The 72089-nt window shown below is 39.6% G+C and overlaps 3 protein-coding genes and 2 non-coding genes across 5 annotated transcripts; 4 read left to right on the top strand and 1 right to left on the bottom strand.

Moving 5' to 3' along the window:
* Nucleotides 1–12406: 12406 nt before the first annotated feature.
* LOC140998560 (transcription factor 15-like) lies at nucleotides 12407–14774 on the top strand. Its single transcript, XM_073468875.1, has 2 exons — nucleotides 12407–12936; nucleotides 14142–14774. The coding sequence occupies exons 1-2, from the start codon at nucleotides 12457–12459 to the stop codon at nucleotides 14205–14207; spliced, it is 546 nt and encodes a 181-aa protein (XP_073324976.1). The 5' UTR covers nucleotides 12407–12456; the 3' UTR covers nucleotides 14208–14774.
* A 13966-nt stretch (nucleotides 14775–28740) lies between these two features.
* csnk2a4 (casein kinase 2, alpha 4 polypeptide) lies at nucleotides 28741–45651 on the top strand. Its single transcript, XM_073468334.1, has 13 exons — nucleotides 28741–28868; nucleotides 33010–33334; nucleotides 33443–33554; nucleotides 33672–33773; nucleotides 36492–36542; nucleotides 36825–36884; nucleotides 37177–37260; nucleotides 39350–39460; nucleotides 40458–40559; nucleotides 40929–41029; nucleotides 41598–41746; nucleotides 41839–41928; nucleotides 44119–45651. The coding sequence occupies exons 2-13, from the start codon at nucleotides 33234–33236 to the stop codon at nucleotides 44235–44237; spliced, it is 1182 nt and encodes a 393-aa protein (XP_073324435.1). The 5' UTR covers nucleotides 28741–28868; nucleotides 33010–33233; the 3' UTR covers nucleotides 44238–45651.
* LOC140998918 (small nucleolar RNA SNORA57) lies at nucleotides 36581–36717 on the top strand. Its single transcript, XR_012179471.1, has one exon. It is a non-coding gene; the product is annotated as a small nucleolar RNA SNORA57 (small nucleolar RNA).
* Nucleotides 39660–39796, top strand: LOC140998917 (small nucleolar RNA SNORA57). Its single transcript, XR_012179470.1, has one exon. It is a non-coding gene; the product is annotated as a small nucleolar RNA SNORA57 (small nucleolar RNA).
* Nucleotides 45652–45988: 337 nt separating the features above from the next.
* Nucleotides 45989–49988, bottom strand: slc2a10 (solute carrier family 2 member 10). The gene is made up of 4 exons (XM_073468071.1): nucleotides 48707–49988; nucleotides 47498–47620; nucleotides 46304–46439; nucleotides 45989–46212 (listed from the first exon to the last, which is right to left on the bottom strand). Exons 1-4 carry the CDS (start codon nucleotides 49986–49988, stop codon nucleotides 46116–46118), a joined length of 1638 nt encoding a protein of 545 aa, XP_073324172.1. The 3' UTR covers nucleotides 45989–46115.
* Between the last annotated feature and the right edge of the window lie 22101 nt (nucleotides 49989–72089).

Genomic DNA, 72089 nt, shown 5'->3' with positions numbered 1-72089 from the left:
GAATGTGGTCACAATGGAAGTGTGAACAAAGATCATCTCTATTTTTCCATTAGTGCAGTGCTTCTCCTGACCAGCAGAGGGGGCAATCATTTAAACACTTTAGCCAATACCTGACCTCCCCAGCATCAGTTCTACACACAACAGGAGGATTAATGTGTTAATGAAAACAGCATCATTCAAAAGATGAAAATCCTCAGCAAGGTGTGTTAGCAACACCAGTCTAAAGTGTGTCCTCCTCCCACCCTGACAAGTTTATTTAGTTTATTTATCCCACATAAATAGATCCTGGCCCTTCACAGCACAACGCTGTGGCCTGACCACAGGATGTGCTCTGGGTCAGGTGTCATGAGAACTGGGCTGCTGGTCCAGACCAGACAGGGCTGAGCCCTTGGTGGCCCCCAACCACCAACCCCTCTGGGGAAATGCAAGTATGTGTCTCAACAGACTGGATATGGCTATTTCCAGACACAATGGCCAGCATTCAAAACACATAGTCATGTCTGTACATATGTACACACACACACACACACACACACACACACACACACACACACACACACACACACACACTATAGGGGAAAACAGGGTCAATTGAGTCTGATGGGAAGATGAAAACCAGTAACCAGTAACTTCAGATCAACATTCTTCCACATGATGTACGTCAAACTGTAGCACTGCTACGGGAAGTGTTTCATCAACAGATATCAAACACCTTCAAAGCAGCAGTAATTATTATTTAGTGTGAATGCTGAAGGCATCATGCTGCTTCTAATCCCTGTGTCTACTATATATTAAACTTTTGAAATATTCAATTTCTGCAAAATTGAGGAATTTTTCTAATTTCGGTCTGCTACTACTTCAGCATACATTCAGCCAGAGAAACTGTTAGGCTATCAAAATGTTCAGCTTTTTAAGCCCATTCAGTTTATTACTTTTCAGCCTTTCTGCCTTTTCAGCTTTTGAAATATTCAGCTTTTTCAGCAAAATTTTTCTCATTCATTTCTATTGGGAAATTTTCAACTTTCGTTCTGCTACTGCCTCAGCAAACATTCAGCTACTAGTTCTCCTACTACTACTTCAACTACTACTACTACTACTACTACTACTGCTACTTGTACTACTACCACTACTTGCACTACTACTACTACTAGTACTTCTACTAATACTACTACTTCTTGTACTACTACGTGTAATAGTACTACTACTTCAACTACTACTACTACTGCTACTTGTACTACTACTACTACTTCTTGTACTACTACGTGTAATAGTACTACTACTTCAACTACTTGTACTACTACTACTACTTGTAGTACTTCTGCTACTACTTCTACTACTACATCTGCTACTATTTCAACTACTCCTTCTTTTAATACTTCTACTACTTCTACTGCTACTTGTACTACTACTTCTACTACTACTACTTCTTTTACTGCTTCTACTACTACATCTGCTACTATTTCAACTACTACTTCTTTTACTACTTCTACTACTATGTCTACTATTACTACTACTTCTACTGCTACTTCAACTACTGCTTCTTCTACAACTTCTACTACTTTGTCTATTACTACTTTTACTAATACTATTACTTGTACTACTACTTGCACTACTACTAGTTCTCTTACAACTACTTCTTTTACTACCACTACTACTACTACTACTACTACTACTACTACTACGACTACATGTACTACTACTTCTACTACTACTACATGAGGGTTTTTCAGCAGTGTAGTGCAATGTATTATAATTTTATGCATTTCAGGCAATCATTTTTCAGTATATTCAGCAGTTTTTTCAAAATCACTTCAGCTGTCAGCATTCACACTCTATTTTCGCAGGAAAAACAAATATTCTAGTTCTATATTAACAATCAATTAAATGACGGTGTGTGATGTGACAGGAAATCGCTCATAATGACACACCCACAGAGAGTTGTCATCCGACTCTGCAAATACACATTATTATTGGTTGTGAATGCTGGAGGCATTCATAATATATGTTCCTCTACTTTCTTCCAAGTCTGATTTTTAGTCTGCTAACTCCTTCCATCTTATTTCAACATATTCCATTCAGAGATATTCAGCGTTTTTTGGCCATTTTTTCCCATTCAAGCAGATGACAGAACGTTCACAAAAAAACAAGCATTTTCAAAGCTTATGTACTCATTTACACTTCCAGATAGAAACTCGATTCAACTTTTTCATGGTATTCATCGTTTTTTGCACAGTCATGTTTCAAATATTAATAACTTTTCAGCCACTTAGGGTGGAATATTCACAGCCAGAGTGGAGGAGTCAACTGAAAGAATGGGGAGGACCTAAAAAATTCCTCATCTTCAACTCGCTCTCATTTCCACAATCTTCACTTCACCTACGTAATTTTAACATCAGTTGAAGGAAAATACGTGCTTGCAAGAATGGGCTTATGGAGGTAATTGGACAAAAACTTTTGTCTCGGTGGGCTTTTAAACAACAGGAGCACTGACCAACTGCTGCATTAAGTCCCATTCAACTGAGAGGTAAAATATCGGGAGGCAGACATTTTTGACTATACACACAGAAATTTCACAAATTGCTTACCAGATTCTCGCTGTTTTAACCATGTCATTATTCAAGTCATAGCAGTTACTGTTTTTGAGGGAGAAGCATGATAATGTGAGGTGAGCCTCAGCTAAAATCACTATTAAATCAACTCTCTCTGTCCATTACTACGACCAACTTAGTTACCATTACCATAGCAACAGATAACAATTGGGCCAACACAGAGAGAGACAGATTTATCAACGAGTTTATAACACACAGTGGCACACACACAGTGGCACACACACACACACACACACACACACACCAAAATGAAGTCAAATATGTAAGCGTAAGAGTGCACACATGACCGCACGCACGCATGCACACACACACACACTCACACACACACACACACACACACACACACACACACACACACACACACACACACACACACACACACACACAGTACATTTTCCAACATTTGAACTATATTCAATTATCTTTTCATTCATTCAAGCCAAAAAACTCTATTTAAATATGTAAATGTTCCCAATCTTTCACACATTGAGATTTACTTGACTTGTCAGTCCCATTCAGAGTATTTGATTCACTCTCACTGTAACATCTCTTCATACTCCATCAGCAGCTTCTCCACACAAATTCAAGCCAGCATTGTAGTTTGGCTCACAGCTCATAGTATATTTTGAATCCTTCATTCTCACCCAACTATTAGGACGCTGACTAGTCTTCAGATGCGACTTCAAATAAATTAAAGCCACCAATTCAGTTTGGCCTTCACTTTTCAACAAACCCTAAAATATTTCATATTATTAAAAATATTCTGGGCATTCAAAAATTTCAAAGCCAGCAATGTGCATATAGCTTCAGCTCTTCAAAAACCTTTAAAATATTATAAATTTTTCATATATTCTTGTCATTATTAAAAAAATGTAAAACCAGCAATGCGCATTTGGCATTAGCTTTTCAACAGCGAGCATTCACAACCGCAAGTTGTTCAGAACTTGCCCTCTGTAGTTACTCTTACTATACTTAGTAAAAATTAGACAGTGTGGTAAAACAGCCAGCCAACATTTGAGAGGCTTGTTTTGAAAGTCAACGAGGATGAGCCCCTCAGTCTCAATGAAGACACAGGCTTCTCCAACTCTTAATACCCCCTTAAAAATAGGAGTTACTGGAAGTTGTAATCTTCCTCTTTTTGCAGAGGCTAGCTGTCTCCCCTCATCTCCAGTCCTTGTACTAGTTTAGACATCCTGAATGGGCTTGTCCGTTAATTACAAAATTAATATTAACTGCCTCATCCAACTGATGGTAACACAAGAAACAGGACCATGGGCCATTACTGACATTAGTAGCTGTAATATTATTACTACATGTAATTTCAGAGTATCTTACACTGATTGTTACTGACAAAAGTCAGTAACAATCAGTGAAAAACCTGATGAACCCACTTTACACCACCTGCTCAGCACCAAAAAACAGAGACAGACTGGCTGGTGAACATAGTGAAGCATTCAGCAGCTAGAGAAGATCATTTTCTTAGAAGTAGATGGAGATCAAAAACAGAAGAGGGTGAATACTGGACTTACATTCATCATGTGCACAAAAACACGACAAGAGATGTCTGTATGTGGTTCCATGTCTGTCAGGATGCGTAAATAGCTGCCTAGCTAGCTATTAGCTATTAAAGTTGTTGAAAAGTGATAATTATGTCAGTATTGTGTTTGCAGCTTGTCCTGCTGCCCACAAGAGCTCTAAAAGGCATTACTGTTTGATATAATTTATCTGAAGCAATAGTTAATTAATGGATTAGTCTATTGCCAGAAATTTAATCTAGATCATCATCAATTAATCATTGAAGTCATTTGCAAAGCACACATGCCGAGCGTTCACTATCTTCAGCTTCTTGACTGTCAAGATGCTCTGCTTGTGTCTGTTTTGTGTTGCTGTAAATTTAGCATATAGGTTTTTTAACTTGGCATGTTACAGACTAAGCAATATATTAGGCTATAGTTGTACAGATACAGTAGGACAAAATGATAAAATGAATAATATGGCTCACTTGACCTCTGTATGTCCTCTACCCACACTCTGGAAAGGATATAGCCATAAAAACAAGCAATCATGCTCTACTGTACATGTCTGCAAACATAAAAGTTCCACCACAGACAAAGAAGCAGAGGACTACTGCAAGTCAACACTGCTTGCCAATCAACATGGAGGATATGAGCATCGTGTCCAGAGCAGGCACAATGACCTCAAGGCCAAAACGGATGAGTCTTTTTATAGCCTTCTTTATCAGACCTCAAGTCATGTCTGTTACATCATGTCAGACAAGGTTTTATGGCCAACTTTAGATTTCTCTGTTGCGATAAACTCTGCTGACCCGCGGAGTCCTTTGCTCAGAGGTCCCAGGTGACCCTGGAGGAAGCCGACAAACGTCGGCTGGAGGACTGTCAAGTCCAGCCCGGTGGACATTAAAGGCAGGGGTGAGCTTCTCCAAAAGAATCATTGCGTGTGAGTCAACTTCCTGTATCGCAAGGAGTTGAACTGATGTTCTGCCTGTTTGGGGGCCTTAGCAGATCCCTTAGGAGATGATGACACACTAGTTCATCAACCCCAGGATCAAGGAACACCTGCTTCTTTTAGATATTAGCTACATAAAAAAGCCTTGGGTGTTTATTTTAGCTCTGGTGTTACCTTTAGCGACTCCAAGTGTAACACAAATCAAAAAAGTCACCTACAGTATATAACTGCGATTTTCACATTTGGAACTCGGGACCAATCTCTAACAGTGATGTCATCTCATAATATAAGACAACTTGGCATCTTCAAATGAGGAATTTGTCAAGTTGAGGCTTCAAAACGAGTGTTGGATGTGGCTGAGGCCATTTGGTGAACTTTTACTGACACACCGCCCCACCTGCCTGAGCTGCTCAGACTGACAGCAGCTGTGAAAGACTATCAGAGTCTTTTGGAGGGAGAAGATGGAAGAGGAGTGGCAGATGAGGGTTGAGTCTTATCTTGAGGTCATATTGAGGGTCAAATGAAAGATAATACTGTTGCCACCATTCTTGGGGTTACAGTAGCTTTGCTCTACATGAGGAGCACTGACTAACTGAGCAGAAGAGACGTCTGTAAGAATGAATGTGTCATTTAGTCATCTTCTGGATTAACTGAGGGTCTACATGGCTACAACATATGGCACTGTAGCTCCTTTGTTCTCCTTTAAAGTATAGTTCAACATTTTTGGAAATCCGGTTTTTTGCTTTCTGTCTGAGATTCAGGTGAGAGCACCGGTAGGGAGGGCTCATTAAACTCAGCTTAGCATAAGATTGGAAGCAAGAGGAAACCATTGGCCTTGCTGTCCAAAGTTTAAAATGATTGTGTAGGAGCACCTCACAATTTTATGAAAATGTTAAATCTTGTTTATTTAAAGCAATATTTTGTTGGAATTTGTATTTTGTGTGAACCCATTAACACTAGAGTGAGAGAATGAGTGCTTGATGGAGAGGAAATGGTGATTAAAAAAAGGACAGGTCAGTATGGCAGTATTTTTAATTTGTGTGATTTTATTTGTGTGTTTTTCATTGTTGTGTTAAATAATTATAACCTTTGTGCCTTGATAAAGCAGTTAAATTCAAAATAAAGAGGTTGAATTCAACATTTTTTTGCTTGGTCTTTAACAAAGGATAAAAATTGGATAGGTCAATAAAAATGATCAATAATGAATAATAATCGACTGATATTAAACTTTCACCCGGGCCTAATCAGTACACAAACAGAAATGTAAAAATGACAATTTGGGGTTTTAGGGGAAGTTATGCTCTGGAACTGCTTCTTGACCACACTAAGGTTGCCAGGTTTGGTACCATTGTTTTACCATCTTTGACCTTTGCTTGCTGACTTTATCCTGTATGGATGGACAAATGGTTGTTCATAAAGAAATAGTAGAACATGTAACTACCATCAGATAGCTTTGTTTACAACCTGTTGGTTGTGTTTCTTGTCCCATCTGACATCTTATTTACTATTATGTTTGAAATAAAAAAGGGACTAAATTGAATGAGTGGCAGGTGATTTTAGGCAAAATACAGGCAAGTTCATTGCAACATTATGGCAACGAAGGCTTAGCCCAAGGACAAAAACAAAAACGTATTGTGTTGGAGTTATTCCAGATGTACAGTAGCTAAGAGAGATACTGATAGATGCTGTTTCATGTACACGGAAGTTTAATCTAAACTATTCAAACTATGCTTCTACTCTCTCTCCTGTAGGTCTCTGCTATGTTTTATCTAATGAAGCACTTTCACACACTTTCTCTCTCTCTCTCTCTCTCTCTCTCTCTCTCACACACACACACACACACACACACACACACACACACACACACACACACACACTCACAAAGATAAATCATTATGAAGGCCTTTTGCAGCAGGCTGCAGCTGGCTGTTTGGAGGAGGCTCTTTTCTCTCCAGTGCAGCTGTTTCCGATGAGTCAAGTTATCTGACCACAGTCTTTCCCAGCAGACAGCTCACACTGACAGGCCATACGCTCATCGTCTCGTCACTACATACTGTGTATGAGAGCGGGGGTATACTGCCTGATGTTGGAAAACCTCCCTATTTTGTCTGGCATCTGCATCTTTGTAGGGATCTGTTATTTATTTTGTACATTTTTATATTAACATATAGTTATAGTTAAATACCACATTGCCTGTACTAGTCTTAACCTAAAAATAAGATATCAACCAATCTGTGAACTGATGGGTGACAAGCTCCTGTCCCTTTCAGGGAGAATAAAATCAATTTTGTGCCCAGGACAATTCAGTCAGCATTTCAACTTTAGCCAGAAAATAAGTCTTGATGAAATGCAAAATCTACTGCATTAAAAGATCTTTTGCAAGGCAGACATTATCAGTTGTCACAGCAGGAAAAGCATAGGTTTGGCCATGTAGTTGTCCAATTAGCCACGCACAGTACCACAGCTCTGTAACTGGCACACCTGAATAGAGTGCAGCTATTGTTCATGTTATAAGATCCACCTGTGCTTCTCCTGCTGGGCAATATCTGCAGTGAGAAAGCTCTATTAGTCACAGAAATCAATTAATTAACAGACTTTTTAGTCTCTTGGGGGTACAAGCTGTCAAACCCTCAGCCCTGAAATATAATGTTAATATGTTGACATATTATCAAACAAACCTTCACATACACAGAGCAACATTAGCATTTATTTGTCTTTTTACTTGTTTAAGTTGTGTATCTACCCACAGAATCTAAGTCTAATGTTCATTCTCCACTTAGGTCTGTTTTGGATTCCATCAGTGCCTGAGAATAGTAATATTTCTGCTCTTTAGCCACTAGATGTTGACTGTATTCAGCGGCTAGTTGCTAACTTTGTCTATCTGATGTGTGGTGCTGAGCCAGGGGCATGCAGCGGGTGTTTGTGTTCATGTGGTTAGAAGCAGCTGCGTTCTTCAACTGGACACAGTTGAAGATAAACATGCGTGTGTTAAACATGCACTAAGCTAAGACTCTGTGCACTTCCTTGTACATTGTTTCATTTCACTTGCCAAATTCTTTGAAACTGAGACCACAATGCAGTGATGAATACGTAATTCCTGCTTTTAGTCTTTTTTTGAGTATTTTTACACAGATAGATACTGTGATGTATCGTAGATTATTGTCTTGCATTGTATCATAGAATTACTGTATCATGATAATATTATTACCATGGGTAACGTATCGTGATACAGTAGTATCATATCGTGGGTTACTCTGTGACTCCCAGTCCTGGTATTCAACAGTTGGAATATATCATTTTGGTTTAGCAACACAAAACAAAACACTGAGAAAGCGCATCCTTTCAAAGATTACCTACTGGCTAAAAAGCTAGAGCTGGACTGGGTGATAATTATAGGTGTGTAAGTCACTATAAGAGTCACCTTTCACATTACACATAATAATGTAATTCAGTGTTCATATTAAAATAGTGATTACTGCAGATTTAAACCTTATAGTCATCTAACACTATCTGAACAATTCAGTGACATGAGAATAACACTCACTCACCTAAAGTAATGCCACTACTATGGCTTCAGACACCTATTGAAAGCTTGTGTTGTGCATGTTTGGCATTCCACTATGATTTAATTGCTATTTCAAGTCTTTTCTACCCTGGAATGAACAATATGCCTTACCTGGAAACAGTGGACTATACTACATTAATTGGAGCTTCATCCCATGATATTGGTATCAGCTTCAAAACCCATTGAGTCAAACCAAATACAATAGTCAGAAGTTGTCAGTGAGTACCACTCTCACATCTTTCCTGATACACATCCCACCCAAAACACACACTTCATTAGTACTTTAACCACTTCAACAGCCATTTAATGGCATTCCTTTAAGTTGATGCAGGGGGTGAGGGCTTGGGGGTTAAAGTATTTACGGTTCCAAACTGTGAAGCAGTGATGGTGTTGGGGGAGAGAAAGTGCGGCAGGGTCGTGTTGCTGGCTGGCCACGCGTGGTAAAACACCATGGTGCCCTGCTTTATGAGTGGAACCAGGTTTTGTACAGGTCACTGTTGTTGGTGCAGCTGAGCTGGGGGCCAGGGGCCGCTGGTGCCCCGGTTTGATGTGTTGCGGGGTTGTGTTTGTAGAAACAGGCCCTTGGATGACACTCTCTCCCTTTTCCAGCGACCCCCCCACCCCCCCCCCCCAAGAGCACCAGTCAATCTGGAAGCCATTTGCTCGCTCTCCACAGAGAACGTTCAGGCTTGATCACCTCCAGCATCTGCTGAGTGTTTATTTACCCACAGCACTTAACCCATTAGACACACCGAAACAGGGCAACTGTAGAGCCACCGATCAGACTGGCCCTCTGAGGACAGCAGCCAGCGCTATGTCTCCAGAATCTCCACAAATACATAGTTGATGTGCAAGCCACCTATACTGCTTTGAAAATATGCTTAGTAGTTTTTACTTGTGCTTTTAAAGATAGAACTATGCTTGTGCTTTTAAAGAAATTTCTTAATCTGATCAATTGATACATGATATATCTTTAATAAAAAAAATACATGAAAAGGTTTTGAAGCATGTACTCAGTCTTGATAATGGCTGCACAGAGTAGGCAACATTCAAATTTACATTAACAACAACTGTTGTTGGGTTCATGAGAATTTTGGTACCTGAAAATGAATCACAAAGGTAAAGAATCTCTGGCTAAACTGGAGCAGATTTTGAAGGAAGTTCTGAATTCGAGAGGAAAGTCCAAAGCGCTGACATGCAGGAGATGTCTGCAAGGCCACAAGTCACTAAAGCCTTGTTACTTCTAATGCCATATGTCCCAGAAAAGTTCCTGTATGTTCGAGCCCATTTCAGGAACCTTAGAACCTTCTGGGAATACAGTGGAACGATGAATAACATTCTTCCAAAAACTGTTCTCTCATTGGTGTTCACCCTCATGATGGTGGTGCAGTGGCTGTTCATCACGTCACGAAAAAATCTCCAACAGGAGAGAGTACAGACAATGGCATGTGATTCACAAGTAGTGGTGGATGATGTATTCAGATCCTATTCAGAACAGCTATTAACTGGCTATGAAACAGTCTCAATTCAATACTGATGGCTCTATATGAACTACATAAGCAAATGAGACCATCAGTGAGAAGACTGGTTATTTCAGTATATTTTTTATGGTTATTCTTAGTGTCTGTTACCAGGTTGGATTCAACTTATTTGAGTCAGATAAGCCATAAAATTAAAACTAGTTTTATAGTGGAGTTCTGAGGATGAATTGAGAAGCAAAGAAACTGCTCTGTAGTCTGGTGGTATGGCACTAAAACAATTTCACAATTTCACCATTGTCATCTTTTGTCCACAGAGGCTGCCACAATCAGCAAAAATTGAAGTTCTTTGAAGCAGCTTGAAGTAAAAGTATAGTCCTGCATTCAAAAATTTTACTGAGTAGTATGAAGTATTGTCAGCTAAATGTACTTAAATGTATCAAAAAACACTCACTCATGTTGTTATACTGTGGGGTTATTTTCACTCATTCATTAACGATACATGTTAAATGTAATGCAAACTACTATACTAATATTATTATATCAGTTGTTGGGCAGTTTGATCTAGAAAATTAAATTTTTATACTCTGATCATTCACCCAATTTCAAGTTTAATAGGTGCATCACTTAATCTAACAGCCTAAAAAAATTTACAAAAATTATTATGGGAGAAGGATAACGCTTTATATTAAACATAATTAATAAATAATAGTTAATTAAACTTCAGCTAATATTTATTTCACTGTTAACAAACAATAAAATGCTTTATAAACCATTTATTAAGACATTGTAAAGGTTTATAAACATCAGTCGCAGCTTTATAAAGGCCATCCAGATGTTTATAGATGAACTACAAAACCTGTTTGTTAACAGTCTAATAACTGTTAACTCAAGTTTAATTAGCTATAAATTAACCATTTATTAATGATGGTCATTATAAAGTGTTATCGGGAGAAGGACTGCATCACAAAAGGAAGAATGTTACGTATTTTTTTATTTACTGAGTCACGAGACAGAAAGAAGCATTTTTCCAACTGCAGGGAAACACAATCCTGTTTTCAGGGATGAACCAGGGCTTTATATTTCTCAACATTATCCAGTAGCAGTAACTACTAGTAGTAAGTAGCTACTATGGTCACTTTTTAGAAATTGAGTAAAAGTGTTAAACGAGTGTAAATGTGTCCACATTAATCTCAACACACACTTCTCTCTCACACTTTTCTTCAATCAGTTGAACTGCTCAAGATATTCAGAACTTGCATACAGAACCAGAGCCTACTGGTATGAGCACACGTTGAAGCTGCACACAGGACCCACCCTGTAATGTAAATTAATTTGGGATATAGGGGAGAAGGGTGTCCAAATAAAATATTAATAATGCTCTGAGTGCCTTACCTTTTAATAAAGCCAAGGAAGGTTCAGCATCCACTCCACTGTGTGAATTTTTATACAGACCTTAATACAACAGCCCAGCAATGGATCCTAGCTTCATAAAGGTTACAATGTTAGGGTTTCTTACTGTACAGAGAGATGTTAGGAGGCTGAAGTTTGTGCTGCTGCTGCACGCCGTTATACTGAGATATATCTAATATTTAGTTACCCTACACTATTGTATTAGACACACTGAGATCTGAACAGGAAGTCCTTAAATGACTTGAACCTGAGTGTATTTTTCTGCAATAACTAGCTGCCAAATATGGGCCTAAATTATAGGCCTATGAAGTAAGAATAATGTATAATAATTAGAAATAATAACAAGTACTTGAGGACAAGAATAAAGTGGCATCATATGGAAATACTGAGTACCTCAAAGTTAGGCTAATGTGTATACTTGAGTGAATGTTCTTAGTTATGTTGCACCACTTTTCACAGCATGAGCTTTTGTGTCTAAATGGTCACCAAACTATCATCCCAGTCGGTGTGTGTCATCATACCCCTGAAGAGATGCATAGGCCTGAATGTCTGCCACTGTTCGCTCTTTGCTCTCCACTCATAAAATCTAATGGCTCATTTTGGTGAACCCTAACCCATGTTAGTGTCCACACCTCTCCATACTCAACTGCGACTTTTAGGACCAAAACATTTGTGAGATGGGAGCTCCTGCATGTGATCCACCCCTCCTTTACAGCAGAGGGACTACTGTAGCTGCTATAAGAGCCCTCCCTGTCATGAAGACCATCACACTGGACCATCCTATGGGGAAGCGCCTCAACAAACGGGGGACTTCTGCTGGCTAAAGCTTGGAGTTACAGCGACTTTTACGCACGGCTTGTCTGCATGCAGCTGTTTTGTACTACTCTGGGATTGGTTTTCCCCTGTGAAACACTTCCAACTTGTGATGGCTTTCACTATGCTGAGGCCGGTGTCGACGCATCCCTTCTCTTACCCCGCTGACCTGACCTTGATGTCGGACGACGAGGAGGGAAACCGCAGCGAGAGCGACGGCAGCACTGACCAGGGCTACGGTTGCTGTGGGACACCGGAAGGGAGTTACCGGCGGGAGTCCGGCGGTGTAGTGCGGCAGCGGAACGCCGCTAACGCCCGGGAGAGATACCGGACCCAGAACGTCAACACGGCCTTCACGGCGCTGCGGACACTCATCCCCACAGAACCGGTGGACAGAAAACTCTCCAAAATCGAGACGCTGCGCCTGGCGTCCAGCTATATCTCACACTTGGCCAACGTGCTGGTGGTCGGTGACGGGAGAGAGGACGGTCAGCCCTGCCTCAGTGCTGTCTACAAGGAGGTGAAGGGGAGAGCAGAGGGCAGACAGCCCCGGACTATCTGCACATTCTGCCTCAGCAACCAACGGAAAGGGGTAAGAAAAAATCATATGCCCTGAAACATTTACAGAAGAAACAGTGGCAGGTAGCCTGTATTACAAAACACCACCGCTTTTTTTCGTCGCCAAGTATAACACATGTGACATATGTAATTTTAGATCTTCTAGTGTTAAATCCTGCGTACATTTAGTGTACCATGCAAAGCTATTCACAATATAATTTCAATTTTTAGAATTCGTCTGCCTGTCATTCCTGCACCATCGTTTGAGCAAAACACACAACGAGGGACTTCAGTGCTTCTTGGCGATGGAAACATGTAGGGTGGGGATATTTAAATAAAACATGGCCTGCATTGACTATAAATGGATAGTTTGTTTGCCGAATCTTTAATGAAACCCCAATATTCCTGGAAAGTTATCTACTGATGCATTACAATGTTCTTGGATAGATGAACGAACATAAAAGTTGCGAATTTATAAATGTGGTCAGCATGAAGGAAGAAGGGCAGGTCAGTGCATTCAGATGCCAGTTTAATCATTTTGCCTGATGATAATTTTTGAATATGGGTTGTCAAGCAGTGTGTTCGTCCTGAACAGTATGGCAGTAACCAGTTAGTGCTGTCATATATGCACCCTCAAGGATAAGTGACATGGATTTTATTGCAAAAATACTTTTTTACTGCCTTTTTATTCTATTCTATATATATATATATATATATATATATATATATATATATATATATATATATATATATATGTATGTATATATATATATATATATATATATATATATATATATATATATATATATATATACATATTATGATTGAGTACATTTACATCTCTGCTTGTCTGAACCTTTTCCACAGTTCATCAGAGTGTCTGACTGGACTGAGTGTGTTCCTCTGCAGAGGGAGGTTTATGACACTGTGGGGTTAGAATGAGCTCAATGCACCCCAGTAAAAATGGATATGGTCCATGTTGGAGTTCAAAACTCTGTGTTGGGATTTAGCTTATTAATAGATGCTGTATATCATTCAGTGCATGGAGATGTCCTTTAAAGGAAACTGTGTTTTTATCCGCTCTAGACAGTAATTACACTGAACCTTTTTATATGCTCTCAGGAAAGTACATCAAAACATCTGAGCTTAGAAAATGTGTTTTGGTGAAAAATGTTTCCATAGGCACATAGTGATGATGTCTGAGCTGTCACTGACAGTGATTTCCCTCTTTGTTCACAGGTGAAAGATAGACGAGACTGTGTGAAAATGCACGGGAGCAGTGCGAGACAAATAAGTCGACGATGAAAATGTCCGACTTGGTACAGGATTGGATCTGTTCAGAGCAGACCTGCACCGACCATTCGAATCTAGAAAGATCTCAGCACCGCTACAGTCTTGTAGGACCACTCTGACTGTTTGGGGAGTTTGGCTCATTGGTCACTTTACCCAGTGTGTCTCCAGCAAGATACAGTAACTCTCTCCAGTGTACTACCCAGGGCCAGCAAGGAATGTTGTAAAAGTGAGGAAAGGTGCTACATGACAAACTTGCCAAGCATGTTAGGAGGAGTGGTAAAACAGACAGGTGGTCAAATTCTACACAATGAATGATCTTTCAGGAGCAGAATATGTCTTGGCCTGAGTCTCTGGGAATGATGAGACAAACTCCCACATTTGCATCGTTCTTTAAAATGATTTCTGGAAGCTTGGCTCTCAAACAGACTTGCAGCCTACAGGAAAACAGCTTCAGGAATGATTAGTGAGAGAGGACAGAGCAGCTTGTGTGTAAAAGGACATATCCGTGGGACACTTTTTTGTTTGCTTTTTCATTACATGTTGTAATCTACTTTGAAATAAAATTTATTTTTACATAGACATGGCTCTACTGTATTTTGCCTTAAATGTAATGTCAGATGTGTTTTGAAGTCGTAAAGGTTGCAGTGCTGTTGCGCAGCCTTTAATGGTTTTATGATTTTTTTTTATTAATGCGCTGGAAATATTTTTGTGCTTTTATAGTCATATTTAAAAAAATATTTTTTGCAAATTGGACGAACCAACTCTTTACTGTGTGTGAAAAAATGTATATTCTGAACAACTGAAGTAGCTGGGGACTTTTAAAACATTAAGAAGTAACAAACAACAGATGTGGATTACACTGGATGAGCTGTATGGAGGATGCTCTAACACTGTTTTGCTGTGAAGCTCCAGAAATGTTTTGTGGACTACGAAACTTCACCTGACTTTCCATCAGCATGGGGGGAGGAGATAATGACTGAATATACTTTTTTGGGTGAACTTATCCTTTAAAATACTGTATGAACTATGTCTAGGACACTTTTTTTCCACTGTCACAGTGAAGTTAAGCGCTGGGTCAACCAATTTGTAAACAAACAAAAAAACAACAAATACAAAACAAAAAGCACAAACAAAATGACACAGATTACTAGTGTTGTCTTGTCATGCAGGTAGTTTAGTTTTGATTTATCCAGTTTTGGAGATGTCAGTTTTTGTACATTTTTGCATCCATCCCAATGCAGTGGGTGTCCCTGTTACTCTCCAATGAAGTAACAGTCCCTATGAAGAATGTTGACAGCGTGTTCTGTGGACTATCCTGAGCTTCTGTATTTGGATAGAAGCAGAAATCTCAGAGTCAGCTATCTCAAATCGTGAACTGGCCCTTTAACATTGCATACTTAGCTTGTAGATCAGTGAAGTTGCAAAAATGTAGGCTATGCAACTGTTCCTATTCAAATGAATATTTTCCTGATTATTTTAAAGGATATAAACCACATGTTCCACACCCAAAGAATAAACCACTTAACATTATTGGCAACTTCAGCCTGTAACTACTCAGAGAAGGAAACCTATACGGGGATTTCCACTGAAGTTTTACCTTCTCCATCTGAATAATAACAAGGAATCTCAACAGAGGAAGTAATCAATCTCTCCTCTCTCTGAAGTCGTTGTATCCCAGCAGTATCTGACCACAGAGAGCCCCTGTCAGGGTGGTAGGTGCAGAGTTGCCAGTTAGGAAGGCATGAATCAGACTCAACTCTGGGAAAAGGTAAAGGCAAAACAGGAAAGACACAAATTAGTGTTGTTGGATCCATTGTGGTGACTGATGATTACTCATGGGGACCATCAGGGAGTGTAGCACATTACTGGAGCCATGCCAACAAGATCAACCGCAGAGAGGAAGAAGCAGAGTTTAAAGTTTGGTGTAGGAGCTGAAAAACATCTCCTCAAAAATACAGTTTTAAGTTCACAAATGTGTTTGTTCTCATGTTTAACAAATCAAACCCATCACCTTATTTTCCCGAATGCAACTGAAACTAGACTAGCTAATTTTCTGTTTTCATGAATAACACTTAAAGTTTGAGACATTTGGAAGCAGTATCCAGGAAAATACAGAAATTTGAGGGCTGATCTTTGGCATGACTCTTCTCTGGTAGTAAATCTCCCAGGTTGGGATCCACATGTGGTGTTGATCAGTCACAGCTAATATCACCTAGCACCCTGTGACCGGACAAACACAGCTGCTGATGAATTGATGTTATAGATCACAGCAAGAGAGCAGCCTTGGCTATGTGTGAGAATCAGTGTACACACAGAGACAGAGGGACATCCAAGTTTTTATTTGGATGTACAAAAGCTACAAAAAGTGTTCAGAGGAAAGGCTTAAAGGATGAATGCCAGCAGATTGACCTGAACAATCTGCACTGTGTTAGCTTGCAACAATCACATAATGCGGCAAAAAAAGGTAGACAAGATGTCCACTATGATGGATCACCCCCATTCTAACAAGTTTGAAGACTCTGCAAGCTGATATATGCAGTGAAATGAACTGAAAAATGTAAAACACTGCAATATCTTTAAAAAAAAAAAAAAAAGTAAAGTTAAAGCAGTGGTTTGACATTTTGGGAAATTCACTCATTTGGTTTTTAGCAGAGAGTTAGAATAGAAGGTTGATACCAGTCTCACATCTGTACGTTACATTTGAAGTTACAGCCATGAGGTGATTAGCTTAGCGTGGCACAAAGACTGGAAGCGGGTAAACAGTGAGCCCAGTTCCATCCAAAGCTAACAAAATCCACCTGCCAACACCTATAAAGCTCACCAATTAATATTTGTTTAATTAATACAAAAACCAGAGTGTAAAACAGCTCATTTTTAACTTATGTGGAGGGCTATTTAGAGGCTCGCTATTTTGTCCTGTTTCCAGTCTTTTTGCTAAACTAACTGTTGCTGGTTCTGGCATTATCCACGAGTTTTCTACTAGTTACCGGCGGCTAGTTACTGGGGAAATGATTATGGGTCAATAGTGATTCCTCAAGGGGACACTAAAGGTGCCACCAAAAGTACTGTTATTCTAAATGTATATAAAGGAAACGCTGATTACTAGGCCTACTATTAAACTATACTGGACAATGAAAGGTAAATAACTTCAGTGTTGTACCTGCATGTTAAAAGATGTGGCTGCTTCGTACCAGTATTTTAGTCACGTTGACACGCGATTCAACTGTGAGGTAACAGGCAGAATTAAATGCAGTCATAACTGCAAATGTGTTTTGTTCTATTAAGGTAGTATATAAAAAAGTCAGACATGTCTTTCAGCCCAGCTGCCAAAATAAAATTTGAACACTATTAACATCATAGGTTACGTATTGTTTACATTTCCACAAACATGTCATACTGTATCACGGTCACAGTACATGTTAATTAACTGACTTGCATGTTGAGAGGTGGAGGGGATGGTAGACCTTTCTGTCAAGGGACCACATTCAGCATTTGTACACGTGACACCACTGGATATTCTAAGGGGACCTTGGGACATTTTCCCACCATGTTTTGTAAGACAGAAGTCGGGTCATCTGCAGTTGTGTTTATGGCTACAAGACTAGTTGTTTTTAACAAGAGCTTGGAACATCTACAGCGGATTGTGGTGACCAAAACAGGTAGCTCTTTTAAGTCAAAACATTATGTTTTCCTTACATAAAGCGTTTTTTTTTTTTTTTTTTTTTGCTTAAACCTAACCAGAGTAAAAGCACATCTTTGTGAAAAGAGAAAAAATAGCATCTTTTATTTTAAGTTAATTTTTGCAAAGAAGCTACTTACAAACACATTCCCACAGACCACTCCACAGACGCGCTAAATGAGTGTGGAGCTGCAGGTTCATTGGCAGTAGACCCAGCCACTGTGCAGCATATGGCGGGGGAAACCAATCTTTAAAAACTTAAAATCACATTGTTTCACATCTTTATTTAGCAGCAAGTGTTTTCAATCCATGAAGTTGCTTTTCTTGATCTTCATAAATGAATGATATAGTGGAGAATGGCTTTTTTGCATGTGACACGTCCCAGTTTGTGTTTATCTTGAGAATACTGTCTGTGTACACAACAAAACTTTATCTAGGACCTCTGTATTTCTGTCATACATATTCCCTCATCATTAAAGCATTTAAAAGTTACTTATAATCACATTGTGAGGTGCAGTCACAGCCAACCATGAGATTTATTGCAGATTTTAAACATTTGACAACACAGTTATGACTCAACTGAATCCTTTAAATCACAGCTGAAGTGATGTCTGGAGGTACAACCCTCTGGAAGAAAGTTATTGAACTCGCACTCCTCTGGGGTGGCACAAATAACTACACACTTGCATAAAGCATCCCAATCCTCCAGTTTCTCTCCACCTGTCAGTACTAAAGCCTAATTAGAAGCTGCTGTGTGAGCTTATCCTGCAGCTCCAAGGGCCTGGCGGAACCCTGCTTAATGGCTCCCAGAGGCCTCCCCTCAGGCAGGAAGATGTCATAGAGGAACAGGAAGGAAAAGGCCTGAGTGCTCGACCCTGCCGAGGCCCTCCCTGTGGGGCCCGGGGCCCTGGGTCAGTGCCAGCTTTGACATCAATTGGGGCCCAGATGGCCCACTTTACTCAGCTGATGCTTATTTTATTTCCTGGGTGGGAAAACATGGCTGAATAAAACTCTGAGTTAGAGTCAGTTTGAGTTATTGTGACTAAGATTTTACAGTAAATTCGCTGGATGGGCAGGTCATGTACAGTATGTCAAATTAAACACAAGATAAAACAATTAAAAACATTTTTATATAACATGTAGGTAAAGTACAAGTAAATGCACATAGCATAGTAAGAAAATATGAGATATTACATCTAAATATGTTGAGAATTTGTAGTTTAGAACATTTTGACAAACATACATGCAGATTGTATTGCACTGGCTTGTAATGTAAGGAAAACCATAGAGAAGGAAGAAACATGTTTGCATAAACTCAAGTGCCTACACAAATAACTATAGAGTAAGAGGTGCAAAGTGTCTATAACCAAAAATATAAAAGAAAGTAGTGTTGTTGTTGTTTTTATACACGAGAGGTATAAAGGAAACTATGAAGGTATGCAACCACCTCTAACTGGTGTGGTTTCTTGTAAAAGTGAGTGATATCCCTGTACAGGACAGTATAAAGTTCCATCTGAACATAAATTAATCTGTCAAAGTCCTCAGCGGCGCTTTCCCAATCTTCAACCCCATCTGGTAAGCATTAGTGGAGGATACATGGGGCAAATAGGAAGGGCTAAGATTGCGATACAGTTCCCCTCCACCACACTTTAGCCCTAAACAGACCCTTATGGTGCTGTAGCTCAATTGTGTGACAGGGCAGACACCTTCCACCCTCCCCAACTGCCTCTTGTTCAACCCTGACAGAGGAGGTAATCGCCATCGGACACGCACTGAGAGCCCTTTCATGGGACAGCGGCCTTGGATAGACCCCTTCCGATTTTTATGATTGTTTTCCATTGATGGGTGGAGTGGGAGAGCAGGGAGCAACCCAATCCTCTGCAGCAGCAACCAGGCACAAAGTAGGCCAGACACAGTAGTGTGTGTGTGTGTGTGTGTTTGTATCAGTGTTTGTGTGCACTTGTACAAAGACTTCGACTGATAAGTCTATTTGAAGGCTGACACTAATACATATTTTTTTCAGTTGTGGTCAGTGTTGGGGGTAACACATTACAAAAGTAATGGGTTACAGTAATATTAACGTAACGTATTAACGAGTAATTTAACGCGTTACTAATAATATTTCAGTAATATATTACTACAGTTATGTCATGTAACACGTTACAATCTACGTTACCAACCAAAGTGAAGAGTTTATTGTTGTTTTTGTAAGCATCCATCCACACCAACATGACCATACTAATGAAGGCTATGCATGTGTTTAATACAGCCGAGCCTGTAAGTTCTGTGTTCAGTCTCTGTGTGACTGAAATGAGCCGTATTTCATAGCCTAATGATGAAGCCTGATCCTCTGAGCGTACTTTACATTCTTTAATCACATACTGTATGCCCATGCATTCTGTAGTGTAATATAACCATATAGCCATAAGTAAGTAGTTAGTGGTCAATGACAACTGGTAATAAGTACTGAGATGTTAAAGAATCTGATCAAAATGTGAATGAATCATAAATGAATGGTTAAAACATATACTACTCTGCACTAGTTGATTAAACATGCACCTATTGATCGCATTGATGATTAAACTACTGTATTGTGTTAACTTGGAATAAAATGTAACCACAAATGTAAGAGTGAAATCATGTAACCAAATATACCACACTTTTTATTATGTTTAAAAATGCAGTAAAAAGAGTGATCAAAGCTAATAGGATATATTCAGAGGGAAACTTGTATAAAAAGCTAAGGCCAGAGTGACTAAGAGCTAATGGTGTATTCTGAGGAAAGTGCCTGTTTTTTTTAATAACCAAACTCAGAGAGCAAAAGCTATTGATGTCAGGAACGGCAGGTCATGGCCAGGTGCATAGGAAAGTTCGGGACCTTCCGAGGAAAAATACCTGTGTCAGCAGAAATGAGGAAGAGTAAGGATTGGTTGAGACCAAGAGGCCATGCCCAGTTTTTAGGCTTAAAAGAAGACAACAAATGTATTAGATCAGATCAGTTGTTCATGGACATTGTCTGTGTATGATCTCAGCTCTTACTGCCGGCAATAAAAGCTCAACTGCACTCAGCTTTTGAGGACTCCTGGAGATTATTTTGTTTTTTATTGGTGTCTTTTTGAAACTCTGAAAAACCTTTTCGAACAAACAAAGAAGAACAAGTCGAGACATGACAATTCCTTGTTCTGTAGACTAAAATCAAAAAGCATGGATTTTTGTCATGTCATGTCAATATAGGCTACATTATAGAAGGTATAGGTCTATAGTGTTTTATATGACTCATCCCTGTGTCCAAGGCCATTCCTTTATTTAAAAAGACCTAGGCTATTTAATTGTTCTATACAGGTTATTTGGGCATTTTGTTGAATGAAACTAAAAAGTAGTGTAATAAGTAATATATTATTCATTAATAAGGTTACTAATTATATGAAATATATTACATTTTGAAAGTAACTTGCCAAACACTGGTTGTGGTGTACCTGCTAAGGAAATTAATTTCAACAGGTTTGTCTGTTACAAAACAGCACCCTGCGACAGGATATCTGAAAACTTTAGCCCAAGAGATTGTGCACTGTGAGCGAAACAAAGTCATTTTCAAGTGCTATTGGGGTGGCTGTGGCTCAGGGGTAAAGCCAGCATCTTGTTATTGGAAGGTTGCTGGTTCGTACCCCTGGTCTGCATGTCGAAGTGTCCTTGGGCAAGATACTAAACCCCAAACTGTTCCTGATGTGCTGGTCTGCACCTTGCATGCCATCAGTGCCACCGCGATCAGTGTATGAATGTATGTATGAATGTATGTAAGTTACTTTGGACAAAAATAAATGTCCTAAATGTAAATGTAAATTTGAGAGTGTGGTACCTTAAATTGTGTAGGAAAAACAAGAGTGAGCTGTAGTTTCAAGCCTCAAAGCAGGGGGCGCTGTAGCTGTCAAACTTAAGCTGGTTAGACAGACACTGGGGCGGCAATAGCTCAGTCCATAGGGACTTGGCTTGGGGACTCAAAGGTGGCCGGTTCAAGTCCCACTTGGACCAGAAAAAGTGTGATGTGCACTAGTAATGGAGAATGCTAGTTCACATCCTGGGCATTGCCGAGGTGCCCTTGAGCAAGGCACCGACCCCTAACACTGCTCGTTGTGCGCATGTGGCAGCCCCTTCACTCATCTCCTCTATACACTGTGTATGTGAGTGAAAAAGAGAATTTCCCCATTGTGGGATTAGAAGGGATTTTAAAATAAAAAATAAATAAATTAATTAAAAAAAAACTGTACAGAATCAGTCATTTCGAAGTTTGACAGGGTTTATTGTTATCAGTTACTTTGGCAACAGATGTCTCTCAGAAAACTTCATAAATCACAGAGATTTAACACAGAGCCTAGAGACACTAGAGGACATCAGAGGGAAACCTAGAAAACCAGTCTCCTTAGTACAACTTAGTGTACCATCAAGTGATTTTGAACATGTTAATTTAAGGTAAACAGTGTTGGGGAAGTTACTTTTAAAAAGTAGTGTTTGCTCGTTACTTCTTAAAAAAGTAATCCCTTACTTTACTTAGTTACCCTCTATGGAAAGTAACTTTTTACGTTACTTGTTACTTTTACGTTACTTTTATGGTGCTCGACTTTGGGCAGAACCCCATCTCATTTCCTAAATGTGTATAGGCCTACATAAAGTTCTACTATGGAGGACATAACAGGTATTTCTTTTGTTCTCTTTATTATGAAAAATGCCACAGAGCACTTGACAAGAAAAACAAGAATACAAACAATAATACCAGCCTCGATGCATCTTATGGGCATGTAAGTGAACACAAAACACATAAATACATAACTCTTACATTAAACAGGCTACACAGAAATTGGTGCAAAGCTATAGTGCAAATTGTATCAATAGGCTAGGACAACATGATGAAAACCTCAAAATGGCTCATATGTCTCAAAACAAAACATGCCTCATTTAAATCTAACAGAAAAAGAATAACTTCACGACGATGAAAGAAGCGACAAGTTTGTCCAACTCTTGTTTAGATACCTGTTGAAAATGAAGTTTTAGCTGCTTATGTGGCCTTGGACTCGACACATCATCATTTCCCCAGGGATCTTGAGCTACAAGCTTCATGTTAGCATGTTTTGCTTTCAAATGCTTGGTGAGGTTGGCTGTTGGGTTTACGGCAGTGGACAAAAGTTTCTGGCCAGGGCACAGTGTACACCTCACACTCAAATTCTTCCCCTTATTTTCAATCAGTTCGAAATAATGGGAATTTCTCCATCCCTCAAAAGTCACCGTTGGTTGTTGTGGTTGCTCCGCCGCGCTTGCCATGATGACTGACTGCTCTCTGCATGCTATTGCTAGTACCAGCCTCAGTGTGGAATGAGAGCCCACGACTATGGCGCAAGCGCGCAGCTGAGGCAGTGTCGCTGTCAAATCTCTCCCTGGGAAAAGTAACGTTGTGCCCAACTGAAAAAGGAACTACGTTTCGTTACCATATTTTTAGTAGTAACGCGTTACACTACTTTTTACCCGAAAAAGTAGTTACGTCAACGCGTTACTTTGTAACGTTACAATTACTTTTACTTTGTAACGCGTTACAACGTGTTACAACGTGTTACAACACGTTACAACACGTTACTTAAAGTTAACTTAAAGTTAAAGTTACTTTGTTACGCGTTACAAAGCGTTGCAAAGCGTTACAAGCGTTGCAAAGCATTACAAAGTAACGCGTTACTTTGTAGCGTTACTTTGTAGCGTTACTTTGTAGCGTTACTTTGTAACGCGTTACACCCAACACTGAAGGTAAAATAGTGACATAATGTTGCATTAAGTCCAACACTGCAGTGACTGAGGTGCAAGACATTGCTTCTTTCAAATTGTAAGCCTGTTTAGCCTGTGCAGACATGCAAAAAATAAATTTGTTTGATGAAGACCATCAGCTTGTTGGGCTGATCTATCCCATAATGTCTGTGTCTCTCATGACAGAAGTTGTTTTATGGATAATATCAACATGAACCTTTCTTACATGTGACTGAACGAATACACCACTTGCTGCTCTGTCCCTTGCTGCTGGATATCAGTGGTGACCAAAGGTGAATATTTTTGTTACCAGCTGTGACAGCATCGGCTGGTAGTGTTTTCATCTTGTGAGTCTGTACGTGTATGTCATTATGGCAAAATGTGGTCTTGGAGACACCTCTTTGAGACAGATCTTGGCAACATGACAGCATCACAACCATGCAAGATGGTTAGGGCCAATTAAGGCCAAGTTCGTAGCTGGGTGTGGTCTCGTGTAATAATGTAGTAATCAGTAATGACTAGTCATGGGACACAACAAGAACATGGTGCAAGGCGACGCTGCTGGTGTGATCCCATCACAAGACGGTCTGCATATATATAAAATTTGACAGTGAATGAATTAATCTCTAAATGTTTAAATACTGGACTAGCATGTGTGACACTCTTGATACTTTCATCTCACGGTGAAAACACAAGTGAGATGTAGTCTTATAATGTGAGGCTATAGTATGACTTTCAAAAAAACATTAAAAACCAGAAACATTGACTAATAAAACTTGTATTAATCTTGAACATGAAAGTTCTTTCTTGATCTTGAGAAGAGAATCAGTGACAAAAAAAAACAAAAAATTGCAATTCAAAGGTCAGTTTACTAGGTGATGTGGGACGTTACATTAACGTCCCACATCACGTCCACCAAGGACATTACATTAAATCTGGACACAGCATTGGAGGTGGAGCTCTGTGGCATTTTGAATCCAAAAAAAAAAAAAACTTGACCTCTGCAGCGTGCGGCCCATAGAGTGTGTGCACTAGAGCAGGGTATATGCAAGAATCCTGAAGTTAAATTTAATACCTTTAAAGACCTTTTTAAGACCTCAGCGCTACTTTGAGTTCTAACCGGTTACATCAGTGACACCCTCCTTAACAATACAACATAATTCAAATAGGCGGGTTAGGGAGCAAAGTGCAGGAGAATGAACTGAGTGACTAACCCAATGCAAGGTTTATTAGAAAAAAAACATTCGAAACCAGTATTTGACCAGTAAACAAAACATTGACAAAACTAAAAATGAAATATATCAAACTTTGGTGAGCTTCAGGAGGGTCATGCCATGTAGGAACTCCCTCACAATTACCCAGTGGTGGAAGAAGTATTAAAATATTTTACTCAATTCAAAGTAGCAATACAACAATGTAAAAATACTCCACAACAAGCAAAAGTTCTGCATTCAAATTCCTACTTAAGTAAAAGTACAGTATTATCAGCTGAAAATATCAAAACTAAAACTCGTTCTGTAGAAAACTGGCCCTGTGCTTGATATATTATTTGATAATTTATCATTAGATTATTAATATTGCATCAATTCTGTTGTAGCTGTAATTACTTCATATACTATTAGGTACTTTCATCCAGTGGTTCCCAGGAAACCTGAGAGAAAGACGTTTTTAAAAGTCAGTGTGTTCAGCTCTCAGTACTTTTGTAGCTTCTAACTGAGCCTCTGCTTCTAAGCTTCTGCTGTGTTTTACTGTTTCGTCGTGTTCACTTTCAGCTGTTTCAGGAGCCATGTTTAGTTACTGCTGGTGAAAACACAACGTTTCCTGTGATGCTGCTTCATAATAAAAGCTTTAAAATGACTAAATAAAGGGGGTCTTTTATTGTGAAGAAGTTTAGGAAAAGGAAATTCAACGTGTTTGTAACTGAATTAGCGGAGCCACTTTGTTAGCAGTGATTCTTTGATAGTACTGCAGGGATCGAGACATCATTAGTTGAAGACACACTTTCAACCAGATAGCTCAGTTGTGGTGGAATAACAAGTCCTTGCCACAGAGAGTCAACTCGAGTATAAGTTGTGGTAAGAAAGGGAAGTCAGTGAATATGTACCAGAGGTGGACGACCCTGTCTGCTGATGTCCACAAGGCCAATATCACACTGACATATCGGTCTAACAGAGCAGATGTGTGTGTGTGTGTGTGTGTGTGTGTGTGTGTGTGTGTTCCGTATGGGCGATGGTGTTGACGGACACTCTCGGGACTATTGTTTCCCTCCCAACATGCAGTGGGAGGAAGTGGTGGAATGACCTGAGACATTAGTACAGACAATATCAGTCCATCAGGGCTGGGCTCTGACTGCTCTATGCTTGGCTCCTGCTCCTGTGCTTTGCCTCGGTTTTAGGGCGGCGGTCCTTAATGCAGAGGTTAAAGGTGACTAATCTGAGGCATGATTTCTCTCCCTGTCAAAATAATACTACAATATGTCTGCAGTGACTCCTCTGAAGGAGGAAAGAGGCAGACTTCCGCAGCAGCCTGACGTCCATCATGACCCCATGAGACTTTGTGTTTTCTTCATTTTATCTTTGCCCAGTAAAATACTTTACTTATAAAAGAGACCTCTTAACTTTTTTTTTTACTTACTAATTTCATTCAGCATGTGCTGCTAGGAAATGTATGAACATGAACCCCTTTTTTAAACAATGAAGCTGATTCTTCAGAAGGGCAAACATATTCCCATTTCATTTTTTCCAACAAATAATTAAACTGCTCTGTGAACTTCCCTTCAACCCCAGAGTTTTCTACAGAGCAATCACAGGTCATCTGTTTTTGGCAGAGATGTTTAGGAGATAACTGTCCACTAAAGCCAGAAAAACACACAAACAAAGCCACATATATCAAATTGTGACATTGCATGGGAAAAACTCTCCCAGGTATAAGGAAGCCTGTGGATCTGCATTTTAACAAGACATGAAAGATGATCTTGCAGCTAATAAATGCAATTGTTCACTGCTTAAAGGCTCCTGTAACTGGGTGATGGATGGGAGGCATCGTCTGATATATGTCTGAAAACTTTGAACCAGTTTCAACACCCAGAGCAATTGTTTAGAGGATATCCTCAATCAAGGCCCCAAAGAGCACAATGAATAGTCTCGCTGACAGAAACCTGCTGCCCCCAACAACCTCCTCGACCCGCCTGCTGTGTGGTGGAGAAGAATGACTGCGCCGGCTCCTGCTCCAAGCACACCATGTTTGTTTCTCATTGGACAATGCCGAAAGGAGACTCATGCAATTTTAAACATGTTACTCCTCTGTTAATGGCTCAATGGTTGCTGCCATTAAAGTATATAAAACTTGCTGTGTTACTGTTTTCCTACACATTGTCAGATTAACCTGTTATTTGGCCAGATTAGCCTGCTAACCTATAGGTGGCTCTATAGGCCCTTATTTACAACGCCAGTGCTATCACCTTTCCACTGTGTTTTTTGTGTGTTCCTTGTCCCTTTCTGAAACCTACTAGCACATCTATCACCACATGCACCTAGATTTCCTATGTGTAAATTAATGGAAGCCACTTTTAATTAAAATTATTTAGGATTATACACCATGTGAGCATAATAAGGTGAAAAAATTCTGATCTTCTAGCTAGATTTCATGACACAGGGCCCAAGAGGGGGCATCAATATTACGCTCCAACATTATTATCCCTGAGGCCCCAGGGCAGTTGTCCTCATTACCCAGTCGGTAATCCAGCCTTGACCATACAGTTTTATACTGAAAGAAGAAATTCTTCCTCAATTGAATTTTAAAATAAATGTCTGTAAAAACCAGAACACAAATATGGTGAAGTAAGAATAGGGAAGATGCTGAGTGGAACTGTGCAAGGGAAGTAAAATAAAACATCATTATGTTAAAGTAATACTATTAACATATGTCATATGAACCCCTGACTGGCAAAGCCTGATCGCTTCTTACCAACATTATCCCTGTATGTTACAATATTCTGAGTATATTACCTGTTTTAATATTTACTATGTATTAATAGTACAGTGTTGTGAATGACTACATTTCCCACTGGTGCAGTTGCTGACAGAAGAGCAGTACAGTGTGTATGTTTTTTTTTAATGTAGGGCGCCTCCTTTTGGACATAGTAAGGACTTTTCCTGATTTTGATACATTAAATATGTTAAAACATACATTTAATTAAACTTTAATGAAAGACAGATGGATAATCTGTGCTCTTTCTTTTTGATTCCATGGAAGGTTTTTAAAGGATTTTTGGGGGTATAGATTTTTCCTCTGTAGGCTATTAGGAAAATAATGTGTTCAATTATAAGACTTTGCGATTGTAAAGTAAAAAATCATGAATTACTTGTTGTATAGTTGTATACTGCAATAATAATCCATGGCTGTAACAAAATCCTAGAGCATGCCTGGACTTGTCTCATGGCACAGTAGTGAGCTGCAGCACAGCATTTGGGAACCATTGAACTACAAGTCTCCCTAACTGTACTCTAACCGAGTGATGTGATGTCATCCTCCCACAGATCAACAAGCAGTAAACAAATCCAATTACGCCATCTTTGTCAGTTGCTGCTGCCGGAAAATCTAGCAGGCCAAACGTGAAGAAATTTGGTTAGAGTTGAGGTTGGACAAGCAAACCTTAACCAACACACTGCACACCTGTCAGTTAGGGAAACACACTCCAAAGAGATTTCTATCAATTCAGTTGTGACGTTTAATGTGTGTTTAATGTAATGCTTACTTAGAAGGCTCACATTTATATGTGGAAAGAGCTGACAGCTGAATATTCTATAATAAACAGACCTACTGACCTGATCATCCAGGGAGAAGTTGCAGGTTTTCCTGTTCACTTCAATTCCCGTCACTTACCAGCATTCAGTAGCACAGCTTGCTGATTGTCTTGTGACATACAGAGCAGTCCAAAAATTACGACTGTCACATATTTCTGTTGTGCTGGCTCTGTATTCCAGGACATTGAATTTGAACCAGTGACTTACAGGCTTTACTGTTGTCCCTCCACGGCCTCCGTTGCAGTACTCGGGGACGTAGGTGGCGGTGGTCAGCCATATTGTCTCTGATACAGCAGAAATCACTCACTGGCACAGACACACCGGCGACGGAGGGAGGCGAGGACCGTTCGCTTGACGAAACTCAGCTTATTGGGAAGCATTTCGGTCGTCGAATTGTTCAAGGGGGTAAATATCCACTCTGCTTCGCTGCGGTTGATAACGCAGACTTACATTCTCTGTGGAAAGTAGCGAGTGCTAACGATAGCCGTGCTAAGGTTAGCAAGCTAGCAACTTGGGCCCGCCTAGAGCCGATAAGTTACCAACACCTTCTGCTCACACCGAAACCATTCCATCCGGATGATCTAGTTCGCTAGCTAACTAGTAGGCAATTACTTAATTCATCGAAAAATATAGCTAGAGTTTGTTTAAACAATGCCTGAAACAAATGTATTGGCACCCTATCCGCCTTCAGTTTTAATGCTAATGTAGGTATAACGTTAAGATTACGGATGTCGCATAATTTCGAGTGAATTACAGTAACGTTAGCAACAATGTAAACTTAAACACTCTCTCTTGCACCCACTATTGTGCCGTTTGATACAAGATGCGGAGCTTTTGTGCAAGTTTGAACAAATTGAATTTAGTGCTGATTGAGCTATAAAACCGAATGGAGGTATTGATTCCATCAATCCGGAGGTGGCCTTTCTTCATCTTGCATGATGATGTCTTAGTGGATTATAAGAAATTAGATATCAGTTCGTTAAAGCATACTGATGAATAAAATTCGCCCTTGCGTTTCTCACTGGAAGTTAGAGACATCGAGGCTATTGTTGCATTCGACTACATTTGGTTCAGCTTGGTGTAACCGATAACGAATAAACCTGCACCTGAATGTACTCTGTCTACTCCTAAATTGTTGCAGCAGTAGCACTCCATTTTTCGGAAATGTGCTTCATATACCAGACAGGACAATGAAGATATAGTATAGTTTGTGTACGTCATTCGAAAGCATGTGGAAGCAGACGGTGTACTTGTTTTCCTTATTATTCCACATATGTATGGAAACATTTCCCCATCGTTACTTACTTGCCCTGGGTTTGTAAGAGATGGAGTGAAGTTGTTCTGATGGTTCTGTCAGTGGTGAGTCAATGAATGGATTTGATGTTTGAATGAGATCAATAGTTGCACAATATGTCCTCTCCCTTCCTGCCCTAGTAATCCAACAGACAGTCGATATTTTTCAGGAGTCAGTGGTGATGTTTAAAACCGTGTGTAAAATGAATGCTCACCTGAAACTGGAGCTCATTTGAGACGACTGTCTCTACCAGATATTCAGTACTGTATCAGCTATCCAGTACTACTGGAGCTATAACAACTAGTCTATAAATGAGTTAGTCAATTGAAAGAAAATGTATCGGCATCTATTTTGGCAATCGATTGTTTGATTTTTCAAGTAAAAATTTCAAACATTCTCCAGTTCCAGCCTTTTAAACGAAAGGATTTGCTGCTTTTCATTGTTATTAACAATACAATCGATGAGACTTTGGGTTTTGAACTGTTGGTTTGACAAATGAAGCAATTTGAAGATGTCACTTCTGTCTCAGGGAAATTGTGATGAGCATTCTCACAATCTTTTGACATTTTATAGACTAAATGACAACTTGTGAAAATAATCAGCATATTATTCGCTAATAAAAATAATTGGCAAGAGACACCAGTGAAGGTTAGAGCACAATTTGAGCTTCGGGCTCAGCACCCTTCTCTACAGTGCCTGTGCGGACCGCATGTAAAAAAAAATCATATTTGGATAATTTTGACAAATGTTATGATTGCCAGTGATCATTTTTGCCTCACAGTTTTTATTTTCACTGAAAAAACTGAGCTAAAATCATGATAATGTGATATTTGTCAGGGTCTGTACCAAATATACATGTTTTCCTAAATCTGGAGAACAGAATTTTTAGGACATGACATCTCTGCAGCACTACAGTACTGCATTACAGTGCGGTTGTCACACATTTTACCTTTATCTAAAGGTTGCATATCCTGTGATTTGAATATTGCAATTTTGATACCAATCAATTAATTGTGCAACCCTACTGTTGATCTGACACTCCATCTTACCCTCGCTCATGAAGAACGAGTCAGGTCAATCATTCCTACATGGTCTCCCATTCACTTTGTGAGATGAAGTTAAACAATAGTGGCAATTACAGGGTTTGTTAGCTTTACCTAGTCTTTCATCTGCTGAATCAGTGCTGTCTTCATTGTCAACAGGTGGTTTTGGCAGTAGAGGGTTGAGTAAATCTGACATTAATGAATTGTAAAGGTGCTCCCAATTGATCGGGCACCGATCGTTATCGGCTGATAAACATTGTAAATGGTGATCTTTATAGAACTCAATCAGAAGAGCTAAAATGACACAGCCACACACACCACAGGACTCTGCTGCTCACTGGCTGCTAACTGCTAACTAATTTTCCTCCTTCCAATATCAATACGGATTTTCAGTGCCCAACATATTGCGCAACATATTAGCAAGGTCCTGCCAGCCAGCCGTTTGTGACTGAGGGGGAAAGATGGGGCGGTACTGTGGAACAATTCTTGTAACATTAGGTCTCGCATTGAGTGGCCAGCCAGATAACTACTGTAACAGCAGGGGAGAACGCCCTCTGTTGGAGTCAGAAGTAGTCCGTTCAATTTATAGGGGTGTCACGATCTCGATTGTAAGTCAAATATGGCAGGCATCATAAAGAAGTAGACTTAACTGAGAAAATGACACTATACATATATATATATATATATATATGTATATGTATATGTATAGTGTCATTTTCAATACTACAATAATGTTTGCTGTTTAACTTGATTGGATACTGCATATGTTTTTTATGGAAGGCAATTAAGATCAGTGTTAAATTTTTATAATAAGGTTTGTGGTTCGACTATATCTGCTTTTAATTATTTTTACATGCAATATTGCCTTAGCTAGTGTGAGTAGTTTTATATTAAGATATCGAAACCGTACCGTTATCGTGGCCCAAAAATTGTGATGCATACCGAACCGTCGGAAAACTCTACCGTTGCATCCCTAATATAAATATAAAAATATATATATATAAAATATATATATATATATATATATATATATATATATATATATATATATATATATATATATGGATGGATGGATGTATGTGTATATATATATAGATATAGATATAGATATAGATATATAGATATATAGATATATTTAACCTACCAACCTCACATTGGATGTTTTGTTGTGAACTTGAAAGACATCTACTTTCAAGAGTGCACACGACTGCAATTACAAAAAGGGTCACTAGATGGCATGTACCCTCTATGACTTCTCTTCTTTTGTTTACAGTTAGTTTTCAATTGACTGGCGAAAAAGTTCTTGTTACATTTATATTGTCAATAAATTATTTAAATTTGACAATAAGGTCTTAGTGTGGTACATTGCAAACAAATAATGGAGATTATATCACTTATGACACCACGTAGACCATCTTTTGAAATAAGAATGAAAAAATTAAATTGAGTTATCATGGCATAAAACCAGTGACCTAGACTAGACTAGTCTAAAAATGGCATAGCCATCTGTGCTAAAAGAAAAAAACAAAAAACGATTGAGAATCGAGGATTTGGAGAATTGTGACACCCCTTTCAATTTATCATTTAGTATCGTCTGTTTGTGATAAGTATATTTTCTGTTGTCCCGCGTAGGAGGACTAAGCAATGCTGTTTGTTTTGAGTCTTACAGCATGAGAGCTAACAGCTGGCTGAGCTAACACCTTACAGCAGAGGCACACAGCAGGAGAGCTTCTGTTCAGACGAACATGAAGTGTTAAACAGTGAACTGCAGTTTAATGTGACAACACAAGTTTACACTAAAATAAATGTAATGAAGTAGACTACCATTGCTGAGAACAGTTGACTTTGAGTTTGGAGTTATAGACACTTAACATCAGTGTACATTTTATCTTCTAGATGAATGTAACCAGATAGAAATAGTGACCAGGTGGTGGAATACTGGCTTCAGGGCACAAATACATCACTACAAAGACTGAGACAACTGAGACTGAGGGACAAATTCTGTGTTACTGAATTCTGTGTCCTACTTGCTTGTTTTTTATTTATATAAATATATTAAAAATAAAAATTGTTTCCTCAACACTTGAATACCACCAAACTTAACTATGCCACTAATAACTAACTTTTGATGACAAAGTAAAGAAACATCGTTTTGACCGGTGATCGGTTCTCTGATCTTTAAATACTTCTTTCCCAACTTCTTTATCAGCTAACCCACCGTGCCCCTGGTGGCCCCTTCCCCCGTCCTCTGGCAAAGCCCCTCCCCCCCCCAACCCCCCCTCCCCCTCCCAAACCCCTTGTCCTGTTGGGATCAGCCCCCCTCGTCCCCTACCTTCCCTTCTCTTCCTCCCTCCCTCCTACCCATCCTCCCTGTACTCCCACCATCCTCCGCTGCAGTAGGATCTCCCCACATCCTCTGCCAAGCTGTCTGACATGTCAGGACCCGTGCCAAGTCGGGCCCGAGTGTACACAGAGGTCAACACTCATCGGCCCAGGGAGTACTGGGACTATGAGTCTCACGTGGTTGAATGGGGGTAAATATCATGTCAACCCTCACACAACATTCACAGCATGATGCTTTACCTATGTTTAACTCAACTGATGTTTTAATGTGATTTTTCTTTTCTTTTTTTCTTCCACAGAAACCAGGATGACTTTCAGTTGGTGCGGAAGCTAGGGCGTGGCAAGTACAGTGAGGTCTTTGAGGCAATTAACATCACCAATAATGAGAAGGTGGTGGTGAAGATTCTCAAGGTACATCTAAACATATAGAGACAGAAGCCTGGATCAGGTGCAGTGGCTCTGATTGAATCGTTTATAATAATGCTTTGATCTTATCCGACTAACTCTTCCTCATCCTTTTCCCTTTAGCCTGTGAAGAAAAAGAAGATCAAGCGTGAGATCAAGATTTTGGAGAACCTGCGTGGAGGTCCTAACATAATCTCCCTCATAGATATTGTGAAAGACCCTGTGGTAAGTACAGTATATTGACTTGCAAGAACACTTGATCCTTTGTGTTTTGTTGATGGCATGATTTACATTTTTTAAAACATAAACTGTATGTTGTCAAACATTACTGTACCAATAGCGTGGTGAGCCCACCAGCTGTGCAAGCTTATCGATTTCACTTGGGCTTGGAAAGTATGTGTCTGTAAGTACTTGGTCAGCTATGGCTTTAAGTTGGATAGATGTATCTGAGCAGTTATATAGCCTTGTATTCCTGTGTTGTGTCAGGGCTCTCTCCAAAGAATGGAACAACTGCTGTTATATTACAGTGATACAGGACTGCCATCATAATCATTTAAAATCTATGTTGTTTTTTAATTGAGGTTTCTTCTTTGACTTAAGAAAAACCCAAACCCTTTTTTCAATGTCAAAATACATTTATACGCTATGGGAGGTTTTCTTCAGTGTTTATTTTGAAAATAAGACTTGAAGAGTTTATCCAAAAAGAATACGGAGGGGCCAAAGAAAGTTCCTAGCCAATGGTGCTTTTCACACTGCACTTCATAGAGAAATCCTGTTTGTCTTCGTATTTAATGTTGAATGATGTTTGTTTGGATTAGTTTAATAAATGACAATGAAATGTGCAGAAGTGGAAAAAGAGAAAAAATATTTTAGGGGTGGGTAAAAAAATATTCACATAAGAATCACGATTTTTATCTCCCACGAATCCGAATCTATTCACGAATGTCAAAAAGTGATTTTCTAAATGATTATTAATGGCATGATGTTGACGGAAGGAAAACTGCAAGCGTAACTCTGCTAACCTGCAGATTGTTTATCTTCATTTCCAATTGTTTCATATTGTATTTCAGCAGATTAAGGACCACGATTAATGGTTTAGCACACAGTAAACAAGAGCAAAAGACTGAAAACAGTGCCCCCTTTTCCATTCATTCAATCGATAATCGATTCTGAATTGGAAGTCGATTGTGGATTGAACCAGACATCCAAGAATGAAAATCATATCGAATTGAGAGATTGCCAAAGATTCACAACTGTAGTAGTAGTAGTAATAATAATAATAATAATAATAATAATAATAATAATAATAATAGTTCATTGGAGGTATGTCAAACAAAATATTGTCAAACATTTCTTGTTGTAGCTTCTCAAATGTGTGATCTCAATATCTTTGGGAATTGAACAGACAAAAAACTACTTTTTCGCCGTGGACCCTAAACTGTTGTAGCTAGAGTTGTGAATCTTCACTGGCCTCACGATTCAATTTGATTACAGTTCAGCTGTCAATACCAATCAACCCTCGCAGCAATCAACAATCCTCACCTCTAGTTGTAGCCCTTCAGTTGCCTGCTTCTGCCATTGTAATTGAAGATCCTTGGAAGAGCCCTGTTTCAGTGAGAGCCCTTTGCCAGGCATTTCAACTAGCACTAAAAAAATGGTAGATTAACCAGTTGACATAAGATAAATGGATTTCTAATGTCTAATTGATAAATCACAGGGCATTCTTAATTTAAAACATAATTTCTGCTTTTCTGTTTAATTCATTGTGAATGAAATACCCTTTTTAAAGATACCTTTAATAGTTGCTCTGACAAACTAAGCAGTTTAAAGACATCAATAAAGCTGTAGGTGATTTTAAAGGCTGATCGATAGAATTTAGAACAATAGCTTGATAGATTGAGAGTTTGTAGGTTGCAGTTGTAGTTCGCACTGTAAGCAAAGTCACCAATTGTGGTTGTGCCCAGAGACTCATGGATGGTCAGCAGCTTTGAAGTTTTCATCAGACTACTTGTGTATTGTTCAAACATTTAGTGTCGAAACATAATTGGCTAGCTATTAAATAATGATTACATAGCATTACATAAAAAAACACGCATACTTAAGCACTCACATCAATGCAATAATAGATCTAAGTGCTGTTTATCCATCCTTGTTTTGGAGATGTCTGTTAACTAGAATTCGAAATCAGAATATGAAAATATTAGGGGTGTCACGATTCTGCAAATCTTTGATTTTACGGGTTTATGGCTCGATCAAATTTTTTTGGTTTTGTCTTTTAGCACAGATGGCTATGCCATTTTTAGTCTAGTCTAGGATAATTGGTTTTAAGCCATGACAACTGATTTAATTTTTAAATTCTTATTTCAAAAGACGGTCTATTATTTGTTTGCAGTATACCACACTAAGGCCTTATTGTCAAATTTAAATAATTTAACGGAGGGGGGGGGCATACTGGAACCACGCTATGAAATGCCAAGCAGGTCGCATCTTACCACAAAGGTGTTGCCCTCCATGTATGATAATGTGAAGGAAAAAGTCTGACACGCCTGCCGGATGTGATACTGGGTGGGTGGAAAATCCTCGATTCCACCTTTTGATTTCGAAGGTTGAGATCGTGATGTCATTTTGATCGATATCCAACTTACAATCAAGGTTGTGACACCCCTAGAAAATATGAAGTATCTGAATGACTGGCTGACTTTCCTTGCTTTCTCATGTTCAGGAAATGAACGGACTGTTGTTGTAGACTTGACCCTGGTGTTGCTCAAGGTGTGGCTGTCTGGTTAGTTGGCACAGAGTTTGCGTTACTACCATAGCTTATTACAGCGTGTCGTCTCTGTGTCTGTCAAATAGTTGAATGAACTGTGCCATGTGGTAGATGTTGTTGTTTGAGGCTGCAATATATTAAATACCCAACCTTAATGTATTCTTTTTTTTTTTCAGTCCCGGACACCTGCCTTGGTCTTTGAACATGTTAACAACACAGACTTTAAGGTAGGAACTGAACCATTTCTTTACTGTGTTTATGGAACCCTCCTTTCTTGGCATGCTCGTTGTTTTCCTGTACACGTGTGTGTATGTGATGGAGGAATATAAAAGTCCAGTGCTATGTCTTCGGTACCAGAAAGTCAACCATCTTCTGGTTCTATCCTCAATCACTGGCACATTCCCACAGGTCAATGTGAGTGATGTGTTACTGTTCCATGAATGTGTGCTGTCTGTTTACTGAAAGACATAAACATAAGAAGCCTAATGACTTTGTTGTCATATATACAGCAACTGTACCAGACCCTGACAGATTATGACATCCGGTTCTACATGTACGAGATCCTCAAGGTCAGTCCTGCCTGGTTCATCCACCTCTCTGCTTATTATCTGTATCCTCTAGAGTGAACCACTAAGTCCTCAAACATGACTTTGTCTTTAAAAGATATCCTTGTTTTTCGTCAGCTGTCTTTTTTTCTAAGTTTTTGGGCACTCTTACAGTACCAAGCCTCTGTTTAGGTCACCAAACATTGTGTGTTGTCTAGCAGGCAGCATCATGTTTTGATCTGTTGCTGTTTGGGAATTACTGGGAAGAAAAAAATTTGACCAATTGATAACAAAGTCCCTTTCCTCTTGTCTGTAGGCCCTGGACTACTGCCACAGCATGGGAATCATGCATAGAGATGTGAAGCCACATAACGTGATGATTGATCATGAACACCGCAAGGTGAGTTAATTGGGGCATTTTTTTAAGATTTAGTCTTAATCTGTAAACGAAAATGCTAGTTTTAGTCACATTTTAGTCATTTTATTCTTTCATAGTTTTAGTCAACAAAAAGTCATTTAGTCAAAAATGTTTTCTCTCTTTAAACTCATTCAGTTAGGCTAATAAGCCCTGCATAATCAGCAGCTTCATGTTTTTCAGACATGCCTGACGGTTCGATCAGGCTGTTGTACTTAGTTGATTAATATAATTAGTTGAATAATATTCCTACCTGCTTTAGACCAAAGAAGTCATACACAACACATGCTGTGTCATCTTAGAAACGACACTTTGACTTTTTGCTAACCAAAGCCATCATGTTGCTGTCACTAACTTGCCGTCGGTTTCGGACAACATCTCTGGCACTCTGGGAATCTGAGTATGTCGATCAATGACTGGGATGCATTGATTTGCATTTTTTTGACAAACTAGACGCACAATTATTGGAAGAAAATCATTAATTGTTTATCATGTCCGATAGTCCACAGCTAACATATTAGTCTTTTCTCGTCAACAAAACCAAAAACGTACATTTCATCATAGTTGTCAGTGATGTTGCTAGATACGCATCCTACGTCTCTGACAGTAAAATACACTAAAATACAAGGACTCAGTGAACTAACTATGCATGTGTCCAGGGTACGCACCACATTTTATCCCTGATGATGCTACATGGTGATAATCGAATGAATATTGAAAAAATTATAAAAGGAAATTTGCTATCAAGACAGAAATAAAAATCCATTGGTCGACCGTCTGTCCACTGTGCATATCTCCATCATGGTGATATGATACTTTCTACTGCAACAAAACCAATCCTTGATACTCAGATTTCAACAATCAAAGCTACAAATTTGGTATTGGTGAATAAACTAACTGTGCCACTGTCGAGAGTAATCAGCTCTGATCAATTCTGACTTCTCTCATGACAATGATGATGGATTGAGCTTTACCAATCAGGAGATGCGCCATGTTGAAACCATAGAAATAAACCACTATTTAGTTTATTTGAATTTTGTAGACAGGTGTCTCAGGATGATATGATAGGGGTGTACTCGACTCAGGGTTTTATCAGTCGAATTAGATTTTGCTGTTCTACAAAGAGATTCAACAATTCTTTTTTTTTTTCAGTTCAGTGCCACACTAAATTTCTTTATCAGCCTACACCAGTATGTTTTACCTGCAGCCTCAGACTCGCGTTTTAACGCCCTCCCTTGTCATCTGTGACGTAAAAATATAAAATGTGTACACATTTTGGTACCGAGGCAAGATTAGTATTTGGTGCCGCTAAATTGCAGCTTCCTCAATTTTAGTTATTTAAGTTATTCCTGTGCATTTTTGTAAGCTTCTATGTGTTATCCTGCTTCTGTAATGTACTCTGACTGACAAAATCGGTCTCATACTGACTGGCTCATCAACACTCACAGGGCAGCTGTAGATGTGCCAGTGTTTTTCAGAATTTTATTAGTTTTTTTACTTTAATTTTCGTACATACATACATTTTTTTACATTCATGAATATAACCATGATCATAACCATTATCAAAGATCTATTTATAGCTTGTCATTAAACAAAGGTCATTGACGAACATTTTTTGTCATAGTTTTAATTAACGAAATTATTATTTTTGTCAAGGCAAGGTCATGTTAGACCTTAAAAACAAACTCTGATGCGTTAACAGGACCATGTCTTGAAGACAAGGACATTTTTCTAGTTTAAAAAAGTGCCTTGGAATTTTCTTGTGATTTTTATGTCTACATGTATCCCTTTCCAAAGAGCACCTCTAACAAACTCAATTTGAGGTGGGAGGTGCTCCTTCCCTTTTGGTTTTGTTAAATACAACCATTAACCAAGTTTGATCATCATAATGTTGTGTAGCTTTTTGTTCACTAGTTTTATCTGTACTGCTGCTCTGTTTCCCCATTGTGTGCTTGGATAAGTAATTAAATCACTAATATGTGACAAGTAAATGTCCCTTTACTTTGCTGGGTTGAACACGAATACACACACTTGCTGTTTGTAGTTACTGACTGCTTTATTTCTTATTGTGTAGTTGCGCCTTATTGACTGGGGTCTGGCTGAGTTCTATCACCCAGGACAAGAGTACAATGTCAGAGTCGCCTCCCGCTACTTTAAAGGCCCCGAGCTCCTGGTGGACTATCAGGTACACTTGTGGTCTTGTATGTTTCAGGTGGATTTAGCATGTTTAAAGTATCTGATGGGTGTAAGTGGAGGTCTCTCTGGGATGCCCTTTGCTTTGCATTGTTCTTGATTACCCATTGCTATGTTAACAACACAGACTTTAAGGTAGGAACTGAACCATTTCTTTACTGTGTAAAACTAGATGTGTAAGATTATGGAACCCTCCTTTCTTGGCATACTCGTTGTTTTCCCGTACACGTGTGTGTATGTGATGGAGGAATATGAAAGTCCAGTGCTATGTCTTCGGTACCAGAAAGTCAACCATCTTCTGGTTCTATCCTCAATCACTGGCACATTCCAACAGGTCAATGTGAGTGATGGATAAGATAATCACTTAAAAATATCATTGTAACAATGATGATGTTATACATTAATTGGTATGGTCTTTTTAAGATGATATTTAGGGGCTGTCCAAGTTAATGCGATAATAACGTTTTAATGCAAATACCTCTTAATGCCGCTAATTTTTTTGCCGCCGATCAACTCACACGCGCACGTTATGACCCTCAGCCCGCTCTGTAGTTTGTGAAATACTGTGAATAACTATGGACAATCATGCAATTAAATATTTTAATCGATTGACAGCCCTAATGATATTATTACACTGTCCTATTATAATATTGGTAGCCATAGTAAAACTTGCAGTATGCCACAGACAGCTGACAGCTTGATGTTGGGGAAATTATTCAATTGGATTTATTCAATCTTATGTTTCTTACCTCATCCATTGAGTCTTTAGTATTATGAGAACCACACATGCAGTTGACAGTTTCAAACAAGGTCACATGCTTGTTTCTGATTGCCAAAGGAGAACTGCATCCTTTTCCTATCCTTCATGATGCATCAGTACTCATTCAAAGGATGTCTGGCTGGATTTCATGGAGTTGCATCTCAGGGAAATTAAATTTCTCTGGTTTCATCCTGTCTGTGCTCCTTCTGAAACTTTGTGTGTATTTCAGATGTATGACTACAGTCTGGATATGTGGAGCCTGGGCTGTATGTTGGCAAGTATGATCTTCAGGAAGGAGCCCTTCTTCCACGGCCATGACAACTATGACCAGGTAAACACAAAGCAGGGTTGGTTAATAGGACAGAATTCTACCACTGGCCACCGTCAGCCCTTCAACCTTCACTATTATGTCTTTGGACACACTGTAGCTACTTTACTGTAAAAGTAGTAACTCTACACAGTTGTCTTCAATGGTAGAGCAGCTACATGAACGGCAGGCTATAACTAGCTGTTTCGTCCATGATTGTTGTCTTAAAAAGTAGTGAAATGTATAGACTGGCACTTCTAGCCACAGATCTTGTGAGAGTGAAGACAACGCAGCATTTCCTGACTTGTCTTGTATTACTATAGGTTTGAGTCTGGAGGAGTTTAACGCTCTGGTACAGAACTGACAAACTGTTCCTTGTTTGTTGTCCTCTAGTTGGTGAGAATAGCCAAGGTACTGGGGACTGAAGACCTCTACGACTACATAGACAAGTACAATATTGAGCTGGAACCTCGCTTCAACGACATTCTGGGAAGGTGAGTCACATGATGATGATGATGATGATGATGATGCTGTTTTGGCTGTGCAGGCGTAGGTTGGAGGAGAAGGACTACATATTGTCAACATCGAACCTCGAAACATTTACATTTACATTTAGGGCATTTAGCAGACGCTTTTGTCCAAAGCGACTTACAATAAGTACATTTATCACAAGAAAGAAACCACAACATATCACCGTCGATAAAGTAAGAATGAAAAGGGTGGGGTGGGGGGGGGGGGAGAGAGTGAGTGAGTGAGTCATGCTATGCAGGGTCGAGGTGAAGTCTGAACAAGTGAGTCTTGAGTCTCTTGTGGAAGATGGCGAGTGACTCTGCTGTCCTGACATTGGTCGGGAGTTCGTTCCACCACTGAGGCGCCAGAACAGAGAAGAGTCGTGACTTCGCTGAGCGGATGCAAAAAGGTCCAAATGAGTTCAAATTCAAAAGCTGGAGCTCATCTGTGTTTCATGTGTACATCATGGCACAACTGTCTGTCTGTGTCCTCTTACTTAAGTTTAAATAGACATCAGAATTCTTTGTGTTTTATTTTGTTTTTTGCCCTCAGGCACTCTCGTAAGCGGTGGGAGCGATTTGTCCACAGTGAGAACCAGCACCTGGTCAGCCCTGAGGCTCTGGACTTCCTTGACAAGCTGTTGCGCTACGACCACCAGGCCCGGCTGACAGCCCGCGAGGCCATGGATCACCCTTACTTCTGTAAGCCCTCAGAAACAGCTAGTGTTGTTTTGTGAGAATGGAATCACAATCAGTTAATACAAAATAAGTTATTTCTGTTGTTGTGCCTATAGTCCCTATTGTGAAAGATCAGTCTCGTGTGGCCGGATCAGCTAACCTGCCCAGTGGGAACACAGCTGTTAGCACAGCCAGCATGATCACTGGTGAGAACACATGCACCTGACATGAAGTTATTCTATTGCCCAGCAATATACATGAAACCATAATGAACAAACAGGGGACAAACAGGAGGCAAAAGTACTGCAAAAAGTCTTTTTCAGCACTTGCGTTAGCCAATGTTCAGGTAGAGTGTGACACAGTGTGCAGTGACAATTGTCATCTATTATATTTCCTTTATGTGCTACAACTGAATCTAGCAAGAAAACACTGATTATCTTTATTGAACTATATATCTGATGTAAATAATCTCATCTTGATTAAAGATTAAATATGCATCCTGTGCTTGCCAACCCTTCTGATTTTCCTGCCCCTCTCTCCACTGTTTTCTGGGGTTTAAATTCATACACACACACACACACACCAAACACACATGTTGCAATATCCATATCCTAAAATAGTATTGAAATAAAAAAAATAGAAATAGTATTGCTGCTGATTGTGATTGTCTTTTTTAAATTCTGTAATTATTCCACATATTTGTCAGTTATGTGTCAACAGAGAGAGACACGAGCACACAGGCAGAAGAGAAGCCCCTGCAGATGACAGGCCATTAAACTTCATTGTTTGAGACGAAGCAATGCCTCGCCCATCCAGGAACACATAAAACGCATTATGTAAAAAAAATCATGAGATTATAAAGATTCGCTCTACATGTGATTACAACAGCGCAGCAGAATCCCTTGTTGACCTGTCTGGAGAAATTAATTTCTGTTGTGAACAACCTGGCTACTGCTTGTGTGATGTCTGTCCAAGGTGTCACACAAAATTTGAGGCTCAGAAAATTTGGAAGTTTCAACAACTTGAAGTGTTCAAGTGCCTCTTCTAGCAACAGTAATACCCCCTACACATTGGACAAGGAACCCACTAACATCAGGCATTTGTCTTCAGAGTGAATGTGTGTAATCGCCATTCACTCCTGCATCAAATGACTCTGCAGTAGTCACGGGTGTTAATTGGCGTGTTGCCTGTCTTCAGGCGGGATGTTATGATGTGTGTTGAAGTTAAGGATGCAGGCTTGTTAGTACTTTTCCATGCGTCTCTGTCAAGCAGGGCCTGAAACACTGGTCAGTTGGCGCTGAGTTTGACAGAGACTGACTGAATTGAAACGTATTAAAAAAGTTACCACCATTACATTGTCAGTGGCTTCTGTGTCACAAATAACTGAGCCCTGTCAGCTGCTTGATTGGTACTGTGCAACTCTCAACAGATGAGAAAGAAGCGAGCTGTCTAACTCTGCAGCAGCTTCTGTTATCAGCTCCAGAAAAAACGTGTCTAATTCAGAATGTTATTAAGACTGTCTTTTAAATTAGTTTTAACTTTTTGTGGATGTAGTCTGATGAGGACTATGATCAGCTGCTTTCTACTGTTCCCCTGTTTTTTTCCAGCACACAAGAAAAACAAAACAAGGAGACAATTGCCTATTTTCAGCTGGTTTTATCCAGGTTAAAAAAACTCATATACATGCACATTTTAGTGTAAATGTGATATGAGAGACAAAGATTTTGCGATCATTTGTTATGTTCACATACAATATGTTAATATTTATTCCACAAACTTATGGAGATCTTGGAGTCCATGGTGAAAGCACACACATGATCCGACCTCCACTGCAGGCTGTTGGCAAAAACTGAATGGCAACCATAGGGATGGGCCATATCATGGTTAACTGTCAATACACCAGAGAGCTCTTACTAATGAAACAAGTTATATTGTTGGACATTTGTCTTGGCAAACACTATGATAGACATTAGTATTATTTGTACCCATACTCCGAGCCGCAGTTTCTCCAACATTTGAGTTGTTTTTCTCTGTGTTAAAGCCACTTTCTGGTTTCTAGCTTTCCAGAAAAAGAACTGGTACTCAATCACATGGTTAAAAAAAAAAAAAAAAGTGAAGTGAAGCCACACAAAGCAGTAACAGTGATGCTTTGTTTTTACTTATATTGAGATGTGATTGATGTTGTACTTTAAGTTGCATTCAGGGAGTTGACAGCCTGTCTGAAATTCTACATTTTATTCTAAATCTATCAGATGTATTGATGTTTAACAGTCCTAGTACCCACAGCCTCTTGGCACATATCCGTCCCGTGACTGAACCCATAGTTTGTCTGATGTTAGTTTTCTAATAAAAAAAAAAAAGGTTTCTAATCATCTCTCTGACCTGTCCTCCCTCAGGTATCTCTGCCTTGCCAGCCTCCACTGCCCTGGGTCCTCTCACTGGCTCGCCGGTCTTGTCTGCTGCCACCAACGCCCTGAGCACCCCGGTGCCCGCTGCTGCCGGCGCTCCGCAGTGACACCCCACCCAAATACACACTCATCTGCCCTCAACCCCAGTCTCTCCCACTCCACCACCACCCAGCCTGGGGGGGAGAGACTAGACAGGCGCCACTCTGCCAGCCCTCACCACATTCAACCTAACTCAGTGTGACCATGCCTCACCAACCTCCTGGCTTGAGGAAGCCGTTGTCTAAGAAAGGAAAGATGTTTTTTCCGTTCCTTTTCCTCCTTGAATGAACGTGTTAGCCTGACAACTGAAATGAATGTTCTGTGTAATCGAAATATACAGGTATTCATTTCATTTTGTGTGTGTTTGTGTGTGGTGAGTCTGAGAGAGAGTGTCATCCATGGCCCCCCACCCCCCGTGTGTTAGTTTGGATTGTGAAGGCAGTGGTCAATCAGTACATCAGCAGAAGGCAAAAGAAAGATGTCGGCCATGAGGACGAAAAGGAGCACATCCTGTATAGTTTACTACTGCAGCATCGTCTAAAACAAGACCTGATGAGAACACGTGATTTACCTCCCCAGATGAGTCTGAACACCCTCCAGATCACAGCATTTTGGAAGTGTTTGGTGCTGTTCTGTGCTCCAGGTGTATGTGAACACGGTGACACTTCAATACTTTCTCTGCCTGAGTAGTTTTGTCTTGCCTTTCTTACCAAACCAGATCACCAGTCTTCTTTTGATATGCGACTCCCCGTCATGTCATCTGTTGTTCATTTGTTTTGTATTGAAATGTTCCGGACTGCTGGAAAAGGTTAATCTCCATTAAGTGGTTTGATCAACTCTAGTGTTGTACTATGATCTCTTAAGAAGCCAGGTAAGGTTCATTCAGGTTCTCAAAGAAATGGTTTCTCAAACGTGCTGCTTTCCAGTTCCTTGAATTACTTCAAGTGGCTTTTCTTGAATTACTTCAAGACATAACCAAAGTTTACTCAGTTGGTTGGAAGAAGAGACTGACCAAACCTAGTTTTGTTTTGTGGGAGTTACTCATGGAGACGCTGTAATGCAAGTTGACAGTGTGGGCTCTAGTGAATACGATGACTCAATATGCGACACAATAATCATCTGCAGGTGACTAAAGTGCTGTTAGTGTTGGAGGAAAGTTCACTTCTGTTGTGTAGTGAAATGGGTGAGCTTTGTGAGGGAAGTATTGAAGTTAAAATGTTGAATAGCACTTGAAGAGTTTTCCCCAGTGTTTTAGTGCCAGAGTTTGAAAGTGTAAGTTTTAGACCATGCTGTACATATGCATCCTTTTTTGTTTTTCATTTCAAAACCTGAAAATGCAAATAAATCAGAACATGTATACATTGACCTGAAAGAGGAGCAGTTTGAGTCCCTACATCACTGTATATATTTTTATGTCCTTATGTAGAAGACTAGTATTTGAAAATATTTGTGTAAATAAACACGTGTTTTATTTATCAGGTACATCTGACTGATTTATGTCTGTCATTTTCATATAGACCACTCTTCTCACATCCACAAAATGCAAACTGGATCCCCCCCCCCATAATTGAATCATTTAATCATCACGTTTAGGATAAAGTTTTTCCATGTCTCTTCACATGATTTCTGACACCAGATGTACATTGAGAGTTCACAGTTGCTGTCCACCCTGGCAATGTATCCCATCAAAGTATGACACTAAAAGACTGGAATAAATTCAGTCGTCGTTGCAAAATCTTTGCAAGAAGACTTGTGACACATGACTGCAAGCCCAACTACACATGATCCCACAGAAAACACACTTTATTAACATGTTTCATAAAGACTCCATACATATTGTATATTTCAATATCAGGCGTGACATAATCAAGTGTACTGTCTGGTCAGAGTAAATTCTTCTATGTGTGGTGTGTTCAGTGCCTGTCAGTAAGCCAGCATGAGTTTAGTCACCCTGAGGTGCTCACTTGACAGTGTACTCTCTGGTAATGTGGGGATGTGTTTCTCCAGCTGATGATATCACAGCACTGTTCACTGTGGTAAAACCTGTAAGACAAGTCCAGGGACAAACGCATCAGTGCATCAGCATGTGTCATCTGACACGATGTGTATTTTATCAAGCAGTTATAGATCCTACCTGTTCAAACGCAGCTCCTTGTCTATCTCCTCGAGAGTCTTCCCTTTGGTCTCTGGGAGCATGAAGTAGAAGAAGATTGCAGCTGCCACAGCACTCATCCCATACAAGAGAAACATGCCTGACAGACCAATCGCATCTGTTGATTGGTAATACAGACAGTTCAGCCTCTTTCACTTGTAAGTAAGTCAGATGAAACTTCCAAGGCAATGTAACCATCTTTTAAGGAGTCTGGGATAATTCATAACTGATCCAGACTTTGTTAAGAGGCATGTCATGGCCTAAAGACTGTGGACTTTTTTAAGATCACTCAGATAGAAATAAGTGATGTGCTGCAACATCTAACAGTTCAATCGTACAGTGAATGTGGTGACCTCAAATAACTCCCAACACAGCTCCACCCAACACCCGACTGGTGCTTAGTCAGCCATACACCTGTGTGGGTGTACAGGGCCCTAAATTCTGGTCTTCAAAATGTCAAATATCCAGATAAATAAGTGAACTAAATTTTTTTTTCTTAGTTCATCCTTAATCTGATTAGGTCAATGTTCACTCCTGTATGCAATATAATTCCTAATAATTGCGTGCATGAAAATAGTCTATAAAATGTCTGTGAGGTAATATAGCTTAGCAATTATATTTAGTAAACTTATTATGTGGTGTTTCCTCCATCACGGACACAAAAGAGGTGGTGCACTTAAGAGTGTGCTCTTTAAGCCTGCATTGATGCAAACTGTTGGTGGGCTTAATAACCCACTCCCACATGCAAAATGTTTGGAGTGACTCAATGTGGTGGACCCTCCACAGGAAGGCGCAAATGGAGTGAGAGTGTTAAGAGAGAACTTACAGGGGCCTTGTTGGAATTTGGCCTTAGTGAAGCATGTAGTATCTAGAGAGACGGACGTTTTTGTCAGGAGTTGGTGGAGAGCAATAGTTAATATTGGAGTGCTTGGCTCTGTGTCAGCTGGATGTGTAATGAGGCAGGTTAGCCATATCTACTTAAAAGGTGATAACACACAAGGATTCTGAAGTTGTTAATCAGACAGTTTCTGTAAACACATAACACAAGTTGTCAATCAGTGAAAGCACAGATGTAATGAACCACTTTGGCAGAACCACGTTCATAAGTTACACTTACACCTTTTCTACCGTGACCAGTCAAAATGTCCTCTGTGAGACAGGTGTATGGGAACTCACCGATAAAATTCAAGAAAGTGAACGTGACCAGCAGGTTAGCAGCCCAGTTGAAGCAGTTGGTGAAGGCGAATGCTCTTCCTCTGATGACAGCAGGAAATATTTCACTCAGGAGAAGCCAGGTCACTGATGGAAGACAAAAAACATGTCATTTCTCAGCTCTACTATCCCTCCACATCCTCCAGTGTTGGATAATGTTATTTTAAAGACAGTAAAGCTACATGTGGCACCTTTGCATGCTAGCAGCTCTAAAATGCTTATCATTTACGCTGATAGCATGGTTGTATTTTAATTAGGAATGGACTGATTATCAGTCTGGCAGATTATTGGGGCCAATCTTCAGCATTTATTGCGATTATTGGTTTCAGTGTTTTTTGTGTCCAATGTTGATAAATGAATTCAGTTAAAAATGTGCTACTTTGGCTCTGATGCAGCATCATCTCTCTATCTGTAGTCTGACCCACTGTCTGATTGATTAGACGTCACATATAATAGCCTATCAACACTGATTAATATGAATCAGCAAAGTAACTAGTAACTGAAGTACCTACAACAAAATAACTATAATTACTGGACTGTAGTTGAATGCCTCTGCGCACCAGTCAAGTTCCTGAGCTGTGGTGTTGAATAATGGGCAGAATTTTTTTTGCAGGATATTATGACATCATAGTGAAGTTGACCTTTTGGATATAAAATGTCTTCACATCATTTTATCCTACTTAACATTTGTGGATTTTTTTTGTCACAGTTATCAATTAGGTCATTATGAGTAATGACCTAAAATATGTTTTGTGAGGTCGTAGTGACCTTTGACCACTTGAATCTGATCAGCTGATCTTTGAGTCCAAGTGGACATTGCCAAGAGAAGTACGGACACACGGACAACCTGAAGGCATAATGCCTCGGGCCACAGCTATCACCGGCGCAGAAGCATTAAAATGTTTTGGACTCAAAGTATAAAATAGCAGAAAATGGATATACTAACTCCAGCAAATTACAACAAAATTGTACTTAGTTACATTCCATTGCTGGTTATTCAAAATACTGGCACCAACATTTGTGGGTTAGGGTTCCAAATATTGGTAATCAGTCTCTGGATGAATAATAATCGATATCGGTCAATCCCCAATTTTAATACATATTACTGTTGATCTGAATGAACAGTTAAGCATACAAATTGTGATATCTAAATTAATATAAAAATATACAAACTTGGTCCAAATCCAAAGGAGTATGCACTGATAACTGCCATCATACACACAAGGATGGTCCAGTTCACAACTGTGCCATGGAGGCTGGGAGAAGATGTCAGAGGAGTGTCCAGTGCGTTGTGTCTGACTTTATCAGGTACCACATTTATACCTTGTGTGCTGCTATTGAGGAGTCTTTGGCTCTCATTAAAATGTGAGTCAAAAACTGACCTATTACCAACACTTAAATGAGGTAGAGTTGTTGTGTTAACATTAAAGTCCTCAAAATTACAAGGCCTCTTAGCATTCATCACAGAATGTCCACTGAGGAGTCCGATGGTTATCAGACACAGCGCCATGACAGAGCATCCACTGATGAGCAGAGGCCTCCTGCCCACCCTGTCTGAGAACACCATGGAGATCAAGGTAGCGATCACTTTGATAAGCCCCAGGCCCACCGACGCCAGCACTGCTGAGGCATCGCTGTGAAACCCCACTGAGTGGAAGATGGTGGAGGCGTAGAAGAGAACATTTGGCTGGCCTGTGAACTGCTGAAACAACACCAGACCAAGGCCAATCACAGTCCGAGTCCTCATGTTGTCTTTACGCTGGAAAAGGTACATGGTGTTGTAATGAACTTTCTTGTTTTCTATGCTGGGGCTGACTTCCGAGTCTGCTTCTTGGTTTTCGATGGTGCTCATGAGGTCTCTTTCAGTTTGATAGCAAGAGTCCTTAGCGCTGGATGGAAGAAACCAGATAGTGACGAGCTGAATCAAAGTTGGTACCACAGCTAATCCAAACATCCACATCCACCCTCTTTTAGAATCAGACAGGATGTAGTTCATAGCATAAGCTGCCAGAATGCCCACAGTGATCCCAGCCTCATACAGTGACACCAGGAAGCCTCTGCGGTTGGGGGTAACCATCTCAGACACAAAGATGCAGCAGGACATGGAGGATATACACATGGCAAAGCCCACTATGATCCTGCCCAGCACCAGTGCAGAGTAAGAGCTGGTGAGCAGGACCAGGCTGCCGGTCAGGATCAGGAAATTGCTGAGGAGGATGGAGTTCCTGCGGCCCTGATGGTCGATCAGGCAGCCGCCCACGATGGACGCCAGCAATGCCCCTATCAACAAAGAGCTGACCAGCGCCTCCTGCTGGATACATGAGAGTCTGAACTCTGACTTGAGCTGCAGCAAAGCACCCGAGATGATACCCAGCTCATAACCAAAGATCAGGCCGCCCAGAATGGACACCGCACTGGCCAACAGGAGGGTGGAGCTACCTAGGAAGTGAAGCATTCAGATTGTTTACCTTTGAGAAGAGCAGTCATCACAAAAGACATACATTTATACACTGACATAATCTCTATGGTGAATTTGAGATTTTTTGGGAATGTTTTAACTGCATGGGGTTTTCATCAGAAGCTCTGGATCAATACGCTGCTGTGAGACGATATCTGGACTACAGCTTTGGCAGAGCTGCCTGATGATGCAGTACCAATAATGGCCACTAGATGTTGACTCAAATACATCAGCAGCTCAATAAATATTGACTCAAAGAAACAAATACAAAGTCAATCTTTTTTGTCTTCAAAACATTATGGTCTCAGTTGCAAATTGTACTTATAGCTATGGCTGATGTCACACAAGCTTGAGCAGTGGTTTCCAAAATGGGTGCCATGGCACTCATGTTGTGGCTTAAAGGGTAACTCCACCAACTTTCCACATTTAAGTGTGTTCACAGGTGTTGGGGAGTTCTACTGCATATGTGAAAAAAGTAGTATAAAGTCTTTAGTGGCTCCAGAGGACGCTGCATGTAATCTGATAAATTGCCTCCAGTGATGTCACTCACTGGCTAATTGCATAGTGGGTAATGGGTTTTGAAAAGCAGTCCACTGGTCTATTGCACTCCTGTAATACTGTTGGATTACCCACAATGCAACCTTGCTGAGTGACATCACTGGAGGGAATTTATCAGATAGCATTCAGCTTCCTCTGGAGCCACAAAAGGCTTTACACTACTTTTTCCACACATGCTGTAGTACTCCCCAACACCTGTAAACACACTTTAATGTGAAACATGGGGTTATGCCTGAAGAAAAGCTCAGGAGTGACAGCATTTGTTAATTTTTTCCATTTTTCATTGTGTTTTTTCACAATTAAAAGGAGAGAGGAGACATTTGCTTTAAAGTTGCTACAAGTAACTTTCATTTTGGGTTGATTCTGGTGGCCCCTGTGGACAAAAGCGGTATGAGCACCACTGCCTCCTGTTGTAAAGATCTTGATCTGGCTCACCTGTGCATTTCTTTTTGGGCAAGTGAAAAAGAAGAGGCAGCATATTTTTATTAATATTTTTCTTTTTTAATACCAGCTCTTTGCAGGACACAGAGGTCATGTATCTCTTTGTGGCTATGTAGGATTAATTTGTGTAATACGATGATGGTGAAACAAAGTCAACTTTGTCTTAGTGCCGTGCCACCAGACTACAGAGCAGCTTCTTTCCCCTTCTGTGAGACTCCTCAATTCGTCCTCAGCACTCCACCATGAATATAATTTTAATTTTATGACTTAAAGGGACAGCAGTTAAGTGACGTGCAGTCAGCATTCTGCTGCTCACTCTTGCGGTCGTGCTCGCCCTCCTTGAGCGAGCATTGACCAAAACAGCAACGTCACCACACTAGATTGGCCGACATCATGTTGATAGAGGAGGTAAGTAAAGTTACACTTTTTACCATTTGACAAACGTTATATTTTTTAGAAATTGTATTTATAAACCGTAACATCGTTATTAGCTTGTTGGCTAGCAAAATATAACGTGAGGTTGTTTATGTTGAACTAATCACTTCTTGCATGATACTGTACATTCATATGAGACGTCGGCGTTGGCTTGCTAACTGGCTGTTTCGTCTAGCTTTCAGCGTGAACACCAGCAGTGTCAGCACAGCTGAATTTGTTGCATGCTAATGCTAACATTAAGTGAACTAGTTAACCTATATAACCTAATTATAGAGTTGCCACACTTCTTTTTGACGCAAGTTTCAATTTCAACTCTCATTTAGCTGAATAGATGCGCTAACGTTTCAGCGTAATATGGTCTGAATTATTCACAAAGTTTGTTGAGATGAAGACAATCCTGAACTGACGTCAGTTATAACAGTCAGTCAATCAGTTGTTATTCATAGAGCCCGAATTCACAAAACAAGTTGTCTCAGGTGGCTTTACAACCTGTGCAGGTAACGACAGAGTGACAGCTTCTGAAAAACATGCTGTATATAGATAGATACATAGTCTATGCATTCATCATTTCTTTGGTAATACTAGTTTACATTGATGTAACCTATAAATATACTTACAATGTTTATTTTATTGTTATATAAATAGCGAATGTTTCACAATAAAACATTGTATTCACTGTCACTGTTTTTATTTCAGGATTCCAGTTCTGAAGACTATGCAGCACCCTGACAATAGACAGTATCCTTACAGTGCATATCACCAGTTCACCATCTGGCATCACAACACAAAAGAATGAAGAGATTGTACTTGTGGTGGAATGTATATGTGTTTGGTGGCGGGTATATGTCTGTGGTATTGATGTTGTTCTTGTTAAGTTGTTTGTGTAATTCTTGTGGCTGTACGGAATGTGAAAATAATTATCCTGGAAAGGACAATAAAATCTATCTATCTATCTATCTATCTATCTATCTATCTATCTATCTATCTATCTATCTATCTGTCTGTCTGTCTGTCTGTCTGTCTGTCTGTCTGTCTGTCTGTCTGTCTGTCTATCTATCTATCTATCTATCTAACACGTGTGTGACCTCATTACCTCAAGGTAAAGGTTAAAAAGTGTTTGGTGTTCCAGTGTGAGTTCATTACCGACAAAGAAAAAATACTTTATTTTAAGCTCCTTTATTTATACAACTACATGCACGTTTTCAATGTTTTAAGTTTTACAGTGTCTGTACATATATGTATATATATACATATATATATATATATATATTTGTATATACAGCATGTATAGTCTAGTGCAGCGAGGAGGAACCTTGCATACACTGGAGGAGAGAAGGCAAACCACTTGGCAGCATACATCAGAACATGATTTTGAAAGGACTCCAGAGCTGATGTTGAAAGAAAAAAGAAAAACAAAAAAAACATTTCAGACATATGCCTGTTGCACAACCCAGTCAAATAGGGGCATCATATTGATTATATTGCTATAACGTTTCTATTTCCACATTCACCTATTGTAAATGTTGAAAAACTGACACATGCTTTAGTAGACAAGATAAAAGTGTTTAGTCTTACTGAAGGGTCAGAAACTCCTCAACATCCTTCAGGACAGCGTCTATTGAGAATAATCTGTGAGATCGCCTGATGTGCTGCAGAACCAGATATCATGTAGTCTTTCTCGCAACGCGACACATCCAGAGGTGGATGTTGACATCTGTCAAGGGCCCGTTCATGCACGCCTGTGACATGGTGAAGCACCCCTCACCACATACCCTAAAACAAAATGGCATTTTCAGTAGAAATAATAATGCTGTGTGACGTACATGCTCATCCACCATCAATAGCAGTAGCTAGCTTAGCTATCACTTGCTGTAGTAGAAGACATTTCAGTGGTAACATAGTGACGCTTCATTGATCTGGCGTTGACTGCTTCGTAATGTTAGCTGACAAAGTAATTCTCAAACAAGTCAGCCAATTTTCCAGCCGTATAAGCCCCTGGAGTCCAGATGAATTAGCTGACGTTATCCACTCAACACAGTTCCTTGCTACGTTAGTTACTTTGCAATTCAGCAGTGTTAGCAAGGAAGCTAACCTGGCTAACCTGTGGTAACAGGACAACAACAGCCTCAATATCAAATGATTTACACACACAAGTATTTCACATGCTTTGCTGTAATGTTATCTTACCTGTCTAACAGGAAGAAAGTCACATCTGCGTCATTTAGGAGCTTCAAAACATAGTGAAGCTCCCTCCATGATTTGGATGCACCTCCGAATTCCCGTTTGGCCAGACTGGCTTCAGTGGATATTACTCTCTTTTTTTGGGCTGTGTTGGGGTGTGTGTTGTCGGTCGCTTGTTAGTGGACTCCATTTCTGAGCTTTTGGGACGCTCTGCTGCTAGCTACGAGCTAGCTGAGAAAGATGTTGATGAAGGTTCTCAGTCATCCAGGTCATGGTAATTCTAAGTGCTGTATCATAGGCAACTGCACTTGTTTCAGTTTGTTGAAGACGTTTCACCTCTCATCCAAGAGGCTTTCTCAGTTCTAACTAACTGGAGGGGAGTTGCAGGCTTTTACAGTTGTGCTCATAAGTTTACATACTCTGGCAGAATTTGTGATTTTTTGGCCATTTTTCAGAGAATATGAATGATAATACAAAACTTTTCTTTCACTCATGGTTAGTGGTTGGGTGAAGCCATTAATTATCACACATGATTACAATGCGCCAAACAGCACAGAGACAAGCCTCAAAACTTCTGGAACAAATGATTTGACAAAACAACCTCTCCATAAACGAGTGGCACAACAAAGGAGGACCAACTCCTCAGGTCAAGACTCTGCTGTCCACTGACATCTGAAGGAGACAAATCATTCCTTTGAGGACAACAATGTAAACATCTTGTCCAGAGAAGACAGATGGTTTGAAAGAGGAGTAAAAGAATCCATCTATGTCAAACTGGAACAACTGTCTTTGAACAGAGGAGGTGGCCTACGACATTACTTATCACCCACCTACAATGCAGTACTGAGTTCTCTCCCCAGACAGCTTAACAACCATTCACACCTGGGCTCACCTAGCCTTAGCAACCCACACGAAGGCTGGTTGGGTCAACAATCCACAAGTGGCCCGAACGACTCTGTAAGGACACTCCCACACAGAGTTTAAAAGCCTGCAGCTCCCCTCCAGTTAGTTAGAACTGAAGAAGCCTCTTGGATGAGAGGTGAAACGTCTTCAGGAAACTGAAACACATCCAGTTTTCCTATGATATAGCACTTAGATAGCTTAGAAAGGCACTCGGGAGTGAGCATGACATCATATGCTACCAGAGGCACCTCTCAAGATGAGCCGTCCACAGGTTGATAGAGGCAACAGAGTAAGAAGGGGAATGTCTCATTTTTTTAAACTTATTTAACAGCCTCTCACTTACTGGCATTTAAAAGTGATTAAAAACTATTTTAAAAAAGGTTGACTAATGCACCTTTAAGTCGTACGTTGGAATCTGACCCAGTGACAGGCAATACGAATAACTATAATAAATAGCCAATCTTCTCACTGATGGTCTCGTTTGTTTATGTAGGTCATAAAGAGACATCAGTATGAAACTGGGATGTTTCATAAGCTGTTAAAATCTTCTAGTGTGGGAATATGTTTCCTAACACAACAAAACAAGATATTGGTAAGAAATATCAAATTCACCATATGATAAACCCTGTTATGTCACAGTTAATGTTGCTCCACCTCAGCTACATGCAACATGTTATTTACATGTAAATGCATCACTAGTAACTATCCAATGTCTGAAAGGGGCCATTCTGCATAATGAGTACTTTTTCTTTTAGTGCTTTGGTAAATTGTAGTTACAATGATCATACGTATTTCTATATTTTCATAGAGAAAAATCCAATGAAGGTGTGTGGAGATTTAAAAAAGTTTGGGTATGCTATCACTGTGCTGGAGCCAGGTTTTCTACAGTCTATTGTCTGAAAGTGTAACCAACTCTGTAACAGATCAGACTGATGAGGATTTCAGTTATTCATATCTTGCTGATGAGGTCAGAACAACAGATGTAGCCAGCATGAGGACCTATCTCAATTCTAAAGGAAAGCCTTTAATTCATACAGTATGTAGGCTTTAACACAAGGAAGTCAATTCTTTACTGAGGTATAGATGTAAATTAAACCACAGTGCATAGAAATGTCAGCATTTTAATATTGTGGATCATCCTTTACAAATAAATAAAGTGTGTTAAGTCTTAGTTTATAGTGTCTATCATATTGTAATTAGTTTCTAAATACGTATTAATCACTGCAACAGCTCTGCAGCTCGTCACAGTAACCTGGGAGTCTTTCATGTTCAGTGTCTGTCGACAGAAATGCAAATGGTCAGACCGAAAATCCAAATGAAAGCTGCTGAATCTCAGTGCTGATGAAAGATGAGCCTGTCTTCCATTCATGTGCGGAAAAATAAAGCTTAGAACAGTGGTTCACTGACTTTACCCACAGTCCATCTGTAAAACCTGCCATATTTTAATTTTCTTTTCACAAATTGATTGATTTGAATAGTTTACAATTTTTAACGACCGTTGACCGTCTTAATGTATTTACTCTAAATGTCAACTACCAGCAGCTGTAACACTGAAGTGTGGGTATCTACATTGACTTTAAACAGCTCACACCGTTACTTCAGATAAAAGTCCAAATAAGCACTTTGCAGCGTCATGTTCTTTATATGACTGCTTTACAAAGTAAATCACTCAATTACAAATAACTTACCCATTGATTTGTCCTGTTACATGCACATTTCAGTCAGGTTTGTGCAGTCTGGATTCATTTCTCTGAAGACTTTCTCTGTGAAATAGAAGCAGAACATAAAATAATCTCCAGTTCCTGTTGTGTTCTCCTGTTCTGGCACCCACTGACAGGCTTGTGTCCTGCTCATAGAAAAGACAAGGGAGCCCACAAGAGCCTACTGCAGCCCCGTCACCCTGACAACCATCTTGTTGATTGCCATGATTTCATTAGGGAGTCCACTCGAGATGGGCTCAACAATACAGGCTGTTTAGCAATCAGTTAGCTTGTTTAGTCTTAATACCAAATATCCCATCTCCTCATGATGACAGGGCAGTGGGGAACTTAATGTGTGCTTCTGAGACACCAACAGGAGGAATCTACAGCAGTCAGTGTATTTTGTATCCGGCATATTGTTATTATTATTATTATTATTATTATTATTATTACAACCTCACTTGTTTAAAGTCACAGTCTGGGATCCAGATGTTGTCACCACTGATCACTGGATTGACTCCTGCTGTCATAAAAACAAATAAATATGAGTAATGATGTGTGATGTTGTTAAAGATCCCTGCCACACACATGTATTAAGGCATACATAAAAATTCTAAAAAATGTGTCTGACATGGTTAAGCAGAATAAAAAGGATAATTACCAGAATAAAATCCTTAAACTGTCACCTATTCCTTCTCCTTCTTTAAAAATTCTACAATAAATAAATATTAACTGCTGGACACAAGATGTCTCCTACTTCTCTGGAGAGTCCATTCTAAGTTTGCGTGCACTGATTTTGAATGAGTACAGGAAAAATGTACACTTTAACACTCAATTTACACTCAAACATTCAAATGTAGGACCAAGAAGAAAAACACATTTTTGACTGGAGGAGGACTTTCAAGCATTATTTACATGGACACTGATGACGGTGAAGCGTGCCTCATGAAAAGAATCACATTACAATCACATTCTTTTGGTGATGATGATAATGATAATTTTCATTATAGATTCATTCATTGGTTATTTTCCCAATTTATAAATTTGTTTATAAAATAAAATGGGAAACGCATGTATCACAACTTCCCTGAGCCCAAGGTGATGTCATCAAATTGCTTGCAACCAACAGTCTCAAGCTCAAAGATATTCAGTTTATAATGATACAAATGAATGGAACCAGATCTGTTTTGTATTTGCTTGATAAATGACTTGAATGATTAATTGTCAACTTTTGAATTAACTGCCAACTATTTCAATAATCAATTAATCAGTCTGAATCATCTTCTAAGAAAAAATTAGTCCAAAATCTTCGATGTGAATGCTTGCTCTTCCTTTACAGTGCTGAATATCTTTGGGTTGTGGATGTCATGGTTTAGGGTTACGGTTTGGTTATTTCCTCATTCCTGTTGAAAGACTCTGCTCATGTGTCATGTTTTGTGTTACACTTCCTGTCTTTGTCTTTTCTTCATTCCTGCACAACTGAGTTTCGTTTGTTAATTAGCCCAGTGTATTCACCTGGCTCTTTTTTCAGTGTGTCTGCCCTTTCATGTCTGTTCCTCTGTCCTGTTTTGCTCCTCGTGTTTTACCTGCTGCTATTTCCTCGTGTCTTCCTGGTTTGTTTACTTTGTATTCTTCATCCTTTTGTTTAGTTGAGTTCCTGTTATGTCAGTAAAGCTCACTTTTTGTTTTTGGCTTATGTTATATATGTATGTCATTGTTAACATTTTATTATTACTGATGGATTACACATTTAGCAGCATTTAAATGCTGTGGCAGGTCAGAGGAGAACTACTGAGCGAGGATGCTTTATATACTGCTGGCTGGTTTAATATAGCAGAGCTTTAGCATCTATGAGCTCTTTATGTTTTGAATGATGATTCTTAATAGACAAAATATCGAGTAAGTGTTGTCAGATAAATGAAATGCGATAAAAAGCATATGTCCTCTGAACTGTTAGTATAGTTCAGTATGAAATGGCATAAAATGGAAATACTCAAAATGGCACAGTACTTAAGCAGAAACATTTAGTTACATTCCATCTCGCTATTTCTTTCTTCGGTTCAACAGAAATGCCTGACGAGCAGCTCTCGTCTTTACAGTCTGCAGCTGTAACTCAGCTGTTGTTCACAACAGACCCGTTTATTCATCGACTCAGTCGTCTGTCCGTCCACACATGTCCGCTGCTGTTAAACGGGACAGACAGTCCGCCTCCTCGCTGTGTTTCTTACATTATTATGACACTTTTCATCGGCTGTGAACTTGTATATTTTCGGCTATGAGACCTCCGGGGAGAGAAAAGGACTCACCGTCAGCAGCAGAGGATCACTCAGAGATGCTCCTGGAAAAGTTCTGGCCCTTCAGGAAGTTGGAGCTACGTGGCAGCAGTGTCAGATTGCAGGAGGAGAAACTTGTTGACGAATTGACGCCAGAGGTCGACAACTATCCAACTTTCCCAGGAAGAGAAGTCCCACAGAGGCCCGGCACCGCAGGGACACAGGAGCGCTGCGTCAGCTTTCTGCGCTTTAGATGGGACATTCCATTAGGTTTCACTGTTGTCTGGTAGTGATGTTATTACCTACCATTATCTGGGTCAGGAGCATGTACATCTTTTAAACAGTTTCACAGTATAGGCATACATTAATAGAGTGCAACAGCAGTACTACTACTAATAGTAGTCATACGAACAGTAACAGTAATAGTAGCAGCAGGTCTGGGTCTCAGCTATGGAAGAGCATGAGCTGCTGATTAGCACTCATTAGTGTGTGGTTACAGAACATTTCAGGGTAACAACATGGCTTCAGCTTAAATTCTCCCATTCCTCCTTGATGAAATATGTGGTCATAACAGGTGGTTTGTCTAATAAATATAAGAACATGGTCATAGAAAACACAATCATCGCACTTCAAACCTGACTAAAGATGTGTTTTATAGAAAGACCATTAAAGCTTGGGTGGGTAATTCTGTTCAAAAGCATTTTCTATCATATGTGTATAACATTTCTTAACATCCTGACAGCAATCAATATATGAAATGATTTGGAAAAAAAAACCCCGAAATAAATCCATGGTCTCTGGCAGCGACAGGGCTGTAAAAACTTCATTCAATCAAGTTCACCGCCCGTCAATTTTGTATGGACAGACTACCTGTCATTCAATCTGCCCTTACCTGACCACCCTGCCCACCCTGTGCTGACTCCGCCCATCACTCATTGCGTGTGACCGGGTCTATGAAACACACTGCTGGAGCTGTGACGACTGTTTACCACAAGAATGGCAGAGAAACTACAGCCACACTTCTCATCACCAGCGGTACCTACAGCAGCTTACACTGCTGAACAAGAACAAAGGATAAGAACTGTAATGGCTTGGGTGTTTATGCTGAAGTGTGAAGAAAAGGCATTTATCATTTTCAAGACTTTATTCAAACAAGAGATGATTAGAGATAATGCAAAACAAGGAGTAGATACAGAACGACAAATAAATAGGTGTCAGGCAGAGTTCAGCACTGGATGTGATTGCTCCAAACATAGTCCCAGTTGTCCCAGTTTATACAACATTTTTTGAAGTACCAGCCCTTTATCTTTCTTTATATTTTTCTACTTACTGTACTGCTGTACTACTTATTGTTATGCACCAAAACACAAATTCAAATGGTGAAAAACTACTTGGCAAAACATGTGATTCTGATTAGGGCACCTGTGTGTCCAAGTTACATGCCTGGTCAATATACTGTACTAACACAAATAGTTGTAGGTGTTTATCAGGAAAAAAAGCACTAGCAATGTTCTACGTTAGATGCTGAACTGCTCGGTCATGTGCAATCCTTTGAGCTTGAAGATCTTCTCCTCGATGTGTGAACATCTGCTTCTTGACCTGTTGCCCTCCCACTTCCACGGCCTCTGCCTCCACTTCCTTGGACACTGCTGGTTGCCCTCCCGCGTCCTCTCTGATGGGATGATGTGCTTCGCTCTGGCATGTCTTCGTCATCAGAGCCAACTATGCCCTCATCGTGGAAGCTCTAATGCGTCGCATTTAAGTTAAACAGGATGCAATCACTGCGTCCCTTGGGCTTGAATAGAGGACTGAAAGCCTTGACAGTGCACGTCCATGGTTTGGGGGGAGTGGCTTTGGGGAGAAGCCTGAACACAGGGGGCAGGATTTACTGCCTGGATACTTTCAAAATCTAGCCTGGGTTTTTCCCAACTTACCGACCCCAGCTTTAATGTACAAATGTGTAAGCAGCATTTTACAGTTGTGGTAATGGAGCTGATGAGCCACTCTTAATCACTTCATAGAGAGGTCTGTATTTTAGCCAAAGCCAATGGTTCCCAGTCACCTGGTTTAACCCCCAGGGTCACAAAAAAAATTTGAGGTCATGAGATACTTTAATGGTAGGAAAGCAGAAAAAAGTACAAGTTCTCCAACTTAACATTTCATTAGGTTCAATTTATAGAAAACGTTAAATGCCCACATTTTATCCTGATGACTTTAGGCTGCTAACTCATATGCATCTGAAATGTTGATGCTTTTTACTCAAGGGTCACAAGCCAAACAGATTGGGAACTCCTGGTCTAAGTATGCTTTGTATTTTATAGCTAATCATGTGCTTTTTAATATAAAACACCAATCTCACAGATAACTTGTAACTGTAAAATAAACAAAGTGTAGCTGTATCTGAGTAGAGTGCTTGAGCAAACATGCTACTTTCCATCACTGCAAATATGCAACATCAAACTGAACCCATCCTTTTGGTTATGGAACCTTTAAAAAAAACACTGGTAAAATAAAATGTTGTTGGGTACCACAGTTGATGACTGTAGCATGTTTTTGTTAGCTTTGATGCTGTTTTTGTTCTTTGCATGTGATGTCTGTAAATTATTTACTGCTTATGAAATCATCGCAGATCCAGACAAAATTAGAACTATTTTTTAAGAGGACATGGAAGCACAGTGTCTTTGCTAATATGAGGCATGAGTTGTTGCCTAGGCACCCTACTAACACAGCATCAAAACAGGTTTGCTAGATTCAAGGCTTTACCTGAAGGCCTGAGGGAAGACTGGCCTGTATCAAAAAGCACAAAAAAATACAATACAATAGAATAATAAAATTGATAAATAAAGGACATAAAACATGTGACACAGTAAGAACAGCAGACTGGATTACCAGGTATTACACTGTGCAATATTATACAGTATATGTGCTTCATAGGCAAGTAAAGGTGATAAATATTAATTAAGTTTAATATCCTTTTAGTGTTTGAGAACATTTTTTTTAGCTTGCTTCTCCACAGTCTTACTTGGCTTCCAGTATATCATGACATTAACTTGGACCATTGGAGCTAGTGTGGATCCCGAAACTGCAGAATCCACTCCTCCTTTCCTGCGATCAGGAAATTAATGTTGGTGTCACTGTGTTGTAAGTGCTCCAAATAGTGGAGGAGGGAAAAGAAACTTCTTGAAGTCTCCTTTGGCAGAGGATGCAGAGACATGTCCTTCCCAGCCATCTTTACAGTCCTGGCAGAGTTACCTTGCTGGAACCACGGCCAGAACATGACATCATCGTCGAAACCTGAGCAAACATAGCAGCCGGTTATATCTTTAGTTCAGGTCTGCATTATTCGTTAGAGCATAAGCTATCTTTACCTTTAGTCTCAAACAGCTACAGAGAACTCCTACATTGTCTGTATCAGCAACATACCCGTGAGTGAGAGGGTGATAAAGAACCAAAGAGAGAAAAAGAGATGTAGAAAGAGAAAGAAAAAGAGACCAGTAGTGTGATACTGCTACAGGAGGAAAACATATGAAGAGGAACAGATGATGGGAGGGGAATTTCTGCTTTTTCCACAAGTTGTTTAGTGCTTACAGTTCATCAAAACTTCAGTATCAGTATTAACACGTCCTTCTACCTGTATTTCTGTTTCTTTAAGTAAAATTCAACAATTCATTAAAACAATCCTTTAATCATTCTCAAAGAAACCTGCCATGGATCAGATCCAGTCAGTCACTGTCCCTCAGGCTGTCATGAAAATATTATTTCATCCATAAAAAAGCCAGACTGAAGACAAACTTCTATGCCCAGGGAAAGGTGTTGATTTGTGGAGACGTTAATGCAGACAATCTGCCTGACTTCAGGGTGAAAAAGAGTCTTCATAAACAGTACTGTACTCAGCTACGCACAGCTCTGGTTGAAAAGTAATTTTAATTTCAACACTCATGTTCAGCTCTAGGCACAGAGTCACAGAACAGCGCTGGAAGTGGCTGGTAAATAAAACGCAGACAGAGAGATAGAGGCTATGTGCTGCCTGGCTAGATTACCAAGACAGACAGACAGACAGGAGAGGGCTTTACTAGAAGCTAGCACACCAAGTTAACATTACTGTTACGACCACAGGTTTACCAGACAGCTGTTCCTGTAAGTCTTTATTATGTTTATTTCTTATATTAAAGATATAGCTAGTTCCACCTCACTGAAGTTGTTGACACAGCTTTGATACGATGGGGAGGCAGCATAATTTGTGTGCCTCAGACTGGAGTGTGTGTGTGTGTGTGTGTGTATAGAGATATATATACAGAGAGAGATGTATATCTCTATATATAGAGGAGTACTAAAAGTAGATAAAGAGAACCCAATTAAACAAATGAGACAAAAATATTATACTTGGCCATTTATGAATTAAGGAAAATGATCCAATATTACATATCTGGGAGTGGAAAAAGTATGTGAACCTTTGCTTTCAGTATCTGGTGTGACCCCCTTGGGCAGCAATAACTGCAACTTAACGTTTCCGTTAACTGTTCATTAGTCCTGCACTGTAATAATGTCCACAAACGTAATAAAAATCTGCAGCATTTGATGTAATAAACCCACAAATGTAATACATTTTCCACAAACGTAATAGCTGCTGCCTACTACAAACGTAACACGCGATTTCCCACCAATGTAATAACTATTACCTTTGCAGGGATTTATTACGTTTGTGGGGACGTGAAAATCTTTATTGTAATAACTTCCCACAAATGTAATAATACGATGAATAATGGTCGTTGTGGTTGTTGTTTGTTTGTTTGCCTATACACCTACCAATAGTACTGACCGTGGGTGCAAAATCCAGCTGCTGACTCTCCGCTATCACACAACGGATTATATATTATAATATAATATCTATAATCTATAATCCGTATCTATCTATCTATCTATCTATCTATCTATCTATCTATCTATCTATCTATCTATTCAATTCAATTCAATTCAATTCAATTCAAATTCGCTTTATTGGCATGAAAGTTTTAACAACAATGTTGCCAAAGCATCAATCAATGAACAGAACAAAACAAATACAACTCATAGAATCAAATATGTACAATTAAAAGAAAGAAAAGAAAGAAAAGAAAAAGTATATATACATTTATATAGTATACCCTGTGTGTGTGTGTTTGTGTGTGTCTCTAGTTTCATGGCAGAGTGTTACATATTGTGCAGCTAACTTGATAAATTGTGGATCTTCTCCCAGACAGACTTTTAACAGTTCATCACATGTTTTTCCCTGATATGATGGATCTGCTGCAGTGATCTGCTGTAAGAAAACCTCTCTCTCAGTTTGGTACAGGGGGCAGGAGAGGAGAAAATGGGCCTCAGTTTCCACCTCTCCTGAAGAGCAGTGTTTACAGACTCTTAATTCTCTGGGCTTCCACTCTTTCTTATGCCGACCTGTTTCAACCTGTAGCTGATGGTCGGTGAGTCTGTACATTGTTAGTGTTCGTCTTTGTTTGGGGTTATGTATGCTGATCAGATATTGTGCTGGAGAATACTCTCTATCCAGTGAGCGATAGCATTCCAATTTATTGATGGATTTGATCTCATTCTTCCAAATGTCAATGTAAGTCTTTTTATTCTCTTTGTCTATAGACAGCAGGTGAGTTTTGGAGAGAGTTTGGAGGTCTTGGATGTTGAGGTGGCAGGTTTCTCTGGTGTTTCTCAGGGGGTCTGTCTCTGGACAGAGGCTGTTACTGAGAAAGGCTCTGTGGTGATAGGAAGCAGGATCAGCTTGTGCTAAGTGAACCTGGAACTTAATTGACCTTTTGATCATGTGTAGAGAGAGAGGGAAGTGTCCCAGCTCTGCTCTACATGCATTGTTTGGACAGTTTCTGTGGACCTTGAGGATTTCCTTGCAGAACTGAAGGTTGAGTTTCTCTGTGGGTGTTGTGTCCCATGAGGTGTGCCTCTGGGTCATTAGAGGGCCCCACACTTCACTACCATACATGAGGATGGGTTTTATTACACTGTTAAATAGTTTTAGCCAAATTGTAACTGGAGGATTGAATTTATATAGTGAGCTTTTGATGCTATAGTAGGCCCTGCGTGCCTTTTCTGTGAGGGAATGTATTGCCTTGTCCAGGCTGCCTGATGAACTGATGATGATGCCCAGATAATTATATTCCATTGTATGCTGAAGTGTGGTCCCTCCTACCCTGAAAACATGTTTGGACTCCTGTAACCTGGCCTTTTTTTGGAATACCATGACTTTGGTTTTGTCAAGGTTGATATCTACCGCCCAGTTTTGACAGAACGTCTCCAGCAGAGAGAGGTTCTGCTGTAGGCCCTGTTCTGTTGGGGACAGTAGAACCAGGTCATCTGCATACATGAGGAATTTGATTTCTTTGCCTTGTAGATCTAATCCTGGGCTTGAGGACTGTTCAAGAAGGGTGGCCAATTTATTGATATAGATGTTGAACAGAGTGGGAGACAGGTTGCAGCCCTGATGCACTCCTTTTCCTTGTTTGAAGAACTCTGTTCTTTTGTTTCCAATTTTAACACCGCACTGATTGTCAGAATATTTGGATTTGATTAGATCATAAATTTTACCCCCAATTCCATATTGGAGAAGTTGTAAAAATAACCCGTTGTGCCAAATTGTGTCAAAAGCCTTTTTTAGATCTACAAAACATGCAAATATCTTTCCTTTGTGTTTTCTGTGAACATGCTGTTGGATGAGTGTGTGGAGAGTGTATATGTGGTCAGATGTTTGATGTTTGGGTAAAAAACCAATTTGGCTTCTAGACAGAATATTATGTTCAGTGAGATAAGTGATTAATCTAGAGTTAAGGATGCTACAGAAGAGTTTACTCAGGTTGCTGTTAACACAGATGCCCCTGTAATTGCTGGGGTTATACCTGTCTCCATTTTTAAATACAGGAGAAATGAGACCTTTATTCCAAATACTGGGGTAATATCCAGTGGCCAACACCAGGTTGAAGTGTTTTTGCACGGCAAGTTGGAGTTTTAAGTTACTGTGTTTCAGCATCTCTGAGTTAATGCTGTCTATACCGCAAGCTTTTCCATTTTTAAGGGTTTTGATTTTGTGCTGTATTTCTTTAATGGTGATGGGGTAGTCAAGGGCACATTGGTTGTCCTTCACTGTCCTTTCTAGTTCTTTCAGTTTGTCTATTGTTAAAATTTGGTTATGATTCAGACCGTGACACTCTGGATTTTTATAGAGGTCTTCAAAGTAATCTTTCCAGATTTTGCCATTTTGAATTGGGTTGGTCTCTGTACGTGGGTTTCTGTTGATGTTTTTCCATAATTTCCAAAAGGTGTTTTCATTTATGGCTTTTTCAATTTTGTTGAGTTCTCCCTCCATATAATGCATTTTTTTCACATGAAGGAGTTTTTTGTATTCTTTCAGGGCTTGGACATATTCAAGCCGTCCTAATAGGTCATTTGGGTTCCTGTGTTTTCTGTTTGACAGTTTTCTCAGGTTTTGTCTGGATACAGCACATTCTTTATCAAACCAACGCTCTTTTTGTTTCATGTTGGATTTTTTAGTTTGTGAGATTTTTAATTTAGATTCTTTTGCCAAATGAATAAATATTGTATTTAAGTGATGTGTGGCCAGATTTACGTTTTCTCTTTCAGGCTGATATTGGGTGTTGAGAAAAATATCCAGCATGTTGTGAATTTGAGCAGAGTCTAGTGCAGCGGTATAGGTAGCAGTGCTCTCCTCTGTCCACTTGTATCTCCTCGGTAGAGGAAACATCCTTGGCTCAGGATTTGGATTTATGGTGGTTGACAAAGACTTTTTCAGAAATAAGGTTATCTGGCTATGGTCTGAAAAGGGCTGTAGTGGTGATACAGTGAATGCATTTATATATTGTGGTTCAATGTCAGTAATGGCATAATCTACAACACTGTTACCTAACACAGAGCATTGTGTGAGTCTGCCCAGAGAGTCTCCTCTGATTCTGCCATTAACAATGTACAGACCCAACCCTTTACATATTTGTAGTACCTGTTTGCCAGTTTTGTTAACCGTGTTGTCAAAGCTTTGTCTTTGTGTGTTTATGCAGGTCTGGTACAAAAGGGGACATTTGAAAATATGTTTGTTTCCTTCATAGTTAATGAAGTCTGGCTCTCTACCAGTTCTGGCATTAAGATCGCCACATATTAAGATTGATCCTAAACTTTGGTAGAAGGAAATTTCCTTCTGGAGTTCCTCAAAAACCTCCTCTGCATAATAGGGGGAGTTTAAGGGTGGAATATATATTGCACATAGATAGATATCCCTGTTGTTTTCTAGAATATTTGAGTGAATTTTTATCCAAATGTGATTTGTACCTTTTTTAACTGGTGAGATGTAATCTTTATATTCTCCTTTATACCATATGAGTAAACCACCTGAATCTCTGCCATTCTTAATATGCTTGTGTTTTACAGAGGGTATAATAAGTTCTATATAATCGTTTGGACAGTTAGATTGATTTTGGTTTTGATTCCAAGTTTCATTCAATATTATTATATCTACATTTCTAATATTTTTCAGAAAGTCAGGGTTTGTTGATTTCAAACCAAAAACTGAAGAGCATATGCCCTGAATGTTCCAACTACTTATTGAAAAAGATGCTATTTTCTTTACCTTAACAGAATCGTGTACCACTTAATATCCGATTTACAAGCAAAAACAAACGTAATGTGAATTAAAAGAGAAAAAAATGAATGAATAAATAAAATAGAATAGAATAAAAATAAAAACATAAATAAAAAATAAAAAGTTAAGTATATGTTAAATGTTAAGTGATTATGACTTATTCAGTGTTGTTCTACTTTCTATTAGCTCAGTAATTTAGTATAGAGTAGTGTTGCAATGTCTCTTATCTGTTTTAGATTCAGTTCAGTGGGTGAGGTGTTGAGTCTGGCGGCATCGTAGCTGTCTCTCTGAGCTGGAGACTGGATCTGAGTCTGGGCTGGTTGCTGCTGCCACTGCTGCTGCCACTGCTGCTGCCACTGCTGTTGCCACTGTTGCTGCTGCTGCCAACTGGCATAGTGTGGTGCAGTTGGGTTGTGGTCCTGAGGGGGTGGGGCTGAGGTGTACAGCAGTGGGGTGGCGCTGGGTCCATGAAGAGGTGAGGGTAGAGGGGGGATGTAGTGTGGTACTGTGGGGTGGAGGTCCTTAACAGGTGGGGCTGAGGTGTACAGTGGTGGGGTGGTGCTGGGACTCAGAAGAGGTGGGGTTGGGGTGTAGTACCTCGAGGCAGGTCGGAATCTCCGTGAAGAGCTCTGGCCATTGTTGGTGGTGTCTCTAGTGTGCTGCGATCTTCTGTGGAGGTTCTGGTGGATGGGTGTGCTCTTGTTGGTGATGTGAGATGTTGATCTGGTGCGGTCTAGAGCTGTGTCTTTAATGTCTTTGATGAACAGCCGCATACCGCTCTGGTTAAGATGCAGGCTATCATATAAGTGCTGGTAGAGGATCTCTGCATGATGTGCCATATGGACGTTTGGTATTCCTGCGCAGGTTTTGGATATTTCCGCATTAATTTTGTTGATCTCATGCTGAGGAACATCTCTTCTGGGTAACAGGGTGGATATGGTTACCCTGGCTGTAGGGGCCGCTGAGGTTGCTTTCTTTGCCACCTGTCGCAGTGAGTGAGGTATGTCCTTGTTGTGTGTGAGGTCATTAGTCCCAGTGTGAATCAGGATGTGTTTCACACCCCGGAGGTCTGTAGTGGCTAGCTTCTTTACAGCCTCTGAGGTGGTAGGACACCAAATCATCTTGGATCTTCTGCCTGGGAAGAGACGTTTCATATTGATGTACTTTCCATTGGAATCACACAGAAATATTATTTCTGTGTTGATTTGTGAAGCAGGTTCTGGTCTCCTTCTCTGGGACCCCTGGTCTGCGGTCCCCAGAGGGAAGAGGGGAGGAGACATTTGGGGGCGAGAGGCTGAAGATGTTGAAGATGTCTGGGTGACAAATCCAGTCTCCTGGTGTAGGGGCTGCTGGATCTCCTGGTGCAGGGGCTGCTGGATCTCCTGGTCCAGGGGCTGCTGGGTCTCCTGGTGCAGGGGCTGCTGGATCTCCTGGTGCAGGGGCTGCTGGATCTCCTGGTCCAGGGGCTGCTGGGTCTCCTGGAGTAGGGGCTGCTGGATCTCCGGCTGCTGGGTCTCCTGATCCAGCCGTGTTGGGCTGGTGTGGTGGGTCGATGTTAGCTCTTCTATTACTCTTTTGAGTGTTTCTCTCAGTGAACTGTTGTCTTCTTCCAGTTCTCGAACAGCTTGCTGGAGTTCATCTATCTGGTGTCTCTGTTGTTGAACTGTGGAGTACATCTCCTTCACTCCTAGAAGGCTGTCATCGGACCTCTGAAGACTGCTCATTGTCTTCTCTCTGAATTCTATGAACTCTCTCTCGAGTATTGAGATACCTTCCTTCAGGACTCTGAGATTGCTGGAGAGTTTGGGTGATTCAGAGTATGGTGTAGGTGGATGTCTGCTGGAGATGGGTGACCTGGTCTGGAGCTCTTGTTGAGGAGGAGGAGGAGGAGGAGGAGGAGAGATTTTTGATGCCGCCACAGTTTTCAGTGTTTGGAAGCTGTTCTCAAAGTTGTCTAAACTGTTCTCAGATCCCTGGATCATAACTGTTCCATTGTGGTATATGTTCACAGTTAAAATGGGACTTGAGCGGTCTGCATCTTCATAGGCAGTAATCTGTCTGCCTTTATTTATCCCATTCTTCTTAATGTGAGTAAATTGCTCACATATTGCTGTGTGCCAATTTTCAGGATGGTGAGTGAAGAACAGTAGGTTGCATTTTACCTTGTGGTTGTTCTTCTTGTTGAAGTCTGCTACCAGTGTTTCTGGATTGGTACGTAGCATATTCATTTTGAAGTCTTTCTTCTGCTGTGCTGTAATGACTTTTGCGGGGTATTGTATTTCACAGCCAGTGACCTGTCCCGGTTGTCTCTGTGTTGCTACAGTTGATGTATCTGTAGATATGTTCATCAGTTGCTGTTGCTCGGCTGTTGCTCCACCGTGTTCCATTATCATGGTGGGTTTCAACTGACAGTTGGTTCACTGTTTTCTTAGCAGTTATCTTGACAGAGATACCTTATTTCCCAGTTCTGGTCCTGGTGATGTTCCCAAAATGTTGCCAGTCTAGTTGTGATAGGGAAATCTTCTCTCTTTTGAGGTTTTCCTCTCTGTAGTTTTTCTTCAGACTTTTTGTTGATGTTGTTGCTAGCCAACTGTCAGATGCAGAGTAGCAGTAGAGTTCTTTTCCTCCAGCTAGCTAGGTAGCAACTTCTTTTGGTAAAAAAAAACGATGTAAAAATTGTAGAAAAGTCTGGTTTTCTTCTCTAAGTGGTTGAGTGTGCCTTCCAACCACTTGATGTTTGTAAATTTGCGTTGTAAATCAGATATTTCAAAGTGAAAACACGATAAAAGTGAAAAGTTTCAGGAGCTCATATCTTCCGCTTGCTCATTCAGTTGGTTGCCAAGCTATCTATCTATCTATCTATCTATCTATCTATCTATCTATCTATCTATCTATCTAAACATAGCACAAAAAGTAAGGAAATTTGCGTTGGTAGATTTATTTCTTTGTTGTAACGATGCTTCTTGGTAATAAATCTTATACTGTTGGAAAGCCTGTTTATTTCCTTTTAAATGGTGCCACATTTGTAAGGAACATGCATTTGTGGGATGAGCAGCAGAGCTGAGTATGTGGGATGCAAATCCTCTATATACCTCTATATACATATATAGAGATATATCTCTATATATCTCTATGGAGAGATATAGATATACATATATAGAGAGATATATAGAGATCACTCTCACTCTCTCTCTATCCATTTCTATATATCTCTCTCTATATGTATATCTATATATATAGAGAGATATATCTCTATATATAGAGATATATCTCTATATATAGAGATATATCTCTATATATAGAAATATATCTCTATATATAGAGATATATATCTCTATAGAGATATAGAGATATACATATATAGAGATATATCTCTCTCTATATAGATATACATATATATATAGATATAAAGAGACCACACCTCTATCCATTTCTATCTATCTATCTATCTATCTATCTATCTATCTATCTATCTATCTATCTATCTATCTATCTATCTATCTATCTATCTATCTATCTATCTATCCATCACTCCATCCATCCATCCATCCATCCATCTCTCTCTCTATATATAATGTTGACACGACTAAAGAGGTTGTTGATGTTATTTAATAAAGTGTGGGAAGGAGATATATCTCTCTATATGTATCTCTATATATAGAGATATCTGTGTCTATCTCTATATCTCTATATATCTCTCTATATGTATCTCTATATATAGAAATATCTCTCTCTATCTCTATATACATATATAGAGATATATCTCTATATATCTCTATGGAGAGATATAGATATACATATATATAGAGATATATAGAGATCACTCTCGCTCTATCTATCCATTTCTATATATCTCTCTATATATGTATATATATAGAGAGAGATATATCTCTATATATAGAGATCTCTATATATCTATATATAGAGATCTCTATATATAGAAATATATCTATATATACATATATAGAGATATATAGAGATCACGCTCACTCTATCCATTTCTATCTATCTATCTATCTATCTATCTATCTATCTATCTATCTATCTATCTATCTATCTATCTATCTATCTATCTATCTATCTATCTATCTATCTATACATCCATCACTCCATCCATCCATCCATCTCTCTCTATATATATAATGTTGACACAACTTTGATAGGATGGGGAGGCGGCGTAATGTGCGGGCCTCAGACTGGAGTGTGTGTGTGTGCACAGGTGTGTTTAAGTGACACAGAGAGCACATGTATATATATGTATATATATATATATATATATATATATATATATATATATATATATATATATATATATATATATATATATACATACACACACACACACACATACACAGAGAGCACCAGAGAAAGATGAAATATGCTACATCATGTTGAAAAACTGTGTAGAGGGACTAAAGAGGTTGTTGATGTTATTTAATAAAGTGTGGGAAGGAGATATATCTCTCTATATGTATCTCTATATATAGAGATATCCCTCTCTCTATCTCTATATATCTCTCTATATCTATATATATATCCCTATCTATCTCTATATATCTCTATATACATATATAGAGATATATCTCTATATATCTCTATGGAGAGATATAGATATACATATATAGAGATATATAGAGATCACTCTCGCTCTATCTATCCATTTCTATCTATCTATCCATTTCTATCTATCTATCTATCTATCTATCTATCTATCTATCTATCTATCTATCTATCTATCTATCTATCTATCTATCCATCCATTTCTATCTATCTATCTATCTATCTATCTATCTATCTATCTATCTATCTATCTATCTATCTATCTATCTATACATCCATCACTCCATCCATCCATCCATCCATCCATCCATCCATCCATCCATCCATCCATCTCTCTCTCTATATATAATGTTGACACAACTTTGATAGGATGGGGAGGCGGCGTAATGTGCGGGCCAAA

The sequence above is a fragment of the Pagrus major genome, chromosome 6 (assembly GCF_040436345.1).
Source record: "Pagrus major chromosome 6, Pma_NU_1.0".
NCBI classification, from domain to species: Eukaryota; Metazoa; Chordata; class Actinopteri; order Spariformes; family Sparidae; genus Pagrus; species Pagrus major.
This window is presented reverse-complemented; position numbering and strand designations above follow the sequence as displayed.

Bases quoted from the DNA above. Each gene is read 5' to 3' on its own strand.
- csnk2a4 (XM_073468334.1), top strand. From the start codon at position 33,234: ATGTCAGGACCCGTGCCAAGTCGGGCCCGAGTGTACACAGAGGTCAAC. The intron at 36,885-37,176 runs GTCAGTCCTGCC...TCTTGTCTGTAG, and splicing joins ACATGTACGAGATCCTCAAG to GCCCTGGACTACTGCCACAG. The intron at 37,261-39,349 runs GTGAGTTAATTG...CTTATTGTGTAG, and splicing joins TTGATCATGAACACCGCAAG to TTGCGCCTTATTGACTGGGG.
- LOC140998560 (XM_073468875.1), top strand. From the start codon at position 12,457: ATGGCTTTCACTATGCTGAGGCCGGTGTCGACGCATCCCTTCTCTTAC. The intron at 12,937-14,141 runs GTAAGAAAAAAT...CTTTGTTCACAG, and splicing joins TCAGCAACCAACGGAAAGGG to GTGAAAGATAGACGAGACTG.
- slc2a10 (XM_073468071.1), bottom strand. From the start codon at position 49,988: ATGCTTCACTTCCTAGGTAGCTCCACCCTCCTGTTGGCCAGTGCGGTG. The intron at 46,440-47,497 runs GTGAGTTCCCAT...ACCAATCAACAG, and splicing joins CACTTTCTTGAATTTTATCG to ATGCGATTGGTCTGTCAGGC. The intron at 46,213-46,303 runs GTAGGATCTATA...CTTGTCTTACAG, and splicing joins AAGGAGCTGCGTTTGAACAG to GTTTTACCACAGTGAACAGT.